Source organism: Homo sapiens, chromosome 13, assembly GCF_000001405.40.
Source record: "Homo sapiens chromosome 13, GRCh38.p14 Primary Assembly".
Taxonomy (NCBI): Eukaryota; Metazoa; Chordata; class Mammalia; order Primates; family Hominidae; genus Homo; species Homo sapiens.
Window position 1 is genome coordinate 16502060 of NC_000013.11, and position 72089 is coordinate 16574148.

The 72089-nt window shown below is 38.9% G+C and overlaps 1 annotated feature.

Annotated features, from left to right (window-relative positions):
• Positions 1-72089: part of a centromere (Linear centromere model derived predominantly from reads generated in PMID: 17803354. This region does not represent an actual centromere sequence, as long-range ordering of repeats and unmapped WGS contigs is not provided by the model. For details of model production, see http://arxiv.org/abs/1307.0035.) that runs on past both edges of the window.

Sequence of the window (72089 nt, forward strand, 5' to 3'; positions counted from 1 at the left end):
TCAACTCATAGAGTTGAACATTCCGTTTCAGAGACCAGCTTTGAGGCACTCTTTTTGTAGTATGTGCAAGTGGATATTTGGAGCGCTCTGAGGCCTACGGTGAAAAAGCAAATATCTTCCCATAACCACTAGACAGAAACATTCTCAGAAACTCCTTTATGACGTATGTACTCAACTAACAGAGAAGAACCTTCCTTTTGACAGAGCAGTTTTGATGCACTCTTTTTGTAGAATCTGCAAGTGGATATTTGGATAGCTGTGAAGATTTCGTTGGAAACGGGAATATCTTCCTATAAAATCTAGAGAGAAGCATTCTCAGAAACTGCTCTGTGATGTCTGCATTACAAGTCACAGAGTTGAACATTGCCTTTCATAGAGCAGGTTTGAAACGCTCTTTTTGTAGTATATGGAAGTAAACGTTTCGGACGGTTTGAGGCCCATGGTGATAAAGGGAATATCTTCCCCTACAAGCTAGAAAGAAGCATTCTGTGAAACTTGTTTGTGATGTGTGTACTCAACTAACAGAGTTGAACCTTTCTTTTTACAGAGCAGTTTTGAAACACTCTTTTTGTAGAATCTGCGAGGGGATATTTGGAGAGATTTCAGGATTTCGTTGGAAACGGGAATATCTTCATATAAAATACTCGACAGAAGCATTCTCAGAAACTTCTTTGTGATATCTGCATTCAAGTCACAGAGTTGAATGTTCCCTTTCACAGAGTAGGTTTGAAACACTCTTTTTGTAGTATCTGGAAGTGGACATTTGGAGCGCCTTGACACCTACGGTGAAAAGGGAAATATCTTCCGATAAAAACTAGACAGAAGCAATCTCAGAATCTTCTTTGGGATATATGCACGCAGCTAACAGAGTTGAACCTTTCTATTGACAGAGCAGTTTTGAAACAGTCTTTCTGTGAAATCTGCAAGTGGATATTTGGATAGCTTGGAGGATTTCGTTGGAAACGGGATTAAGTATAAAAAGTAGACAGCAGCATCCTCAGAATCTTCTTTGTGATGTGTGCATTCAAGTCACAGAGTTGAACATTCCCTTTCGTACAGCAGTTTTGAAACACTCTTTCTGTAGTACCTGGAAGTGAACATTAGGACAGCTTTCAGGTCTATGGTGAGAAAGGAAATATCTTCAAATAAAAACTAGACAGAAGCATTCTCATAAACTTGTTTGTGATGTCTGAACTCAGCTAACAGAGGTGGATCTTTCTTTTGATAGAGCAGTTCTGAAAAACACTTTTTGTTGAATCTGCAAGTGGACATTTGGATAGATTTGAAGATTTCGTTGGAAACGGGAATATCTTCCTATCAAATCTAGACAGAAGCATTCTCAGAAACGTCTTTGTGATGTTTGCATTCAACTCATAGAGTTGAACATTCCCTTTCAGAGAGCAGCTTTGAAGCACTCTTTTTGAAGCATGTGCAAGTGGACATTTGGAGCGCCCTGAGGCCTACGGGGAAAAAGCAAATATCTTCCCATAACCACTAGACAGAAACATTCTCAGAAACTCCTTTATGACGTATGTACTCAACTAACAGAGAAGAACCTTCCTTTTGACAGAGCAGTTTTGATACACTCTTTTTGTAGAATCTGCAAGTGGATATTTGGATAGCTGTGAAGATTTCGTTGGAAACTGGAATATCTTCCTATAAAATCTAGACAGAAGCATTCTCAGAAACTGCTCTGTGATGTCTGCATTCAAGTCACAGAGTTGAACATTGTCTTTCATAGAGCAGATTTGAAGCGCTCTTTTTGTAGTATATGGAAGTGGACGTTTCGGACGGTTTGAGGCCCATGGTGATAAAGGGAATATCTTCCCCTACAAGCTAGAAAGAAGCATTCTGTGAAACTTGTTTGTGATGTGTGTACTCAACTAACGGAGTTGAACCTTTCTTTTTACAGTGCAGTTTTGAAACACTCTTTTTGTAGAATCTGCGAGGGGATATTTGGATAGATTTCAGGATTTCGTTGGAAACGGGAGTATCTTCATATAAAATCTCGACAGAAGCATTCTCAGAAACTTCTTTGTGATATGTGTATTCAAGTCACAGAGTTGAATACTCCCTTTCACAGAGTAGGTTTGAAACACTCTTTTTGTAGTATCTGGATGTGGACATTTGGAGCGCCTTGACGCCTACGGTGAAAAGGGAAATATCTTCCCATAAAAACTAGACAGTAGCAATCTCAGAATCTTCTTTGGGATATATGCACGCAGCTAACAGAGTTGAATCTTTCTATTGACAGAGCAGATTTGAAACAGTCTTTCTGTGGAATCTGCAAGTGGATATTTGGATAGATTGGAGGATTTCGTTGGAAACGGGATTATGTATAAAAAGTAGACAGCAGCATCCTCAGAAACTTCTTTGTGATGTGTGCATTCAAGTCACAGAGTTGAACATTCCCTTTCGTACAGCAGTTTTGAAACACTCTTTCTGTAGTATATGGAAGTGAACATTAGGACAGCTTTCAGGTCTATGGTGAGAAAGGAAATATCTTCAAATAAAAACTAGACAGAAGCATTCTCATAAACTTGTTTGTGATGTGTGAACTCAGCTATCAACGGTGGATCTTTCTTTTGATAGAGCAGTTCTGAAAAACACTTTTTGTTGAATCTGCAAGTGGACATTTGGATAGTTTTGAAGATTTCCTTGGAAACGGGAATATCTTCATATCAAATCTAGACAGAAGCATTCTCGGAAACGTCTTTGTGATGTTTGCATTCAACTCATAAAGTTGAACATTCCGTTTCAGAGAGCAGCTTTGAGGCATTCTTTTTGTAGTATGTGCAAGTGGATATTTGGAGCGCTCTGAGGCCTTCTGTGAAAAAGCAAATATCTTCCCATAACCACTAGACAGAAACATTCTCAGAAACCCCTTTATGACGTATGCACTCACCTAACAGAAAAGAACCTTCCTTTTGACAGAGCAGTTTTGATACACTCTTTTTGTAGAATCTGCAAGTGGATATTTGGATAGCTGTGAAGATTTCGTTGGAAACGGGAATATCTTCCTATAAAATCTAGACAGATGCATTCTCAGAAACAGCTCTGTGATGTCTGCATTCAAGTCACAGAGTTGAACATTGCCTTTCATAGAGCAGGTTTGAAACGCTCTTTTTGTATTATATGGAAGTGGACGTTTCGGACGCTTTGAGACCCATGGTGATAAAGGGAATATATTCCCCTACAAGCTAGAAAGAAGCATTCTGTGAAACTTGTTTGTGATGTGTGTACTCAAGTAACAGAGTTGAACCTTTCTTTTTACAGAGCAGTTTTGAAACACTCTTTCTGTAGAATCTGCGAGGGGATATTTGGATAGACTTCAGGATTTCATTGGAAACGGGAATATCTTCATATAAAATCTCGACAGAAGCATTCTCAGAAACTTCTTTGTGATATGTGCATTCAAGTCACAGAGTTGAATATTCCCTTTCACAGAGTAGGTTTGAAACACTCTTTTTGTTGTATCTGGAAGTGGACATTTGGAGCGCCTTGACGCCTACGGTGAAAAGGGAAATATCTTCCCATAAAAACTAGACAGAAGCAATCTCAGAATCTTGTTTGGGATATATGCACGCAGCTAACACAGTTGAACCTTTCTATTGACAGAGCAGTTTTGAAACATTCTTTCTGTGGAATCTGCAAGTGGATATTTGGATAGCTTGGAGGATTTCGTTGGAAACGGGATTACGTATCAAAAGTAGACAGCGGCATCCTCAGAAACTTCTTTGTGATGTGTGCATTCAAGTCACAGAGTTGAACATTCCCTTTCGTACAGCAGTTTTGAAACACTCTTTCTGTAGTATCTGGAAGTGAACATTAGGACAGCTTTCAGGTCTATGGTGAGAAAGGAAATACCTTCAAATAAAAACTAGACAGAAGCATTCTCATATACTTGTTTGTGATGTGTGAACTCAGCTAACAGAGGTGGATCTTTCTTTTGATAGAGCAGTTCTGAAAAACACTTTTTGTTGAATCTGCAAGTGGACATTTCGATAGATTTGAAGATTTCGTTGGAAACGGGAATATCTTCATATCAAATCTAGACAGAAGCATTCTCAGACACGTCTTTGCGATGTTTGCATTCAACTCATAGAGTTGAACATTCCGTTTCAGAGAGCAGCTTTGAGGCACTCTTTTTGTAGTATGTGCAAGTGGATATTTGGAGCGCTCTGAGGCCTACGGTGAAAAAGCAAATATCTTCCCATAACCACTAGACAGAAACATTCTCAGAAACTCATTTATGACGTATGCACTCACCTAACAGAAAAGAACCTTCCTTTTGACAGAGCAGTTTTGATACACTCTTTTTGTAGAATCTGCAAGTGGATATTTGGATAGCTGTGAAGATTTCGTTGGAAACGGGAATATCTTCCTATAAAATCTAGACAGAAGCATTCTCAGAAACTGCTCTGTGATGTCTGCATTCAAGTCACAGAGTTGAACATTGCCTTTCATAGAGCAGGTTTGAAACGCTCTTTTTGTAGTATATGGAAGTGGATGTTTCGGACGGTTGGAGGCCCAAGGTGATAAAGGGAATATCTTCCCCTACAAGCTAGAAAGAAGCATTCTGTGAAACTTGTTTGTGATGTGTGTACTCAACTAACAGAGTTGAACCTTTCTTTTTACAGAGCAGTTTTGAAACACTCTTTTTGTAGAACCTGCGAGGGGATATTTGGATAGATTTCAGGATTTCGTTGGAAACGGGAATATCTTCATATAAAATCTCGACAGAAGCATTCTCAGAAACTTCTTTGTGATATCTGCATTCAAGTCACAGAGTTGAATATTCCTTTTCACAGAGTAGGATTGAAACACTCTTTTTGTAGTATCAGGAAGTGGACATTTGGAGCGCCTTGACGCCTACGGTGAAAAGGGAAATATCTTCCCATAAAAACTAGACAGAAGCAATCTCAGAATCTTCTTTGGGATATATGCACGCAGCTAACAGAGTTGAACCTTTCTATTGACAGAGCAGTTTTGAAACAGTCTTTCTGTGGAATCTGCAAGTGGATATTTGTATAGCTTGGAGGATTTCGTTGGAAACGGGATTACGTATAAAAAGTAGACAGCAGCATCCTCAGAAAACTTCTTTGTGATGTGTGCATTCAAGTCACAGAGTTGTACATTCCCTTTCGTACAGCAGTTTTGAAACACTCTTTCTGTAGTATCTGGAAGTGAACATTAGGACAGCTTTCAGGTCTATGGTGAGAAAGGAAATATCTTCAAATAAAAACTAGACGGAAGCATTCTCATAAACTTGTTTGTGATGTGTGAACTCAGCTAACAGAGGTGGATCTTTCTTTTGATACAGCAGTTTTGAAAAACACATTTTGTTGAATCTGCAAGTGGACATTTGGATAGATTTGAAGATTTCGTTGGAAACGGGAATATCTTCATATCAAATCTAGACAGAAGAATTCTCAGAAACGTCTTTGTGATGTTTGCATTCAACTCATAGAGTTGAACATTCCCTTTCAGAGAACAGCTTTGAAGCACTCTTTTTGTAGTATGTGCAAGGGGATATTTGGAGCGCTCTGAGGCCTAAGGTGAAAAAGCAAATATCTTCCCATAACCACTAGACAGAAACATTCTCAGAAACTGCTTTATGACGTATGCACTCACCTAACAGAGAAGAACCTTCCTTTTGACAGAGCAGTTTTGATACACTCTTTTTGTAGAATCTGCAAGTGGATATTTGGATAGCTGTGAAGATTTCGTTGGAAACGAGAATATCTTCCTATAAAATCTAGACAGAAGCATTCTCAGAAACTGCTCTGTGATATCTGTATTCAAGTCACAGAGTTGAACATTGCCTTTCATAGAGCAGGTTTGAAACGCTCTTTTTGTAGTATATGTAAGTGGATGTTTCGGACGGTTGGAGGCCCATGGTGATAAAGGGAATATCTTCTCCTACAAGCTAGAAAGAAAGCATTCTGTGAAACTTGTTTGTGATGTGTGTACTCAACTAACAGCAGTTGAACCTTTCTTTTTACAGAGCAGTTTTGAAACACTCTTTTTGTAGAATCTGCGAGGGGATATTTGGATAGATTTCAGGATTTCGTTGGAAAGGGGAATATCTTCATATAAAATCTCGACAGAAGCATTTTCAGAAACTTCTTTGTGATATCTGCATTCAAGTCACAGAGTTCAATATTCCCTTCCACAGAGAAGGTTTGAAACACTCTTTTTGTAGTATCTGGAAGTGGATATTTGGAGCGCCTTGACACCTACGGTGAAAAGGGAAATATCTTCCCATAAAAACTAGACAGAAGCAATCTCAGAATCTTCCTTGGGATATATGCACACAGCTAACTGAGTTGAACTTTTCTATTGACATAGCAGTTTTGAAACAGTCTTTCTGTGGAATCTGCAAGTGGATATTTGGATAGCTTGGAGGATTTCGTTGGAAATGGGATTACGTATAAAAAGTAGACAGCAGCATCCTCAGAAACTTCTTTGTGATGTGTGCATTCAAGTCACAGAGTTGAACATTCCCTTTCGTACAGCAGTTTTGAAACACTCTTTCTGTAGTATCTGGAAGTGAAAATTAGGACAGCTTTCAGGTCTATGGTGAGAAAGGAAATATCTTCAAATAAAAACTAGACAGAAGCATTCTCATAAACTTGATTGTGATGTCTGAACTCAGCTAACAGAGGTGGATCTTTCTTTTGATAGAGCAGTTCTGAAAAACACTTTTTGTTGAATCTGCAAGTGGACATTTGGATAGATTTGAAGATTTCGTTGGAAACGGGAATATCTTCATATCAAATCTAGACAGAAGCATTCTCAGAAACGTCTTTGTGATGTTTGCATTCAACTCATAGAGTTGAACATTCCATTTCAGAGAGCAGCTTTGAAGCACTCTTTTTGTAGTATGTGCAAGTGGATATTTGGAGCGCTCTGAGGCCTACGGTGAAAAAGCAAATATCTTCCCATAACCACTATACAGAAACATTCTCAGAAACTCCTTTATGACGTATGCACTCAACTAACAGAGAAAAACCTTCCTTTTGACAGAGCAGTTTTGATACACTCTTTTTGTAGAATCTGCAAGTGGATATTTGGATAGCTGTGAAGATTTCGTTGGAAACGGGAATATCTTCCTATAAAATCTAGACAGGAGCATTCTCAGAAACTGCTCTGTGATGTCTGCATTCAAGTCACAGAGTTGAACATTGCCTTTCATAGAGCAGGTTTGAAACGCTCTTTTTGTAGTATATGGAACTGGATGTTTCGGACGGTTTGAGGCCCATGGTGATAAAGGGAATATCTTCCCCTACAAGCTAGAAAGAAGCATTCTGTGAAACTTGTTTGTGATGTGTGTACTCAACTAACAGAGTTGAACCTTTCGTTTTACAGAGCAGTTTTGAACCACTCTTTTTGTAGAATCTGCGAGGGGATATTTGGATAGATTTCAGGATTTCGTTGGAAACGGGAATATCTTCATATAAAATCTCGACAGAAGCATTCTCAGTAAACTTCTTTGTGATATGTGCATTCAAGTCACAGAGTTGAATATTCCCTTTCACAGAGTAGGTTTGAAACACTCTTTTTGTAGTATCTGGAAGTGGACATTTGGAGCGCCTTGAGGCCTACGGTGAAAAGGGAAATATCTTCTCATAAAAAGTAGACAGAAGCAATCTCAGAATCTTCTTTGGGATATATGCATGCAGCTAACAGAGTTGAACCTTTCTATTGACAGAGCAGTTTTGAAACAGTCTTTCTCTGGAATCTGCAAGTGGATATTTGGATAGCTTGGAGGATTTCGTTGGAAACGGGATTACGTATAAAAAGTAGACAGCAGCATCCTCAGAAACTTCTTTGTGATGTGTGCATTCAAGTCACAGAGTTGAACATTCCCTTTCGTACAGCAGTTTTGAAACACTCTTTCTGTAGTATCTGGAAGTGAACATTAGGACAGCTTTCAGCTCTATGGAGAGAAAGGAAATATCTTCAAATAAAAACTAGACAGAAGCATCTTATAAACTTGTTTGTGATGTGTGAACTCAGCTAACAGAGGTGGATCTTTCTTTTGATAGAGCAGTTCTGAAAAACACTTTTTGTTGAATCTGCAAGTGGACATTTGGATAGATTTGAAGATTTCGTTGGAAACGGGAATATCTTCATATCAAATCTAGACAGAAGCATTCTCAGAAACGTCTTTGTGATGTTTGCATTCAACTCATAGAGTTGAACATTCCCTTCCAGAGAGTAGCTTTGAAGCACTCTTTTTGTAGCATGTGCAAGTGGACATTTGGAGCGCCCTGAGGCCTACGGGGAAAAGCAAATATCTTCCCATAACCACTAGACAGAAACATTCTCAGAAACTCCTTTATGACAGTATGCACTCACCTAACAGAAAAGAACCTTCCTTTTGACAGAGCAGTTTTGATACACTCTTTTTGTGGAATCTGCAAGTGGATATTTGGATAGCTGTGAAGATTTCGTTGAAAACGGGAATATATTCCTATAAAATCTAGACAGAAGCATTCTCAGAAACTGCTCTGTGGTGTCTGCATTCAAGTCACAGAGTTGAACATTGCCTTTCATAGAGCAGGTTTGAAACACTCTTTTTGTAGTATATGGAAGTGGACGTTTCGGACGGTTTGAGGCCCATGGTGATTTAGGGAATATCTTCCCCTACAAGCTAGAAAGAAGCATTCTGTGAAACTTGTTTGTGATGTGTGTACTCAACTAACAGAGTTGAACGTTTCTTTTTACAGAGCAGTTTTGAAACACTCCTTTTGTAGAATCTGCGAGGGGATATTTGGATAGATTTCAGGATTTCGTTGGAAACGGGAATATCTTCATATAAAATCTCGACAGAAGCATTCTCAGAAACTTCTTTGTGATATCTGCATTCAAGTCACAGAGTTGAATATTCCCTTTCACAGAGTAGGTTTGAAACACTCTTTTTGTAGTATCTGGAAGTGGACATTTTGAGCGCCTTGACACCTACGGTAAAAAGGGAAATATCTTCCCATAAAAACTACACAGAAGGCAATCTCAGAATCTTCTTTGGGATATATGCACGCAGCTAACAGAGTTGAATCTTTCTGTTGACAGAGCAGATTTGAAACAGTCTTTCTGTGGAATCTGCAAGTGGATATTTGGATAGATTGGAGGATTTCGTTGGAAACGGGATTACGTATAAAAAGTAGACAGCAGCATCCTCAGAAACATCCTTGTGATGTGTGCATTCATGTCACAGAGTTGAACATTCCCTTTCGTACAGCAGTTTTGAAACACTCTTTCTGTAGTATCTGTTAGTGAACTTTAGGACAGCTTTCAGGTCTATAGTGAGAAAGGATATATCTTCAAATAAAAACTAGACAGAAGCATTCTCATAAACTTGTTTGTGATGTGTGAACTCAGCTAACAGAGGTGGATCTTTCTTTTGATAGAGAAGTTTTGAAAAACACTTTCTGTTGAATCTGCAAGTGGACATTTGGATAGATATGAAGATTTCGTTGGAAACGGGAATATCTTCATATCAAATCTAGACAGAAGGATTCTCGGAAACGTCTTTGTGATGTTTGCATTCAACTCATAGAGTTGAACATTCCGTTTCAGAGAGCAGCTTTGAAGCACTCTTTTTGTAGTATGTGCAAGTGGATATTTGGAGCGCTCTGAGGCCTACGGTGAAAAAGCAAATATCTTCCCATAACCACTATACAGAAACATTCTCAGAAACTCCTTTATGACGTATGTACTCAACTAACAGAGAAGAACATTCTTTCTTTTGATACAGCAGTTTTGATACACTCTTTTTGTAGAATCTGCAAGTGCATATTTGGATAGCTGTGAAGATTTCGTTGGAAACGGGAATATCTTCCTATAAAATCTAGACAGAAGCATTCTCAGAAACTGCTCTGTGATGTCTGCATTCAAGTCACAGAGTTGAACATTGCCTTTCATAGAGCAGGTTTGAAACGCTCTTTTTGTAGTATAGGGAAGTGGATGTTTCGGACGGTTGGAGGCCCATGGTGATAAAGGGAATATCTTCCCCTACAAGCTATAAAGAAGCATTCTGTGAAACTTGTTTGTGATGTGTGTACTCAACTAACAGAGCCTTTCTTTTTACAGAGCAGTTTTGAAAAACTCTTTTTGTAGAATCTGCGAGGGGATATTTGGATAGATTTCAGGATTTCGTTGGAAACGGGAATATCTTCATATAAAATCTCGACAGAAGCATTCTCAGAAACTTCTTTGTGATATGTGCATTCAAGTCACAGAGTTGAATATTCCCTTTCACAGAGTAGGTTGGAAACACTCTTTTTGTAGTATCTGGAAGTGGACATTTGGAGCGCCTTGACACCTACGGTGAAAAGGGAAATATCTTCCCATTAAAAACTAAACAAAAGCAATCTCAGAATCTTCTTTGGGATATATGCACGCAGCTAACAGAGATGAACCTTTCTATTGACAGAGCAGTTTTGAAACAGTCTTTCTGTGGAATCTGCAAGTGGATATTTGGATAGATTGGAGGATTTCGTTGGAAACGGGATTACGTATAAAAAGTAGACAGCAGCATCCTCAGAAACTTCTTTGTGATGTGTGCATTCAAGTCACAGAGTTGAACATTCCCTTTCGTACAGCAGTTTTGAAACACTCTTTCTGTAGTATCTGGAAGTGAACATTAGGACAGCCTTCAGGTCTATGTTGAGAAAGGAAATATCTTCAAATAAAAACTAGACAGAAGCATTCTCATAAACTTGTTTGTGATGTGTGAACTCAGCTAACACAGGTGGATCTTTCTTTTGATTGAGCAGTTCTGAAAAACACTTTTTGTTGAATCTGCAAGTGGACATTTGGATAGATTTGAAGATTTCGTTGGAAACGGGAATATCTTCATATCAAATCTAGACAGAAGCATTCTCAGAAACGTCTTTGCGATGTTTGCATTCAACTCATAGAGTTGAACATTCCGTTTCAGAGAGCAGCTTTGAGGCACTCTTTTTGTAGTATGTCCAAGTGGATATTTGGAGCGCTCTGAGGCCTACGGTGAAAAAGCAAATATCTTCCCATAACCACTAGACAGAAACATTCTCAGAAACTCCTTTATAACGTATGCACTCACCTAACAGAGAAGAACCTTCCTTTTGACAGAGCAGTTTTGATACACTCTTTTTGTAGAATCTGCAAGTGGATATTTGGATATCTGTGAAGATTTCGTTGGAAACGGGAATATCTTCCTATAAAATCTAGACAGAAGCATTCTCAGAAACTGCTCTGTGATGTCTGCATTCAAGTCACAGAGCTGAACATTGCCTTTCATAGAGCAGGTTTGAAACGCTCTTTTTGTAGTATATGGAAGTGGACGTTTCTGACAGTTTGAGGCCCATGGTGATAAAGGGAATATCTTCCCCTACAAGCTAGAAAGAAGCATTCTGTGAAACTTGGTTGTGATGTGTGTACTCAACTAACAGAGTTGAACCTTTCTTTTTACAGAGCAGTTTTGAAACACTCTTTTTGTAGAATCTGCGAGGGGATATTTGGATAGATTTCAGGATTTCGTTGGAAACGGGAATATCTTCATATAAAATCTCGACAGAAGCATTCTCAGAAACTTCTTTGTGATATCTGCCTTTAAGTCACAGAGTTGAATATTCCCTTTCACAGAGTAGGTTTGAAACACTCTTTTTGTAGTATCTGGAAGTGGACATTTGGAGCGCCTTGACGCCTACAGTGAAAAGGGAAATATCTTCCCATAAAAACTAGACAGAAGCAATCTCAGAATCTTCTTTGGGATATATGTACGCAGCTAATAGAGTTGAACCTTTCTATTGACAGAGCAGTTTTGAAACAGTCTTTCTGTGGAATCTGCAAGTGGATATTTGGATAGCTTGGAGGATTTTGTTGGAAACGGGATTACGTATAAAAAGTAGACAGCAGCATCCTCAGAATCTTCTTTGTGATGTGTGCATTCAAGTCATAGAGTTGAACATTCCCTTTCGTACAGCAGTTTTGAAACACTCTTTCTGTAGTATCTGGGAGTGAACATTAGGACAGCTTTCAGGTCTATGGTGAGAAAGGAAATATCTTCAAATAAAAAGTAGACAGATAAGCATTCTCATAAACTTGTTTGTGATGTGTGAACTCAGCTAACAGAGGTGGATCTTTCTTTTGATAGAGCAGTTCTGAAAAACACTTTTTGTTGAATCTGCAAGTGGACCTTTGGATAGATTTGAAGATTTCGTTGGAAACGGGAATATCTTCATATCAAATCTAGACAGAAGCATTCTCAGAAACGTCTTTGTGATGTTTGCATTCAACTCGTAGAGTTGAACATTCCGTTTCAGAGAGCAGCTTTGAAGCACTCTTTTTGTAGTATGTGCAAGTGGATATTTGGAGCGCTCTGAGGCCTACGGTGAAAAAGCAAATATCTTCCCATAACCACTAGACAGAAACATTCTCAGAAACTCCTTTATGACGTATGCACTCACCTAACAGAGAAGAACCTTCCTTTTGACAGAGCAGTTTTGATACACTCTTTTTGTAGAATCTGCAAGTGGATATTTGGATAGCTGTGAATATTTCGTTGGAAACGGGAATATCTTCCTATAAAATCTAGACAGAAGCATTCTCAGAAACTGCTCTGTGATGTCTGCATTCAAGTCACAGAGTTGAACATTGCCTTTCATAGAGCAGGTTTGAAACGCTCTTTTTGTAGTATATGGAAGAGGACGTTTCGGACGGTTTGAGGCCCATGGTGATAAAGGGAATATCTTCCCCTACAAGCTAGAAAGAAGCATTCTGTGAAACTTGTTTGTGATGTGTGTACTCAACTAACAGAGTTGAACCTTTCTTTTTACAGAGCAGTTTTGAAACACTCTTTTTGTAGAATCTGCGAGGGGATATTTGGATAGATTTCAGGATTTCGTTGGAAACGGGAACATCTTCATAGAAAATCTCGACAGAAGCATTCTCAGAAACTTCTTTGTGATATCTTCCTTCAAGTCACAGAGTTGAATATTCCCTTTCACAGAGTAGGTTTGAAACACTCTTTTTGTAGTATCTGGAAGTGGACATTTGGAGCGCCTTGACGCCTACGGTGAAAAGGGAAATATCTTCCCATAAAAACTAGACAGAAGCAATCTCAGAATCTTCTTTGGGATATATGCACGCAGCTAACAGAGTTGAACCTTTCTATTGACAGAGCAGTTTTGAAACAGTCTTTCTGTGGAATCTGCAAGTGGATATTTGGATAGCTTGGAGGATTTCGTTGGAAACGGGATTACGTATAAAAGGTAGACAGCAGCATCCTCAGAAACTTCTTTGTGATGTGTGCATTCAAGTCACAGAGTTGAACATTCCCTTTCGTACAGCAGTTTTGAAACACTCTTTCTGTAGTATCTGGAAGTGAACATTAGGACCGCTTTCAGGTCTATGGTGAGAAAGGAAATATCTTCAAATAAAAATTAGACAGAAGCATTCTCATAAACCTGTTAGTGATGTGTGAACTCAGCTAACAGAGGTGGATCTTTCTTTTGATAGAGCAGTTCTGAAAAACACTTTTTGTTGAATCTGCAAGTGGACATTTGGATAGATTTGAAGATTTCGTTGGAAACGGGAATATCTTCATATCAAATCTAGACAGAAGCATTCTCAGAAACGTCTTTGTGATGTTCGCATTCAACTCATAGAGTTGAACATTCCCTTTCAGAGAGCAGCTTTGAAGCACTCTTTTTGTAGTATGTGCAAGTGGATATTTGGAGCGCTCTGAGGCCTACGGTGAAAAAGCAAATATCTTCCCATAACCACTAGACAGAAACATTCTCAGAAACTCCTTTATGACGTATGCACTCACCTAACAGAAAAGAACCTTCCTTTTGACAGAGCAGTTTTGATACACTCTTTTTGTAGAATCTGCAAGTGGATATTTGGATAGCTGTGAAGATTTCGTTGGAAACGGGAATAACTTCCTATAAAATCTAGACAGAAGCATTCTCAGAAACTGCTCTGTGATGTCTGCATTCAAGTCACAGAGTTGAACATTGCCTTTCATAGAGCAGGTTTGAAACGCTCTTTTTGTAGTATATGAAAGTGGATGTTTCGGACGGTTGGAGGCCCATGGTGATAAAGGGCATATCTTCCCCTACAAGCTAGAAAGAAGCATTGTGTGAAACTTGTTTGTGATGTGTGTACTCAACTAACAGAGTTGAACCTCTCTTTTTACAGAGCAGTTTTGAAACACTCTTTTTGTAGAATCTGCGAGGGGATATTTGGATACATTTCAGCATTTCGTTGGAAACGGGAATATCTTCATATAAAATCTCGACAGAAGCATTCTCAGAAACTTCTTTGTGATATCTGCACTCAAGTCACAGAGTTGAATATTCCCTTTCACAGAGTAGGTTTGAAACACTCTTTTTGTAGTATCTGGAAGTGGACATTTGGAGCGCCTTGACGCCTACGGTGAAAAGGGAAATATCTTCCCATAAAAACTAGACAGAAGCAATCTCAGAATCTTCTTTGGGATATATGCACGCAGCTAACAGAGTTGAACCTTTCTATTGACAGAGCAGTTTTGAAACAGTCTTTCTGTGGAATCTGCAAGTGGATATTTGGATAGCTTGGAGGATTTCGTTGGAAACGGGATTACGTATAAAAAGTATACAGCAGCATCCTCAGAATCTTCCTTGTGATGTGTGCTTTCAAGTCACAGAGTTGAACATTCCCTTTCGTACAGCAGTTTTGAAAAACTCTTTCTGTAGTATCTGGAAGTGAACTTTAGGAGAGCTTTCACGTCTATAGTGAGAAAGGATATATCTTCAAATAAAAACTAGACAGAAGCATTCTCATAAACTTGTTTGTGATGTGTGAACTCAGCTAACAGAGGTGGATCTTTCTTTTGATAGAGCAGTTCTGAAAAACACTTTTTGTTGAATCTGCAAGTGGACATTTGGATAGATTTGAAGATTTCGTTGGAAACCGGAATATCTTCATGTCAAATCTAGACAGAAGCATTCTCAGAAACGTCGTTGCGATGTTTGCATTCAACTCATAGAGTTGAACATTCCGTTTCAGAGAGCAGCTTTGAGGCACTCTTTTTGTAGTATGTGCAAGTGGATATTTGGAGCGCTCTGAGGCCTTCGGTGAAAAAGCAAATATCTTCCCATAACCACTAGATGGAAACATTCTCAGAAACTCCTTTATGACGTATGCACTCACCTAACAGAGAAGAACCTTCCTTTTGACAGAGCAGTTTTGATACACTCTTTTTGTAGAATCTGCAAGTGGATATTTGGATAGCTGTGAAGATTTCGTCGGAAACGGGAATATCTTCCCATAAAATCTAGAGAGAAGCATTCTCAGAAACTGCTCTGTGATGTCTGCATTCAAGTCACAGAGTTGAACATTCCCTTTCCTAGAGCAGGTTTGAAACGCTCTTTTTGTAGTATATTGAAGTGGACATTTCGGATGGTTTGAGGCCCATGGTGATAAAGGGAATATCTTCCCCTACAAGCTAGAAAGAAGCATTCTGTGAAACTTGTTTGTGATGTGTGTACTCAACTAACAGAGTTGAACCTTTCTTTTTACAGAACAGTGTTGAAACACTCTTTTTGTAGAATCTGCGAGGGGATATTTGGATAGATTTCAGGATTTCGTTGGAAACGGGAATATCTTCATATAAAATCTCGACGGAAGCATTCTCAGAAACTTCTTTGTGATATGTGCATTCAGGTCACAGAGTTGAATATTCCCTTTCACAGAGTAGGTTTGAAACACTCTTTTTGTAGTATCTGGAAGTGGACATTTGGAGCGCCTTGACGCCTACGGTGAAAAGGGAAATATCTTCCCATAAAAACTAGACAGAAGCAATCTCAGAATCTTCTTTGGGATATATGCACGCAGCTCACAGAGTTGAACCTTTCTATTGACAGAGCAGTTTAGAAACAGTCCTTCTGTGGAATCTGCAAGTGGATATTTGGATAGCTTGGAGGATTTCTTTGGAAACGGGATTACGTATAAAAAGTAGACAGCAGCATCCTCAGAAACTTCTTTGTGATGATTGAATTCAAGTCACAGAGTTGAACATTCCCTTTCGTACAGCAGTTTTGAAACACTCTTTCTGTAGTATCTGGAAGTGAACATTAGGACAGCTTTCAGGTCTATGGTGAGAAAGGAAATATCTTCAAATAAAAACTAGACAGAAGCATTCTCATAAACTTGTGTGTGATGTGTGAACTCAGCTAACAGAGGTGGATCTTTCTTTTGATAGAGCAGTTCTGAAAAACACTTTTTGATGAATCTGCAAGTGGACATTTGGATAGATTTGAAGATTTCTTTGGAAACGGGAATATCTTCATATCAAATCTAGACAGAAGCATTCCCAGAAACGTCTTTGTGATGTTTGCATTCAACTCATAGAGTTGAACATTCTCTTTCAGAGAGCAGCTTTGAAGCACTCTTTTTGTAGTATGTGCAAGGGGATATTTGGAGCGCTCTGAGGCCTAAGGTGAAAAAGCAAATATCTTCCCATAACCACTAGACAGAAAACATTCTCAGAAACTCCTTTATGACGTATGCACTCACCTAACAGAAAAGAACCTTCCTTTTGACAGAGCAGTTTTGATACACTCTTTTTGTAGAATCTGCAAGTGGATATTTGGATAGCTGTGAAGATTTCGTTGGAAACGGGAATATCTTCCTATAAAATCTAGACAGAAGCATTCTCAGAAACTGCTCTGTGATGTCTGCATTCAAGTCACAGAGTTGAACATTGCCTTTCCTAGAACAGGTTTGAAACGCTCTTTCTGTAGTATATGGAAGTGGACGTTTCGGACGGTTTGAGGCCCATGGTGATAAAGGGAATATCTTCCCCTACAAGCTAGAAAGAAGCATTCTGTGAAACTTGTTTGTGATGTGTGTACTCAACTAACAGAGTTGCACCTTTCTTTTTACAGAGCAGTTTTGAAACACTCTTTTTGTAGAATCTGCGAGGGGATATTTGGATAGATTTCAGGATTTCGTTGGAAACGGGAATATCTTCATATAAAATCTCAACAGAAGCCTTCTCAGAAACTTCTTTGTGATATCTGCATTGAAGTCACAGAGTTGAATATTCCCTTTCACATAGTAGGTTTGAAACACTCTTTTTGTAGTATCTGGAAGTGGACATTTGGAGCGCCTTCACGCCTACGGTGAAAAGGGAAATATCTTCCCATAAAAACTAGACAGAAGCAATCTCAGAATCTTCTTTGGGATATATGCACGTAGCTAGCAGAGTTGAACCTTTCTATTGACAGAGCAGTTTTGAAACAGTCTTTCTGTGGAATCTGCAAGTGGATATTTGGATAGCTTGGAGGATTTCGTTGGAAACGCGATTACGTATAAAAAGTAGACAGCAGCATCCTCAGAAACTTCTTTGTGATGTGTGCATTCAAGTCACAGAGTTGAACATTCCCTTTCGTACAGCAGTTTTGAAACACTCTTTCTGTAGTATCTGCAAGTGAACATTAGGACAGCTTTCAGGTCTGTGGTGAGAAAGGAAATATCTTCAAATAAAAACTAGACAGAAGCAGTCTGATAAACTTGTTTGTGAAGTGTGAACTCAGCTAACAGAGGTGGATCTTTCTTTTGATACAGCAGTTTTGAAAAACACTTTGTTGAATCTGCAAGTGGACATTTGTATAGATTTGAAAATTTCGTTGGAAACGGGAATATCTTCATATAAAATCTCGACAGAAGCATTCTCAGAAACGTCTTTGTGATGTTTGCATTCAACTCATAGAGTTGAACATTCCGTTTCAGAGAGCAGCTTTGAAGCACTCTTTTTGTAGTATGTGCAAGTGGATATTTGGAGCGCTCTGAGGCCTACGGGGAAAAAGCAAATATCTTCCCATAACCACTAGACTGAAACATTCTCAGAAACTCCTTTATGACGTATGTACTCAACTAACAGAGAAGAACCTTCCTTTTGACAGAGCAGTTTTGATACACTCTTTTTGTAGAATCTGCAAGTGGATATTTGGATAGCTGTGAAGATTTCGTTGGAATCGGGAATATCTTCCTATAAAATCTAGACAGAAGCATTCTCAGAAACTGCTCTGTGATGTCTGCATTCAAGTCACAGAGTTGAACATTGCCGTTCATAGAGCAGGTTTGAAACACTCTTTTTGTACTATATGGAAGTGGACGTTTCGGACGGTTTGAGGCCCATGGTGATAAAGGGAATATCTTCCCCTACAAGCTAGAAAGAAGCATTCTGTGAAACTTGTTTGTGATGTGTGTACTCAACTAACAGGGTTGAACCTTTCTTTTTACAGAGCAGTTTTGCAACACTCTTTTTGTAGAATCTGCGAGGGGATATTTGGATAGATTTCAGGATTTCGTTGGAAACGGGAATATCTTCATATAAAATCTCGACAGAAGCATTCTCAGAAACTTCTTTGTGATATCTGCATTCAAGTCACAGAGTTGAATATTCCCTTTCACAGAGTAGGTTTGAAACACTCTTTTTGTAGTATCTGGAAGTGGACATTTGGAGCGCCTTGACACCTACGGTGAAAAGGTAAATATCTTCCCATAAAAACGAGACAGAAGCAATCTCCGAATCTTCTTTGGGATATATGCACGCAGCTAACAGAGTTGAACCTTTCTATTGACAGAGCAGTTTTGAAACAGTCTTTCTGTGGAATCTGCAAGTGGATATTTGGATAGCTTGGAGGATTTCGTTGGAAAAGGGATTATGTATAAAAATTAGACAGCAGCATCCTCAGAAACTTCTTTGTGATGTGTGCATTCAAGTCACAGAGTTGAACATTCCCTTTCGTACAGCAGTTTTGAAAAACTCTTTCTGTAGTATCTGGAAGTGAACATTAGGACAGCTTTCAGGTCTATGGTGAGAAAGGCAATATCTTCAAATAAAAACTAGACAGAAGCATTCTCATAAACTTGTTTGTGATGTGTGAACTCAGCTAACAGGCGTGGATCTTTCTTTTGATACAGCAGTTTTGAAAAACACTTTTTGTTGAATCTGCAAGTGGACATTTGGATAGATTTGAAGATTTCGTTGGAAACGGGAATATCTTCATATCAAATCTAGACAGAAGCATTCTCAGAAACGTCTTTGTGATGTTTGCATTCAACTCATAGAGTTGAACATTCCGTTTCAGAGAGCAGCTTTGAAGCACTCTTTTTGTAGTATGTGCAAGTGGATATTTGGAGCGATCTGAGGCCTACGGTGAAAAAGCAAATATCTTCCAATAACCACTAGACAGAAACATTCTCAGAAACTCCTTTATGACGTATGCACTCACCTAACAGAAAAGAACCTTCCTTTTGACAGAGCAGTTTTGATACACTCTTTTTGTAGAATCTGCAAGTGGATATTTGGATAGCTGTGAAGATTTCGTTGGAAACGGGAATATACTTCCTATAAAATCTAGACAGAAGCATTCTCAGAAACTGCTCTGTGATGTCTGCATTCAAGTCACAGAGTTGAACATTGCCGTTCATAGAGCAGGTTTGAAACACTCTTTTTGTAGTATATGGAAGTGGACGTTTCGGACGGTTTGAGGCCCATGGTGATAAAGGGAATATCTTCCCCAACAAGCTAGAAAGAAGCATTCTGTGAAACTTCTTTGTGATGTGTGTACTCAACTAACAGAGTTGAACCTTTCTTTTTACAGAGCAGTTTTGAAACACTCTTTTTGTAGAATCTGCGAGGGGACATTTGGATAGATTTCAGGATTTCGTTGGAAACGGGAATATCTTCATATAAAATCTCGACAGAAGCATTCTCAGAAACTTCTTTGTGATATGTGCATTCAAGTCACAGAGTTGAATATTCCCTTTCACAGAGTAGGTTTGAAACACTCTTTTTGTAGTATCTGGAAGTGGACATTTGGAGCGCCTTGACGCCTAAGGTGAAAAGGGAAATATCTTCCCATAAAAACTAGACAGAAGCAATCTCAGAATCTTCTTTGGGATATATGCACGCAGCTAACAGAGTTGAAACTTTCTATTGACAGAGCAGTTTTGAAACAGTCTTTCTGTGGAATCTGCAAATGGATATTTGGATAGCTTGGAGGATTTCGTTGGAAACGGGATTACGTATAAAAAGTAGACAGCAGCATCCTCAGAAACTTCTTTGTGATGTGTGCATTCAAGTCACAGAGTTGAACATTCCCTTTCGTACAGCAGTTTTGAAACACTCTTTCTGTAGTATCTCGAAGTGAACATTAGGACAGCTTTCAGGTCTATGGTGAGAAAGGAAATATCTTCAAATAAAAACTAGACAGAAGCATTCTCATAAACTTGTTTGTGATGTGTGAACTCAGCTAACAGAGGTGGATCTTTCTTTTGATAGAGCAGTTCTGAAAAACACGTTTTGTTGAATCTGCAAGTGGACATTTGGATAGATTTGAAGATTTCGTTGTAAACGGGAATATCGTCATATCAAATCTAGACAGAAGCATTCTCGGAAACGTCTTTGTGATGTTTGCATTCAACCCATAGAGTTGAACATTCCGTTTCAGAGAGCAGCTTTGAAGCACTCTTTTTGTAGTATGTGCAAGGGGATATTTTGAGCGCTCTGAGGCCTAAGGTGAAAAAGCAAATATCTTCCCATAACCACTAGACAGAAACATTCTCAGAAACTCCTTTATGACGTATGCACTCACCTGACAGAAAAGAACCTTCCTTTTGACAGAGCAGTTTTGATACACTCTTTTTGTAGAATCTGCAAGTGGATATTTGGATAGCTGTGAAGATTTCGTTGGAAACGGGAATATCTTCCTATAAAATCTAGACAGAAGCATTCTCAGAAACTGCTGTGTGATGTCTGCATTCAAGTCACAGAGTTGAACATTGCCTTTCACAGAGCAGGTTTGAAATGCTCTTTTTGTAGTATATGGAAGTGGACGTTTCAGACGGTTTGAGGCCCATGGTGATAAAGGGAATATCTTCCCCTACAAGCTAGAAAGAAGCATTCTGTGAAACTTGTTTGTGATGTGTGTACTCAACTAACAGAGATGAACCTTTCTTTTCACAGAGCAGTTTTGAAACACTCTTTTTGTAGAATCTGCGAGGGGATATTTGGATAGATTTCAGCATTTCGTTGGAAACGGGAATATCTTCATATAAAATCTCGGCAGAAGCATTCTCAGAAACTTCTTTGTGATATGTGCATTGAAGTCACAGAGTTGAATATTCCCTTTCACAGAGTAGGTTTGAAACACTCTTTTTGTAGTATCTGGAAGTGGACATTTGGAGCGCCTTGACACCTACGGTGAAAAGGGAAATATCTTCCCCTAAAAACTAGACAGAAGCAATCTCAGAATCTTCTTTGGGATATATGCACGCAGCTAACAGAGTTGAACCTTTCTATTGACAGAGCAGTTTTGAAACAGCCTTTCTGTGGAATCTGCAAGTGGATATTTGGATAGCTTGGAGGACTTCGTTGGAAACGGGATTAAGTATAAAAAGTAGACAGCAGCATCCTCAGAAACTTCTTTGTGATGTGTGCATTCAAGTGACAGAGTTGAACATTCCCTTTCGTACAGCAGTTTTGAAACACTCTTTCTGTAGTATCTGGAAGTGAACATTAGGACAGCTTTCAGCTCTATGGTGAGAAAGGAAATATCTTCAAACAAAAACTAGACAGAAGCATTCTCATAAACTTGTTTGTGATGTGTGAACTCAGCTAACAGAGGTGGATCTTTCTCTTGATAGAGCAGTTCTGAAAAACACTTTTTGTAGAATCTGCAAGTGGACATTTGGATAGATTTGAAGATTTCGTTGGAAACGGGAATATCTTCATATCAAATCTAGACAGAAGCATTCGCGGAAACGTCTTTGTGACGTTTGCATTCAACTCACAGAGTTGAACATTCCGTTTCAGAGAGCAGCTTTGAAGCACTCTTTTTGTCGTATGTGCAAGTGGATATTTGGAGCGCTCTGAGGCCTACGGTGAAAAAGCAAATATCTTCCCATAACCACTAGACAGAAACATTCTCAGAAACTCCTTTATGACGTATGCACTCACCTAACAGAAAAGAACCTTCCTTTTGCCAGAGCAGTTTTGATACACTCTTTTTGTAGAATCTGCAAGTGGATATTTGGATAGCTGTGAAGATTTCGTTGGAAACGGGAATATCTTCCTATAAAATCTAGACAGAAGCCTTCTCAGAAAGTGCTCTGTGATGTCTGCATTCAAGTCACAGAGTTGAACATTGCCTTTCATAGAGCAGGTTTGAAACGCTCTTTTTGTAGTATATGGAAGTGGACGTTTCGGACGGTTTGAGGCCCATGGTGATAAAGGGAATATCTTCCCCTACAAGCTAGAAAGAATCATTCTGTGAAATTTGTTTGTGATGTGTGTACTCAACTAACAGAGTTGAACCTTTCTTTTTACACAGCAGTTTTGAAACACTCTTTTTGTAGAATCTGCGAGGGGATATTTGGATAGATTTCAGGATTTCGTTGGAAACGGGAATATCTTCATATAAAATCTCGACAGAAGCATTCTCAGAAACTTCTTTGTGATATCTGCATTCAAGTCACAGAGTTGAATATTCCCTTTCACAGAGTAGGTTTGAAACACTCTTTTTGTAGTATCTGGAAGTGGACATTTGGAGCGCCTTGACACCTAAAGTGAAAAGGTAAATATCTTCCCATAAAAACTAGACAGAAGCAATCTCAGAATCTCCTTTGGGATATATGCACGCAGCTAACAGAGTTGAACCTTTCTATTGACAGAGCAGTTTTGAAACAGTCTTTCTGTGGAATCTGCAAGTGGATATTTGGATAGCTTGGAGGATTTCGTTGGAAACGGGATTACGTGTAAAAAGTAGACAGCAGCATCCTCAGAAACTTCTTTGTGATGTTTGCATTGAAGTCACAGAGTTGAACATTCCCTTTCGTACAGCAGTTTTGAAACACTCTTTCTGTAGTATCTGGAAGTGAACATTAGGACAGCTTTCAGGTCTACGGTGAGAAAGGAAATATCTTCAAATAAAAACTAGACAGAAAGCATTCTCATAAACTTGTTTGTGATGTGTGAACTCAGCTAACAGAGGTGGATCTTTCTTTTGATAGAGCAGTTCTGAAAAACACTTTTTGTTGAATCTGCAAGTGGACATTTGGATAGATTTGAAGATTTCGTTGGAAACGGGAATATCTTCATATCAAATCTAGACCGAAGCATTCTCAGAAACGTCTTTGTGATGTTTGCATTCAACTCATAGAGTTGAACATTCCGTTTCAGAGAGCAGCTGTGAAGCACTCTTTTTGTAGTATGTGCAAGGGGATATTTGGAGCGCTCTGAGGCCTAAGGTGAAAAAGCAAATATCTTCCCATAACCACTAGACAGAAACATTCTCAGAAACTCCTTTATGACGTATGTACTCACCTAAGAGAGAAGAACCTTCCTTTTGACAGAGCAGTTTTGATACACACATTTTGTAGAATCTGCAAGTGGATATTTGGATAGCTGTGAAGATTTCGTTGGAAACGGGAATATCTTCCTATAAAATCTAGACAGAAGCATTCTCAGAAAGTGCTCTGTGATGTCTGCATTCAAGTCACAGAGTTGAACATTGCCTTTCATAGAGCAGGTTTGAAACACTCTTTTTGTAGTATTTGGAAGTGGACGTTTCGGACGGTTTGAGGCCCATGGTGATAAAGGGAATATCTTCCCCTACAAGCTAGAAAGAAGCATTGTGTGAAACTTGTTTGTGATGTGTGTACTCAACTAACAGAGTTGAACCTTTCTTTTTACAGAGCAGTTTTGAAACACTCTTTTTGTAGAATCTGCGAGGGGATATTTGGATAGATTTCAGCATTTCGTTGGAAACGGGAATATCTTCATATAAAATCTCGACAGAAGCATTCTCAGAAACTTCCCTTGTGATATGTGCATTCAAGTCACAGAGTTGAATATTCCCTTTCACAGAGTAGGTTTGAAACACTCTTTTTGTAGTATCTGGAAGTGGACATTTGGAGCGCCTGGACGCCTACGGTGAAAAGGGAAATATCTTCCCATAAAAACTAGACAGAAGCAATCTCAGAATCTTCTTTGGGATATATGCACGCAGCTAACAGAGTTGAACCTTTCTATTGACAGAGCAGTTTTGAAACAGTCTTTCTGTGGAATCTGGAAGTGGATATTCGGATAGCTTGGAGGATTTCGTTGGAAACGGGATTAAGTATAAAAAGTAGACAGCAGCATCCTCAGAAACTTCTTTGTGATGTGTGCATTCAAGTCACAGAGTTGAACATTCCCTTTTGTACAGCAGTTTTGAAACACTCTTTCTGTAGTATCTGGAAGTGAACTTTAGGAGAGCTTTCAGGTCTATAGTGAGAAAGGTTATATCTTCAAATAAAAACTAGACAGAAGCATTCTCATAAACTTGTTTGTGATGTGTGAACTCAGCTAACAGAGGTGGATCTTTCTTTTGATAGAGCAGTTCTGAAAAACACGTTTTGTTGAATCTGCAAGTGGACATTTGGATAGATTTGAAGATTTCGTTGGAAACGGGAATATCTTCATATCAAATCTAGACAGAGCATTCTCAGAAACGTCTTTGTGATGTTTGCATTCAACTCATAGAGTTGAACATTCCGTTTCAGAGACCAGCTTTGAAGCACTCTTTTTGTAGTATGTGCAAGTGGATATTTGGAGCGCTCTGAGGCCTACGGTGAAAAAGCAAATATCTTCCCATAACCACTAGACAGAAACATTCTCAGAAACTTCTTTATGATGTATGTACACAACTAACAGAGTTGAACCTTCCTTTTGACACAACAGTTTTGATACACTCTTTTTGTAGAATCTGCAATTGGATATTTGGATATCTTTGAAGATTTCATTGGAAATGGGAATATCTTCATATAAAATCTAGACAGAAGCATTCTCAGAAACTGCTCTGTGATGTCTGCATTCAAGTCACAGAGTTGAACATTGCCTTTCATAGAGCAGGTTTGAAACGCTCTTTTTGTAGTGTATGGAAGTGGACGTTTCGGACGGTTTGAGGCCCATGGTGATAAAGGGAATATCTTCCCCTACAAGCTAGAAAGAAGCATTCTGTGAAACTTGTTTGTGCTGTGTGTACTCAACTAACAGAGTTGAACCTTTCTTTTTACAGAGCAGTTTTGAAACACTCTTTTTGTAGAATCTGCGAGGGGATATTTGGATAGATTTCAGGATTTCGTTGGAAACGGGAATATCTTCATATAAAATCTCGACAGAAGACCGAAGCATTCGCAGAAACTTCTTCGTGATATGTGCATTCAAGTCACAGAGTTGAATATTCCCTTTCACAGAGTAGGTTTGAAACACTCTTTTTGTAGTATCTGGAAGTGGACATTTGGAGCGCCTTGACGCCTATGGTGAAAAGGGAAATATCTTCCCATAAAAACTAGACAGAAGCAATCTCAGAATCTTCTTTGGGATATATGTACGCAGCTAACAGAGTTGAACCTTTCTATTGACAGAGCAGTTTTGAAAGAGTCTTTCTGTGGAATCTGCAAGTGGATATTTGGATAGCTTGGAGGATTTCGTTGGAAACGGGATTACGTATAAAAAGTAGACAGCAGCATCCTCCGAAACTTCTTTGTGATGTGTGCATTCAAGTCACAGAGTTGAACATTCCCTTTCATACAGCAGTTTTGAAACACTCTTTCTGTAGTATCTGGAAGTGAACATTAGGACAGCTTTCAGCTCTATGGTGAGAAAGGAAATATCTTCAAATAAAAACTAGACAGAAAGCATTCTCAAAAACTTGTTTGTGATGTGTGAACTCAGCTAACAGAGGTGGATCTTTCTTTTGATAGAGCAGTTCTGAAAAACACTTTTTGTTGAATCTGCAAGTGGACATTTGGATAGATTTGAAGATTTCGTTGGAAACGGGAATACCTTCATATCAAATCTAGACAGAAGCATTCTCAGAAACGTCTTTGCGATGTTTGCATTCAACTCATAGAGTTGAACATTCCTTTTCAGAGAGCAGCTTTGAGGCACTCTTTTTGTAGTATGTGCAAGTGGATATTTGGAGCGCTCTGAGGCCTACGGTGAAAAAGCAAATATCTTCCCATAACCACTAGACAGAAACATTCTCAGAAACTCCTTTATGACGTATGCACTCAACTAACAGGGAAGAACCTTCCTTTTGACAGAGCAGTTTTGATACACTCTTTTTGTAGAATCTGCAAGTGGATATTTGGATAGCTGTGAAGATTTCTTTGGAAACGGGAATATCTTCCTATAAAGTCTGGACAGAAGCATTCTCAGAAACTGCTCTGTGATGTCTGCATTCAAGTCACAGAGTTGAACATTGCCTTTCATAGAGCAGGTTTGAAACGCTCTTTTTGTAGTATATGGAAGTGGACTTATCGGACGTTTTGAGGCCCATGGTGATAAAGGGAATATCTTCCCCTACAAGCTAGAAAGAAGCATTGTGTGAAACCTGTTTGTGATGTGTGTACTCAACTAACAGAGTTGAACCTTTCTTTTTACAGAGCAGTTTTGAAACACTCTTTTTGTAGAATCTGCAAGGGGATATTTGGATAGATTTCAGGATTTCGTTGGAAACGGGAATATCTTCATATAAAATCTCGACAGAAGCATTCTCAGAAACTTCTTTGTGATACGTGCATTCTAGTCACACAGTTGAATATTCCCTTTCACAGAGTAGGTTTGAAACACTCTTTTTGTAGTATCTGGAAGTGGCCATTTGGAGCGCCTTGACACCTACGGTGAAAAGGGAAATATCTTCCCATAAAAACTAGACAGAAGCAATCTCAGAATCTTCTTTGGGATATATGCACGCAGCTAACAGAGTTGAACCTTTCTATTGACAGAGCAGTTTTGAAACAGTCTTTCTGTGGAATCTGCAAGTGGATATTTGGATAGATTGGAGGATTTCGCTGGAAACGGGATTACGTATAAAAAGTAGACAGCAGCATCCTCAGAAACTTCTTTGTGATGTGTGCATTCAAGTCACAGAGTTGAACATTCCCTTTCGTACAGCAGTTTTGAAACACTCTTTCTGTAGTATCTGGAAGTGAACATTAGGACAGCTTTCAGGTCTATGGTGCGAAAGGAAATATCTTCAAATAAAAACTAGACAGAAGCATTCTCATAAACTTGTTTGTGATGTGTGAACTCAGCTAACAGACGTGGATCTTTCTTTTGATACAGAAGTTTTGAAAAACACTTTTTGTTGAATCTGCAAGTGGACATTTGGATAGATATGAAGATTTCGTTGGAAACGGGAATATCTTCATATCAAATCTAGACAGAAGCATTCTCAGAAACGTCTTTGCGATGTTTGCATTCAACTCATAGAGTTGAACATTCCGTTTCAGAGAACAGCTTTGAAGCACTCTTTTTGTAGTATGTGCAAGTGGATATTTGGAGCGCTCTGAGGCCTACGGTGAGAAAGCAAATATCTTCCCATAACCACTAGACGGAAACATTCTCAGAAACTCCTTTATGACGTATGCACTCACCTAACAGAGAAGAACCTTCCTTTTGACAGAGCAGTTTTGATACACTCTTTTTGTAGAATCTGCAAGTGGATATTTGGATACCTGTGAAGATTTCGATTGGAAACGGGAATATCTTCCTATAAAATCTAGACAGAAGCATTCTCAGAAACTGCTCTGTGATGTCTGCATTCAAGTCACAGAGTTGAACATTGCCTTTCCTAGAGCAGGTTTGAAATGCTCTTTTTGTAGTATATGGAAGTAGACGTTTCGGACGGTTTGAGGCCCATGGTGATAAAGGGAATATCTTCCCCTACAAGCTAGAAAGAAGCATTCTGTGAAACTTGTTTGTGATGTGTGTACTCAACTAACAGAGTTGAAACTTTCTTTTTACAGAGCAGTTTTGAAACACTCTTTTTGTAGAATCTACGAGGGGATATTTGGATAGATTTCAGGATTTCATTGGAAACGGGAATATCTTCATATAAAATCTCGACAGAAGCATTCTCAGAAACATCTTTGTGATATCTGCATTCCAGTCACAGAGTTGAATATTCCCTTTCACAGAGTAGGTTTGAAACACTCTTTTTATAGTATCTGGAATTGGACATTTGGAGCGCCTTGACGCCTACGGTGAAAAGGGAAATATCTTCCGATAAAAACTAGACAGAAGCAATCTCAGAATCTTCTTTGGGATATATGCCACGCAGCTAACAGAGTTGAACCTTTCTATTGACAGAGCAGTTTTGAAACAGTCTTTCTGTGGAATCTGCAAGTGGATATTTGGATAGCTTGGAGGATTTCGTTGGAAACGGGATTACGTATAAAAAGTAGACAGCAGCATCCTCAGGAAACTTCTTTGTGATGTGTGCATTCAAGTCACAGAGTTGAACATTCCCTTTCGTACAGCAGTTTTGAAACACTCTTTCTGTAGTATCTGGAAGTGAACATTAGGACAGCTTTCAGGTCTATGGTGAGAAAGGAAATATCTTCAAATAAAAACTAGACGGAAGCATTCTCATAAACTTGTTTGTGATGTGTGAACTCAGCTAACAGAGGTGGATCTTTCTTTTGATAGAGCAGTTCTGAAAAACACTTTTTGTTGAATCTGCTAGTGGACATTTGGATAGATTTGAAGATTTCGTTGGAAACGGGAATATCTTCATATCAAATCTAGACAGAAGCATTCTCAGTAAACGTCTTTGCGATGTTTGCATTCAACTCATAGAGTTGAACATTCCCTTTGAGAGAGCAGCTTTGAAGCACTCTTTTTGTAGCATGTGCAAGTGGACATTTGGAGCGCCCTGAGGCCTACGGGGAAAAAGCAAATATCTTCCCATAACCACTAGACAGAAACATTCTCAGAAACTCCTTTATGACGTATGTACTCACCTAACAGAGAAGAACCTTCCTTTTGACAGAGCAGTTTTGATACACTCTTTTTGTAGAATCTGCAAGTGGATATTTGGATAGCTGTGAAGATTTCCCTGGAAACGGGAATATCTTCCTATAAAATCTAGACAGAAGCATTCTCAGAAACTGCTCTGTGATGTCTGCATTCAAGTCACAGAGTTGAACATTGCCTTTCATAGAGCAGGTTTGAAACGCTCTTTTTGTAGTATATGGAAGTGGATGTTTCCGACGGTTTGAGGCCCATGGTGATAAAGGGAATATCTTCCCCTACAAGCTAGAAAGAAGCATTGTGTGAAACTTGTTTGTGATGTGTGTACTCAACTAACAGAGTTGAACCTTTCTTTTTACAGAGCAGTTTTGAAACACTCTTTTTGTAGAATCTGTGAGGGGATATTTGGATAGATTTCAGGATTTCGTTGGAAACGAGAATATCTTCATATAAAATCTCGACAGAAGCATTCTCAGAAACTTCTTTGTGATATCTGCATTCAAGTCACAGAGTTGAATATTGCCTTTCACAGAGTAGGTTTGAAACACTCTTCTTGTAGTATCTGGAAGTGGACATTTTGAGCGCCTTGACACCTACGGTGAAAAGGGAAATATCTTCCCATAAAAACTAGACAGAAGCAATCTCAGAATCTTCTTTGGGATATATGCACGCAGCTAACAGAGTTGAACCTTTCTATTGACAGAGCAGTTTTGAAACAGTCTTTCTGTGGAATCTGCAAGTGGATATTTGGATAGCTTGGAGGATTTCGTTGGAAACGGGATACGTATAAAAAGTAGACAGCAGCATCCTCAGAAACTTCTTTGTGATGTGTGCATTCAAGTCACAGAGTTGAACATTCCCTTTCGTACAGCAGTTTTGAAACACTCTTTCTGTAGTATCTGGAAGTGAACACTAGGAGAGCTTTCAGGTCTATGGTGAGAAAGGAAATATCTTCAAATAAAAACTAGACAGAAGCATTCTCATAAACTTGTTTGTGATGTGTGAACTCAGCTTACAGAGGTGGATCTTTCTTTTGATAGAGCAGTTCTGAAAAACACATTTTGTTGAATCTGCAAGTGGACATTTGGATAGATTTTAAGATTTCGTTGGAAACGGGAATATCTTCATATCAAATCTAGACAGAAGCATTCTCAGAAACGTCTTTGTGATGTTTGCATTCAACTCATAGAGTTGAACATTCCGTTTCAGAGAGCAGCTTTGAAGCACTCTTTTTGTAGCATGTGCAAGTGGATATTTGGAGCGCTCTGAGGCCTACGGTGAAAAAGCAAATATCTTCCCATAACCACTAGACAGAAACATTCTCAGAAACTCCTTTATGACGTATGCACTCACCTAACAGAGAAGAACCTTCCTTTTGACAGAGCAGTTTTGATACACTCTTTTTGTAGAATCGGCAAGTGGATATTTGGATAGCTGTGAAGATTTCGTTGGAAACGGGAATATCTTCCTATAAAATCTAGACAGAAGCATTCTCAGAAACAGCTCTGTGATGTCTGCATTCAAGTCACAGAGTTGAACATTGCCTTTCATAGAGCAGGTTTGAAACGCTCTTTTTGTAGTATATGGAAGTGGACGTTTCGGACGGTTTGAGACCCATGGTGATAAAGGGAATATATTCCCCTACAAGCTAGAAAGAAGCATTCTGTGAAACCTGTTTGTGATGTGTGTACTCAACTAACAGAGTTGAACCTTTCTTTTTACAGAGCAGTTTTGAAACACTCTTTTTGTAGAATCTGCGAGGGGATATTTGGATAGATTTCAGGATTTCGTTCGAAACGGGAATATCTTCATATAAAATCTCGACAGAAGCATTCTCAGAAACTTCTTTGTGATATGTGCATTCAAGTCACAGAGTTGAATATTCCCTTTCACAGAGTAGGTTAGAAACACTCTTTTTGTAGTATCTGGAAGTGGACATTTGGAGCGCCTTGACACCTACGGTGAAAAGGGAAATATCTTCCCATAAAAAGTAGACAGAAGCAATCTCAGAATCTTCTTTGGGATATATGCACGCAGCTAACAGAGTTGAACCTTTCTATTGACAGAGCAGTTTTGAAACAGTCTTTCTGTGGAATCTGCAAGTGGATATTTGGATAGCTTAGAGGATTTCGTTGGAAACGGGATTACGCATAAAAAGTAGACAGCAGCATCCTCAGAAACTTCTTTGTGATGTGTGCATTCAAGTCACAGAGTTGAACATTCCCTTTCGTACAGCAGTTTTGAAACACTCTTTCTGTAGTATCTGGAAGTGAACACTAGGACAGCTTTCAGGTCTATGGTGAGAAAGGAAGTATCTTCAAATAAAAACTAGACAGAAGCATTCTCATAAACTTGCTTGTGATGTGTGAACTCAGCTAACAGAGGTGAATCTTTCTTTTGATAGAGCAGTTCTGAAAAACACTTTTTGTTGAATCTGCAAGTGGACATTTGGATAGATTTGAAGATTTCGTTGGAAACGGGAATATCTTCATATCAAATCTAGACAGAAGCATTCTCAGAAACGTCTTTGTGATGATTGCATTCAACTCATAGAGTTGAACATTCCCTTTCAGAGAGCAGCTTTGAAGCACTCTTTTTGTAGTATGTGCAAGTGGATATTTGGAGCGCTCTGGGGCCTACGGTGAAAAAGCAAATATCTTCCCATAACCACTAGACAGAAACATTCTCAGAAACTCCTTTATGAAGTATGCACTCACCTAAGAGAGAAGAACCTTCCTTTTGACAGAGCAGTTTTGATACACTCTTTTTGTAGAATCTGCAAGTGGATATTTTGATAGCTGTGAAGATTTCGTTGGAAACGGGAATATCTTCCTATAAAATCTAGACAGAAGCATTCTCAGAAACTGCTGTGTGATGTCTGCATTCAAGACACAGAGTTGAACATTGCCTTTCATAGAGCAGGTTTGAAACGCTCTTTTTGTAGTATATGGAAGTGGACGTTTCGGACGTTTTGAGGCCCATGGTGATACAGCGAATATCTTCCCCTACCAGCTAGAAAGAAGCATTCTGTGAAACTTGTTTGTGATGTGTGTACTCAACTAACAGAGTTGAACCTTTCTTTTTACAGAGCAGTTTTGAAACACTCTTTTTGTAGAATCTGCGAGGGGATATTTGGATAGATTTCAGGATTTCGTTGGAAACAGGAATATCTTCATATAAAATCTCGACAGAAGCATTCTCAGAAGCTTCTTTGTGATATGTGCATTCAAGTCACAGAGTTGAATATTCCCTTTCACAGAGTAGGTTTGAAACACTCTTTTTGTAGTATCTGGAAGTGGACATTTGGAGCGCCTTGACGCCTGCGGTGAAAAGGGAAATATCTTCTCATAAAAAGTAGACAGAAGCAATCTCAGAATCTTCTTTGGGATATATGCACGCAGCTAACAGAGTTGAACCTTTCTATTGACAGAGCAGTTTTGAAACAGTCTTTCTGTGGAATCTGCAAGTGGATATTTGGATAGCTTGGAGGATTTCGTTGGAAACGGGATTACGTATATAAAGTAGACCGCAGCATCCTCAGAAACTTCTTTGTGATGTGTGCATTCAAGTCACAGAGTTGAACATTCCCTTTCGTACAGCAGTTTTGAAACACTCTTTCTGTAGTATCTGGAAGTGAACATTAGGACAGCTTTCAGGTCTATGGTTAGAAAGGAAATATCTTCAAATAAAAACTAGACAGAAGCATTCTCATAAACTTGTTTGTGATGTGTGAACTCAGCTAACAGAGGTGGATCTTTCTTTTGATAGAGCAGTTCTGAAAAACACTTTTTGTTGAATCTGCAAGTGGACATTTGGATAGATTTGAAGATTTCGTTGAAAACGGGAATATCTTCATATCAAATCTAGACAGAAGCATTCTCAGAAACGTCTTTGTGATGTTTGCATTCAACTCATAGAGTTGAACATTCCGTTTCAGAGAGCAGCTTTGAAGCACTCTTCTTGTAGTATGTGCAAGTGGATATTTGGAGCGCTCTGAGGCCTACGGTGAAAAAGCAAATATCTTCCCATAACCACTAGACAGAAACATTCTCAGAAACTCCTTTATGACGTATGCACTCACCTAACAGGGAAGAACCTTCCTTTTGACAGAGCAGTTTTGATACACTCTTTTTGTAGAATCTGCAAGTGGATATTTGGATAGCTGTGAAGATTTCGTTGGAAACGGGAATATCTTCCTATAAAATCTAGACAGAAGCATTCTCAGAAACTGCTCTGTGATGTCTGCATTCAAGTCACAGAGTTGAACATTGCCTTTCATAGAGCAGGTTTGAAAGGCTCTTTTTGTACTATATGGAACAGGACGTTTCGACGGTTTGAGGACCATGGTGATAAAGGGAATATCTTCCCCTACAAGCTAGAAAGAAAGCATTGTGTGAAACTTGTTTGTGATGTGTGTACTCAACTAACAGAGTTGAACCTTTCTTTTTACAGAGCAGTTTTGAAACACTCTTTTTGTAGAATCTGCAAGGGGATATTTGGATAGATTTCAGGATTTCGTTGGAAACGGGAATATCTTCATATAAAATCTCGACAGAAGCATTCTCAGAAACTTCTTTGTGATATCTGCCTTTAAGTCACAGAGTTGAATATTCCCTTTCACAGAGTAGGTTTGAAACACTCTTTTTGTAGTATCTGGAAGTGGACATTTGGAGCGCCTTGAGGCCTACGGTGAAAAGGGAAATATCTTCTCATAAAAACTAGACAGAAGCAATCTCAGAATCTTCTTTGGGATATATGCATGCAGCTAACAGAGTTGAACCTTTCTATTGACAGAGCAGATTTGAAACAGTCTTTCTGTGGAATCTGCAAGTGGATATTTGGATAGCTTGGAGGATTTCGTTGGAAACGGGATTACGTATAAAAAGTAGACAGCAGCATCCTCAGAAACATCCTTGTGATGTGTGCATTCAAGTCACAGAGTTGAACATTCCCTTTCGTACAGCAGTTTTGAAACACACTTTCTGTAGTATCTGGAAGTGAACTTTAGGACAGCTTTCAGGTCTATAGTGAGAAAGGATATATCTTCAAATAAAAACTAGACGGAAGCATTCTGATAAACTTGTTTGTGAAGTTTGATCTCAGCTAACAGAGGTGGATCTTTCTTTTGATAGAGCAGTTCTGAAAAACACTTTGTTGAATCTGCAAGTGGACATTTGGATAGATTTGAAGATTTCGTTGGAAACGGGAATATCTTCATATCAAATCTAGACAGAAGCATTCTCAGAAACGTCTTTGTGATGTTTGCATTCAACTCATAGAGTTGAACATTCCGTTTCAGAGAGCAGCTTTGAAGCACTCTTTTTGTAGTATGTGCAAGTGGATATTTGGAGCGCTCTGAGGCCTACGGTGAAAAAGCAAATATCTTCCCATAACCACTAGACGGAAACATTCTCAGAAACTCCTTTATGACGTATGCACTCACCTAACAGAGAAGAACCTTCCTTTTGACAGAGCACTTTTGATACACTCTTTTTGTAGAATCTGCAAGTGGATATTTAGATAGCTGTGAAGATTTCTTTGGAAACGGGAATATCTTCCTATAAAATCTAGACAGAAGTATACTCAGAAACTGCTCTGTGATGTCTGCATTCAAGTCACAGAGTTGAACATTGCCTTTCATAGAGCAGGTTTGAAACGCTCTTTTTGTAGTATATGGAAGTGGACGTTTCGGACAGTTTGAGGCCCATGGTGATAAAGGAAATATCTTCCCCTACAAGCTAGAAAGAAGCATTCTGTGAAACTTGTTTGTGATGTGTGTACTCAACTAACAGGGTTGAACCTTTCCTTTTACAGAGCAGTTTTGCAACACTCTTTTTGTAGAATCTGCGAGGGGATATTTGGATAGCTGTGAAGATTTCGTTGGAAACGGGAATATCTTCCTATAAAATCTAGACAGAAGCATTCTCAGAAACTTCTTTGTGATATGTGCATCCAAGTCACAGAGTTGAATATTCCCTTTCACAGAGTAGGTTTGAAACACCCTTTTTGTAGTATCTGGAAGTGGACATTTGGAGCGCCTTGACACCTACGGTGAAAAGGGAAATATCTTCCCATAAAAACTAGACAGAAGCAATCTCAGAATCTTCTTTGTGATATATGCACGCAGCTAACAGAGTTGAACCTTTCTATTGACAGAGCAGTTTTGAAACAGTCTTTCTGTGGAATCTGCAAGTGGATATTTGGATAGCTTGGAGGACTTCGTTGGAAACGGGATTACGTATAAAAAGTAGACAGCAGCATTCTCAGAAACTTCTTTGTGATGTGTGCATTCAAGTCAAAGAGTTGAACATTCCCTTTCGTACAGCAGGTTTGAAAAACTCTTTCTCTAGTACCTGGAAGTGAACGTTTCGAGACCTTTCAGGTCTATGGTGAGAAAGGAAATATCTTCAAATAAAAACTAGACAGAAGCATTCTCATAAACCTGTTTGTGATGTGTGAACTCAGCTAACCGAGGTGGATCTTTCTTTTGATAGAGCAGTTCTGAAAAACACTTTTTGTTGAATCTGCAAGGGGACATTTGGATAGATTTGAAGATTTCGTTGGAAACGGGAATATCTTCATATCAAATCTAGACAGAAGCATTCTCAGAAACGTCTTTGTGATGTTTGCATTCAACTCCTAGAGTTGAACATTCCGTTTCAGAGAGCAGCTTTGAGGCACTCTTTTTGTAGTATGTGCAAGTGGATATTTGGAGCGCACTGAGGCCTACGGTGAAAAAGCAAATATCTTCCCATAACCACTAGACAGAAACATTCTCAGAAACTTCTTTATGACGTATGTACTCAACTAGCAGAGAAGAACTTTCCTTTTGACAGAGCATTTCTGATACACTCTTGTTGTACTATCTGCAAGTGGATATTTGGATAGCTGTGAAGATTTCGTTGGAAACGGGAATATCTTCCTATAAAGTCTGGACAGAAGCATTCTCAGAAAGTGCTCTGTGATGTCTGCATTCAAGTCACAGAGTTGAACATTGCCTTTCATAGAGCAGGTTTGAAACGCTCTTTTTGTAGTATATGGAAGTGGACGTTTCGGACGGTTTGAGGCCCATGGTGATAAAGGGAATATCTTCCCCTACAAGCTAGAAAGAAGCATTCTGTGAAACTTGTTTGTGATATGTGTACTCAACTAACAGAGTTGAACCTTTCTTTTTACAGAGCAGTTTTGAAACACTCTTTTTGTAGAATCTGCGAGGGGATATTTGGATACATTTCAGCATTTCGTTGGAAACGGGAATATCTTCATATAAAATCTCGACAGAAGCATTCTCAGAAACTTCTTTGTGGTATGTGCATTCAAGTCACAGAGTTGAATATTCCCTTTCACAGAGTATGTTTGAAACACTCTTTTTGTAGTATCTGGAAGTGTACATTTGGAGCGCCTTGACGCCTACGGTGAAAAGCGAAATATCTTCCCATAAAAACTAGACAGAAGCAATCTCAGAATCTTCTTTGGGATATATGCACGCAGCTAAGAGAGTTGAATCTTTCTATTGACAGAGCAGATTTGAAACAGTCTTTCTGTGGAATCTGCAAGTGGATATTTGGATAGATTGGAGGATTTCGTTGGAAACGGGATTACGTATAAAAAGTAGACAGCAGCATCCTCAGAAACTTCTTTGTGATGTGTGCATTCAAGTCACAGAGTTGAACATTCCCTTTCGTACAGCAGTTTTGAAACCCTCTTTCTGTAGTATCTGGAAGTGAACATTAGGACAGCTTTCAGCTCTATGGTGAGAAAGGAAATATCTTCAAATAAAAACTAGACAGAAGCATTCTCATAAACTTGTTTGTGATGTGTGAACTCAGCTAACAGAGGTGGATCTATCTTTTGATAGAGCAGTTCTGAAAAACACTTTTTGTAGAATCTGCAAGTGGACATTTGGATAGATTTGAAGATGTCGTTGGAAACGGGAATATCTTCATATCAAGTCTAGACAGAAGCATTCTCAGAAACGTCTTTGTGATGTTTGCATTCAACTCATAGAGTTGAACATTCCGTTTCAGAGAGCAGCTTTGAAGCACTCTTTTTGTAGTATGTGCCAGTGGATATTTGGAGCGCTCTGAGGCCTACGGTGAAAAAGCAAATATCTTCCCATAACCACTAGACAGAAACATTCTCAGAAACTCCTTTATGACGTATGCACTCACGTAACAGAGAAGAACCTTCCTTTTGACTGAGCAGTTTTGATACACTCTTTTTGTAGAATCTGCAAGTGGATATTTGGATAGCTGTGAAGATTTCGTTGGAAACGGGAATATCTTCCTATAAAATCTAGACAGAAGCATTCTCAGAAACTGCTCTGTGATGTCTGCATTCAAGTCACAGAGTTGAACATTGCCTTTCATAGAGCAGGTTTGAAACGCTCTTTTTGTACTATATGGAAGAGGACGTTTCGAACGGTTTGAGGCCCATGGTGATAAAGGGTATATCTTCCCCTACAAGCTAGAAAGAAGCATTCTGTGAAACTTGTTTGTGATGTGTGTACTCAAGTAACAGAGTTGAACCTTTCTTTTTACAGAGCAGTTTTGAAACACTCTTTCTGTAGAATCTGCGAGGGGATATTTGGATAGATTTCAGGGTTTCGTTGGAAACGGGAACATCTTCATATAAAATCTCGACAGAAGCATTCTCAGAAACTTCTTTGTGATATCTGCCTTCAAGTCACAGAGTTGAATATTCCCTTTCACAGAGTAGGTTTGAAACACTCTTTTTGTAGTATCTTGAAGTGGACATTTGGAGCGCCTTGACGCCTACGGTGAAAAGGGAAATATCTTCCCATAAAAACTAGACAGAATCAATCTCAGAATCTTCTTTGGGATATATGCACGCAGCTAACAGAGTTGAACCTTTCTATTGACAGAGCAGTTTTGAAACAGTCTTTCTGTGGAATCTGCAAGTGGATATTTGGATAGCTTGGAGGATTTCGTTGGAAACGGGATTACGTATAAAAAGTAGACAGCAGCATCCTCAGAAACTTCTTTGTGATGTGTGCATTCAAGTCACAGAGTTGAACATTCCCTTTCGTACAGCAGTTTTGAAACACTCTTTCTGTAATATCTGGAAGTGAACATTAGGACAGCTTTCAGGTCTATGGTGAGAAAGGAAATATCTTCAAATAAAAACTAGACAGAAGCATTCTCATAAACTTGTTTGTGATGTGTGAACTCAGCTAACAGAGGTGGATCTTTCTTTTGATAGAGCAGTTCTGAAAAACACTTTTTGTTGAATCTGCAAGTGGACATTTGGATAGATTTGAATATTTCGTTGGAAACGGGAATATCGTCATATCAAATCTAGACAGAAGCATTCTCAGAAACGTCTTTGTGATGTTTGCATTCAACTCGTAGAGTTGAACATTCCGTTTCAGAGAGCAGCTTTGAGGCACTCTTTTTGTAGTATGTGCAAGTGGATATTTGGAGCGCTCTGAGGCCTACGGTGAAAAAGCAAATATCTTCCCATAACCACTAGACAGAAACATTCTCAGAAACTGCTTTATGACGTATGCACTCACCTAACAGAGAAGAACCTTCCTTTTGACAGAGCAGTTTTGACACACTCTTTTTGTAGAAACTGCAAGTGGATATTGGGATAGCTGTGAAGATTTCGTTGGAAACGGGAATATCTTCCTATAAAATCTAGACAGAAGCATTCTCAGAAACTGCTCTGTGATGTCTGCATTCAAGTCACAGAGTTGAACATTGCCTTTCATAGAGCAGGTTTGAAAAGCTCTTTTTGTAGTATATGGAAGTGGACGTTTCACACGGTTTGAGGCCGATGGTGATAAAGGGAATATCTTCCCCTACAAGCTAGAAAGAAGCATTCTGTGAAACTTCTTTGTGATGTGTGTACTCAACTAACAGAGTTGAACCTTTCTTTTTACAGAGCAGTTTTGAAACACTCTTTTTGTAGAATCTGCGAGGGGATATTTGGATACATTTCAGGATTTCGTTGGAAACAGGAATATCTTCATATAAAATCTCGACAGAAGCATTCTCAGAAACTTCTTTGTGATATGTGCATTCAAGTCACAGAGTTGAATATTCCCTTTCACAGAGTAGGTTTGCAACACTCTTTTTGTAGTATCTGGAAGTGGACATTTGGAGCGCCTTGACACCTACGGTGAAAAGGGAAATATCTTCCCATAAAAACTAGACAGAAGCAATCTCAGAATCTTCTTTGGGATATATGCACGCAGCTAACAGAGTTGAACCTTTCTATTGACAGAGTAGTTTTGAAACAGTCTTTTTGTGGAATCTCCAAGTGGATATTTGGATAGCTTGGAGGATTTCGTTGGAAACGGGATTACGTATAAAAAGTAGACAGCAGCATCCTCAGAAACCTTCTTTGTGATGTGTGCATTCAAGACACAGAGTTGAACATTCCCTTTCGTACAGCAGTTTTGAAACGCTCTTTCTGTAGTATCTGGAAGTGAACATTAGGACAGCTTTCAGGTCTATCGTGAGTAAGGAAATATCTTCAAATAAAAACTAGACAGAAGCATTCTCATAAACTTGTTTGTGATGTGTGAACTCAGCTAACAGAGGTGGATCTTTCTTTTGATAGAGCAGTTCTGAAAAACACTTTTTGTTGAATCTGCAAGTGGACATTTGGATAGATTTGAAGATTTCATTGGAAACGGGAATATCTTCATATCAAATCTAGACAGAAGCATTCTCAGAAACGTCTTTGTGATGTTAGCATTCAACTCATAGAGTTGAACATTCCCTTTCAGAGAGCAGCTTTGAAGCACTCTTTTTGTAGTATGTGCAAGTGGACATTTGGAGCGCTTTGAGGCCTACGGTGAAAAAGCAAATATCTTCCCATAACCACTAGACAGAAACATTCTCAGAAACTCCTTTATGACGTATGTACTCAACTAACAGAGAAGAACCTTCCTTTTGACAGAGCAGTTTTGATACACTCTTTTTGTAGAATCTGGAAGTGGATATTTGGATAGCTGTGAAGATTTCGTTGGATACGGGAATATCTTCCTATAAAATCTAGACAGAAGCATTCTCAGAAACTGCTCTGTGATGTCTGCATTCAAGTCACAGAGTTGAACATTGCCTTTCATAGAGCAGGTTTGAAACACTCTTTTTTTAGTATATGGAAGTGGACGTTTCGGACGGTTTGAGGCCCATGGTATTAAAGGGAATATCTTCCCCTACAAGCTAGAAAGAAGCATTCTGTGAAACTTGTTTGTGATGTGTGTACTCAATTAACAGAGTTGAACCTTTCTTTTTACAGAGCAGTTTTGAAACACTCTTTTTGTAGAATCTGCGAGGGGATATTTGGATAGATTTCAGGATTTCGTTGGAAACGGGAATATCTTCATATAAAATCTCGACAGAAGCATTCTCAGAAACTTCTTTGTGATATCTGCATTCAAGTCACAGAGTTCAATATTCCCTTTCACAGAGTAGGTTTGAAACACTCTTTTTGTAGTATCTGGAAGTGGACATTTGGAGCGCCTTGACACCTACGGTGAAAAGGGAAATATCTTCCCATAAAAACTAGACAGAAGCAATCTCAGAATCCTCTTTGGGATATATGCACGCAGCTAACAGAGTTGAACCTTTCTATTGACAGAGCAGTTTTGAAACAGTCTTTCTGTGGTATCTGCAAGTGGATATTTGGATAGCTTGGAGGATTTCGTTGGAAACGGGATTACGTATAAAAAGTAGACAGCAGCATCCTCAGAAACTTCCTTGTGATGTGTGCATTCAAGTCACAGAGTTGAACATTCCCTTTCGTACAGCAGTTCTGAAACACTCTTTCTGTAGTATCTGGAAGTAAACAGCACAGCTTTCAGGTCTATGGTGAGAAAGGAAATATCTTCAAATAAAAACTAGACAGAAGCATTCTCATAAACTTGTTTGTGATGTGTGAACTCAGCTAATAGAGGTGGATCTTTCTTTTGATAGAGCAGTTCTGAAAAACACTTTTTGTTGAATCTGCAAGTGGACATTTGGATAGATTTGAAGATTTCGTTGGAAACGGGAATATCTTCATATCAAATCTAGACAGAAGCATTCTCAGAAACGTCTTTGTCATGTTTGCATTCAACTCATAGAGTTGAACATTCCGTTTCAGAGAGCAGCTTTGAAGCACTCTTTTTGTAGTATATGCAAGTGGATATTTGGAGCGCTCTGAGGCCTACGGTGAAAAAGCAAATATCTTCCCATAACCACTAGACAGAAACATTCTCAGAAACTCCTTTATGACGTATGCACTCACCTAACAGAAAAGAACCTTCCTTTTGACAGAGCAGTTTTGATACACTCTTTTTGTAGAATCTGCAAGTGGATATTTGGATAGCTGTGAAGATTTCGTTGGAAACGGGAATATCTTCATATCAAATCTAGACAGAAGCATTCTCAGAAACTGCTCTGTGATGTCTGGATTCAAGTCACAGAGTTGAACATTGCCTTTCATAGAGCAGGTTTGAAACGCTCTTTTTGTAGTATATGGAAGTGGACGTTTCGGACGGTTTGAGGCCCATGGTGATAAAGGGAATATCTTCCCCTACAAGCTAGAAAGAAGCATTCTGTGAAACTTGTTTGTGATGTGTGTACTCAACTAACAGAGTTGAACCTTTCTTTTTACAGAGCAGTTTTGAAACACTCTTTTTGTAGAATCTGCGAGGGAATATTTGGATAGATTTCAGGATTTCGTTGGAAACGGGAATATCTTCATATAAAATCTCGACAGAAGCATTCTCAGAAACTTCATTGTGATATCTGCATTCAAGTCACAGAGTTGAATATTCCCTTTCACAGAGTAGGTTTGAAACACTCTTTTTGTAGTATCTGGAAGTGGACATTTGGAGCGCCTTGACACCTACGGTGAAAAGGGAAATATCTTCCCCTAAAAACTAGACAGAAGCAATCTCAGCAATCTTGTTTGGGATATATGCACGCAGCTAACACAGTTGAACCTTTCTATTGACAGAGCAGTTTTGAAACATTCTTTCTGTGGAATCTGCAAGTGGATATTTGGATAGCTTGGAGGATTTCGTTGGAAACGGGATTACGTATCAAAAGTAGACAGCAGCATCCTCAGAAACTACTTTGTGATGTGTGCATTCAAGTCACAGAGTTGAAAATTCCCTTTCCTACAGCAGTTTTGAAACACTCTTTCTGTAGTATCTGGAAGTGAACATTAGGACAGCTTTCAGGTCTATAGTGAGAAAGGATATATCTTCAAATAAAAACTAGACAGAAGCTTTCTCATAAACTTGTTTGTGATGTGTGAACTCAGCTAACAGAGGTGGATCTTTCTTTTGATACAGCAGTTTTGAAAAACACTTTTTGTTGAATCTGCAAGTGGACATTTGGATAGATATGAAGATTTCGTTGGAAACGGGAATATCTTCATATCAAATCTAGACAGAAGCATTCTCAGAAACGTCTTTGTGATGTCTGCATTCAACTCATAGAGTTGAACATTCCCTTTCAGAGAGCAGCTTTGAAGCACTCTTTTTGTAGCATGTGCAAGTGGACATTTGGAGCGCCCTGAGGCCTACGGGGAAAAAGCAAATATCTTCCCATAACCACTAGAGAGAAACATTCTCAGAAACTCCTTTATGAGGTATGCACTCACCTAACAGAGAAGAACCTTCCTTTTGACAGAGCAGTTTTGATACACTCTTTTTGTAGAATCTGCAAGTGGATATTTGGATACCTGTGAAGATTTCGTTGGAAACGGGAATATCTTCCTATAAAATCTAGACAGAAGCATTCTCAGAAACTGCTCTGTGATGTCTGTATTCAAGTCACAGAGTTGAACATTGCCTTTGATAGAGCAGGTTTGAAACGCTCTTTTTGTAGTATATGGAAGTGGATGTTTCGGACGGTTGGAGGCCCATGGTGATAAAGGGAATATCTTCCCCTACAAGCTAGAAAGAAGCATTCTGTGAAACTTGTTTGTGATGTGTGTACTCAACTAACAGAGTTGAACCTTTCTTTTTACAGAGCAGTTTTGAAACACTCTTTTTGTAGAATCTGCCAGGGGATATTTGGATACATTTCAGGATTTCGTTGGAAACGGGAATATCTTCATATAAAATCTCGACAGAAGCATTCTCAGAAACTTCTTTGTGTTATCTGCATTCAAGTCACAGAGTTGAATATTCCCTTTCACAGAGTAGGTTTGAAACACTCTTTTTGTAGTGTCTGAAAGTGGACATTTGGAGCACATTGACACCTACGGTGAAAAGGGAAATATCTTCCCATAATAACTAGACAGAAGCAATCTCAGAATCTTCTTTGGGATATATCCACGCAGCTAACAGAGTTGAACCTTTCTATTGACAGAGCAGTTTTGAAACAGTCTTTCTGTGGAATCTGCAAGTGGATATTTGGATAGCTTGGAGGATTTCGTTGGAAACGGGATTACGTATAAAAAGTAGACAGCAGCATCCTCAGAAACTTCTTTGTGATGTGTGCATTCAAGTCACAGAGTTGAACATTCCCTTTCGTACAGCAGTTTTGAAACGCTCTTTCTGTAGTATATGGAAGTGAACATTAGGACAGCTTTCAGGTCTATGGTGAGAAAGGAAATATCTTCAAATAAAAACTAGACAGAAGCATTCTGATAAACTTGTTTGTGAAGTGTGAACTCAGCTAACAGAGGTGGATCTTTCTTTCGACACAGCAGTTTTGAAAAACACTTTTTGTTGAATCTGCAAGTAGACATTTGGATAGATTTGAAGATTTCGTTGAAAACGAGAATATGTTCATTTCAAATCTAGACAGAAGCATTCTCAGAAACGTCTTTGTGATGTTTGCATTCAACTCATAGTGTTGAACATTCCCTTTCAGAGAGCAGCTTTGAAGCACTGTTTTTGTAGTATGTGCAAGTGGACATTTGGAGCGCTTTGAGCCCTACGGGGAAAAAGCAAATATCTTCCCGTAACCACTAGACAGAAACATTCTCAGAAACCCCTTTATGACGTATGCACTCACCTAACAGGAGAAGAACCTTCCTTTTGACTGAGCAGTTTTGATACACTCTTTTTGTAGAATCTGCAAGTGGATATTTGGATAGCTGTGAAGATTTCGTTGGAAACGGGAATATCTTCCTATAAAATCTAGACAGAAGCATTCTCAGAAACTGGTCTGTGATGTCTGCATTCAAGTCACAGAGTTGAACATTGCCTTTCCTAGAGCAGGTTTGAAATGCTCTTTTTGTAGTATATGGAAGTGGACGTTTCGGACGGTTTGAGGCCCATGGTGATAAAGGGAATATCTTCCCCTACAAGCTAGAAAGAAGCATTTTGTGAAACTTGTTTGTGATGTGTGTACTCAACTAACAGAGTTGAACCTTTCTTTTTACAGAGCAGTTTTGAAACACTCTTTTTGTAGAATCTGCGAGGGGATATTTGGATAGATTTCAGGATTTCGTTGGAAACGGGAATATCTTCATATAAAATCTCGACAGAAGCATTCTCAGAAGCTTCTTTGTGATATGTGCATTCAAGTCACAGAGTTGAATATTCCCTTTCACAGAGTAGGTTTGAAACACTCTTTTTGTAGTATCTGGAAGTGGACATTTGGAGCGCCTTGACGCCTACGGTGAAAAGGGAAATATCTTCTCATAAAAACTAGACAGAAGCAATCTCAGAATCTTCTTTGGGATATATGCACGCAGCTAGCAGAGTTGAACCTTTCTATTGACAGAGCAGTTTTGAAACAGTCTTTCTGTGGAATCTGCAAGTGGATATTTGGATAGCTTGGAGGATTTCGTTGGAAACGGGATTACGTATAATAAGTAGACAGCAGCATCCTCAGAAACTTCTTTGTGATGTGTGCATTCAAGTCACAGTGTTGAACATTCCCTTTCGTACAGCAGTTTTGAAACACTCTTTCTGTAGTATCTGGAAGTGAACATTAGGACTGCTTTCAGGTCTATGGTGAGAAAGGAAATATCTTCAAATAAAAACTAGACAGAAGCATTCTCATAAACTTGTTTGTGATGTGTGAACTCAGCTAACAGACGTGGATCTTTCTTTTGATACAGCAGTTTTGAAAAACACTTTTTGTAGAATCTGCAAGTGGACATTTGGATAGATTTGAAGATTTCGTTGGAAACGGGAATATCTTCATATCAAATCTAGACAAAAGCATTCTCAGAAACGTCTTTGTGATGTTTGCATTCAACTCATAGAGTTGAACATTCCGTTTCAGAGACCAGCTTTGAAGCACTCTTTTTGTAGTATGCGCAAGTGGATATTTGGAGCGCTCTGAGGCCTACGGTGAAAAAGCAAATATCTTCCCATAACCACTAGACAGAAACATTCTCAGAAACTCCTTTATGACGTATGCACTCACCTAACAGAGAAGAACCTTACTTTTGACAGAGCAGTTTTGATACACTCTTTTTGTAGAATCTGCAAGTGGATATTTGGATAGCTGTGAAGATTTCGTTGGAAACGGGAATATCTTCCTATAAAATCTAGACAGAAGCATTCTCAGAAACTGCTCTGTGATGTCTGCATTCAAGTCACAGAGTTGAACATTGCCTTTCTTAGAACAGGTTTCAAACGCTCTTTTTGTAGTATATGGAAGTGGACGTTTCAGACGGTTTGAGGCCCATGGTGATAAAGGGAATATCTTCCCCTACAAGCTAGAAAGAAGCATTCTGTGAAACTTGTTTGTGAGGTGTGTACTCAACTAACAGAGTTGAACCTTTCTTTTCACAGAGCAGTTTTGAAACACTCTTTTTGCAGAATCTGCGAGGGGATATTTGGATAGATTTCAGGATTTCGTTGGAAACGGGAATATCTTCATATAAAATCTCGACAGAAGCATTCTCAGAAACTTCTTTGTGATATGTGCATTCAAGTCACAGAGTTGAATATTCCCTTTCACCAAGTAGGTTTGAAACACTCTTTTTGTAGTATCTGGAAGTGGACATTTGGAGCGCCTTGACGCCTACGGTGAAAAGGGAAATATCTTCCCATAAAAACTAGACAGAAGCAATCTCAGAATCTTCTTTGGGATATATGCACGCAGCTAACAGAGTTGAACCTTTCTATTGACAGAGCAGTTTTGAAACAGTCTTTCTGTGGAATCTGCAAGTGGATGTTTGGATAGCTTGGAGGATTTCGTTGGAAACGGGATTACGTATAAAAAGTAGACAGCGGCATCCTCAGAAACTTCTTTGTGATGTGTGCATTCAAGTCAGAGAGTTGAACATTCCCTTTCGTACAGCAGTTTTGAAACACTCTTTCTGTAGTATCTGGAAGTGAACATTAGGACAGCTTTCAGGTCTATGGTGAGAAAGGAAATACCTTCAAATAAAAACTAGACAGAAGCATTCTCATAAACTTGTTTGTGATGTGTGAACTCAGCTAACAGAGGTGGATCTTTCTTTTGATAGAGCAGTTCTGAAAAACACTTTTTGTTGAATCTGCAAGTGGACATTCGGATAGATTTCAAGATTTCGTTGGAAACGGGAATATCTTCATATCAAATCTAGACAGAAGCATTCTCAGAAACGTCTTTGTGATGTTGGCATTCAACTCATAGAGTTGAACATTCCGTTTCAGAGAGCAGCTTTGAGGCACTCTTTTTGTAGTATGTGCAAGTGGATATTTGGAGCGCTCTGAGGCCTACGGTGAAAAAGCAAATATCTTCCCATAAACACTAGACAGAAACATTCTCAGAAACTCCTTTATGACGTAATGCACTCACCTAACAGAGAAGAACCTTCCTTTTGACAGAGCAGTTTTGATACACTCTTTTTGTAGAGTCTGCAAGTGGATATTTGGATAGCTGTGAAGATTTCGTTGGAAACGGGAATATCTTCCTATAAAATCTAGACAGATAAGCATTCTCAGAAACTGCTCTGTGATGTCTGCATTCAAGTCACAGAGTTGAACATTGCCTTTCATAGAGCAGGTTTGAAACGCTCTTTTTGTAGTATATGGAAGTGGACGTTTCGGACGGTTTGAGGCCCATGGTGATAAAGGGAATATCTTCCCCTACAAGCTAGAAAGAAGCATTCTGTGAAACTTGTTTGTGATGTGTGTACTCAACTAACAGAGTTGAACCTTTCTTTTCACAGAGCAGTTTTGAAACACTCTTTTTGTAGAATCTGCGAGGGGATATTTGGATAGATTTCAGCATTTCGTTGGAAACGGGAATATCTTCAAATAAAATCTCGACAGAAGCATTCTCAGAAACGTCTTTGTGATATCTGCATTCAAGTCACAGAGTTGAATATTCCCTTTCACAGAGTAGGTTTGAAACACTCTTTTTGTAGTATCTGGAAGTGGACATTTGGAGCGCCTTGACGCCTACGATGAAAAGGGAAATATCTTCCCATAAAAACTAGACAGACAAGCAATCTCCGAATCTTCTTTGGGATATATGCACGCAGCTAACAGAGTTGAACCTTTCTATTGACAGAGCAGTTTTGAAACAGTCTTTCTGTGGAATCTGCAAGTGGATATTTGGATAGCTTGGAGGATTTCGTTGGAAAAGGGATTATGTATAAAAAGTAGACAGCAGCATCCTCAGAAACTTCCTTGTGATGTGTGCATTCAAGACACACAGTTGAACATTCCCTTTCGTACAGCAGTTTTGAAACACTCTTTCTGTAGTATCTGGAAGTGAACATTAGGAGAGCTTTGAGGTCTATAGTGAGAAAAGGTATATCTTCAAATAAAAACTAGACAGAAGCATTCTCATAAACTTGTTTGTGATGTGTGAACTCAGCTAACAGAGTTGGATCTTTCTTTTGATAGAGCAGTTCTGAAAAACACTTTTTGTTGAATCTGCAAGTGGACATTTGTATAGATTTGAAGATTTCGTTGGAAACGGGAATATCTTCATATCAAATCTAGACAGAAGCATTCTCAGAAACGTCTTTGTGATGTTTGCATTCAACTCATAGAGTTGAACATTCCCTTTCAGAGAGCAGCTTTGAAGCACTCTTTTTGTAGTATGTGCAAGTGGATACTTGGAGCGCTCTGAGGCCTACGGTGAAAAAGCAAATATCTTCCCATAACCACTAGACAGAAACATTCTCAGAAACTCCTTTATGACGTATGTACTCAACTAACAGAGAAGAACCTTCCTTTTGACAGAGCAGTTTTGATACACTCTTTTTGTAGAATCTACAAGTGGATATTTGGATAGCTGTGAAGATTTCGTTGGAAACGGGAATATCTTCCTATAAAATCTAGACAGAAGCATTCTCAGAAACTGCTCTGTGATGTCTGCATTCAAGTCACAGAGTTGAACATTGCCTTTCCTAGAGCAGGTTTGAAACGCTCTTTTTGTAGTATATAGAAGTGGACGTTTCGGACGGTTTGAGGCCCATGGTGATAAAGGGAATATCTTCCCCTACAAGCTAGAAAGAAGCATTCTGTGAAACTTGTTTGTGATGTGTGTACTCAACTAACAGAGTTGAACCTTTCTTTTTACAGAGCAGTTTTGAAACACTCTTTTTGTAGAATCTGCGAGGGGATATTTGGATAGATTTCAGGATTTTGTTGGAAACCGGAATATCTTTATATAAAATCTCGACAGAAGCATTCTCAGAAGCTTCTTTGTGATATGTGCATTCAAGTCACAGAGTTGAATATTCCCTTTCACAGAGTAGGTTTGAAACACTCTTTTTCTAGTATCTGGAAGTGGACATTTGGAGCGCCTTGACACCTACGGTGAAAAGGGAAATATCTTCTCATAAAAAGTAGACAGAAGCAATCTGAGAATCTTCTTTGGGATATATGCACGCAGCTAACAGAGTTGAACCTTTCTATTGACAGAGCAGTTTTGAAACAGTCTTTCTGTGGAATCTGCAAGTGGATATTTGGATAGCTTGGAGGATTTCGTTGGAAACGGGATTACCTATACAAAGTAGCCAGCAGCATCCTCAGAAACTTCTTTGTGATGTGTGCATTCAAGTCACAGAGTTGAACATTCCCTTTCGTACAGCAGTTTTGAAACACTCTTTCTGTAGTATCTGGAAGTGAATATTAGGACAGCTTTCAGGTCTATGGTGATAAAGGAAATATCTTCAAATAAAAACTAGACAGAAGCATTCTCATAAACTTGTTTGTGATGTGTGAACTCAGCTAACAGACGTGGATCTTTCTTTTGATACAGCAGTTTTGAAAAACACTTTTTGTTGAATCTGCAAGTGGACATTGGATAGATATGAAGATTTCATTGGAAACGGGAATATCTTCATATCAAATCTATACAGAAGCATTCTCAGAAACGTCTTTGCGATGTTTGCATTCAACTCATAGAGTTGAACATTCCGTTTCAGAGAGCAGCTTTCAGGCACTCTTTTTGTAGTATGTGCAAGTGGATATTTGGAGCGCTCTGAGGCCTACGGTGAAAAAGCAAATATCTTCCCATAACCACTAGACAGAAACATTCTCAGAAACTTCTTTCTGACGTATGTACTCAACTAACAGAGAAGAACCTACCTTTTGACAGAGCATTTTTGATACACTCTTTTTGTAGAATCTGCAAGTGGATATTTGGATAGCTCTGAAGATTTCTTTGGAAACGGGAATATCTTCATATCAAATCTAGACAGAAGCATTCTCAGAAACTGCTCTGTGATGTCTGCATTCAAGTCACAGAGTTGAAGATTGCCTTTCATAGAGCAGGTTTGAAATGCTCTTTTTGTAGTATATGGAAGTGGACGTTTCAGACGGTTTGAGGCCCATGGTGATAAAGGGAATATCTTCCCCTACAAGCTAGAAAGAAGCATTCTGTGAAACTTGTTTTTGATGTGTGTACTCAACTAACAGAGTTGAACCTTTCTTTTTACAGAGCAGTTTTGAAACACTCTTTTTGTAGAATCTGCGAGGGGATATTTGGATAGATTTCAGGATTTCGTTGGAAACGGGAATATCTTAATATAAAATCTCGACAGAAGCATTCTCAGAAACTTCTTTGTGATATGTGCATTCAAGTCACAGAGTTGAATATTCCCTTTCACAGAGTAGGTTTGAAACACTCTCTTTGTAGTATCTGGAAGTGGACATTTGGAGCGCCTTGACACCTACGGTGAAAAGGGAAATATCTTCCCATAAAAACTAGACAGAAGCAATCTCAGAATCTTCTTTGGGATATATGCACGCAGCTAACAGAGTTCAACCTTCCTATTGACAGAGCAGTTTTGAAACAGTCTTTCTGTGGAATCTGCAAGTGGATATTTGGATGGATTGGAGGATTTCGTTGGAAACGGGATTACGTATAAAAAGTAGACAGCAGCATCCTCAGAAACTTCTTTGTGATGTCTGCATTCAAGTCACAGAGTTGAACATTCCCTTTCGTACAGCAGTTTTGAAACACTCTTTCTGTAGTATCTGGAAGTGAACATTAGGACAGCTTTCAGGTCTATGGTGAGAAAGGAAATATCTTCAAATAAAAACTAGACAGAAGCATTCTCATAAACTTGTTCGTGATGTGTGAACTCAGCTAACACACGGTGGATCTTTCTTTTGATAGAGCAGTTCTGAAAAACACTTTTTGTTGAATCTGCAAGAGGACAGTTGGATAGATTTGAAGGTTTCGTTGGAAACGGGAATATCTTCATATCAAATCTAGACAGAAGCATTCTCAGAAACGTCTTTGTGATGTTTGCATTCAACTCATAGAGTTGAACATTCCCTTCCAGAGAGCAGCTTTGAAGCACTCTTTTTGTAGCATGTGCAAGTGGACATTTGGAGCGCCCTGAGGCCTACGGGGAAAAAGCAAATATCTTCCCATAACCACTAGACAGAAACATTCTCAGAAACTCCTTTATGACGTATGCACTCACCTAACAGAGAAGAACCTTCCTTTTGACAGAGCAGTTTTGATACACTCTTTTTGTAGAATCTGCAAGTGGATATTTGGATAGCTGTGAAGATTTCGTTGGAAACGGGAATAGCTTCCTATAAAATCTAGACAGAAGCATTCTCAGAAACTGCTCTGTGATGTCTGCATTCAAGTCACAGAGTTGAACATTGCCTTTCATAGAGCAGTTTTGAAACGCTCTTTTTGTAGTATATGGAAGTGGACGTTTCGGACGGTTTGAGGCCCATGGTGATAAAGGGAATATCTTCCCCTACAAGCTAGAAAGAAGCATTCTGTGAAACTTGTTTGTGATGTGTGTACTCAACTAACAGAGTTGAACCTTTCTTTTTACAGAGCAGTTTTGAAACATTCTTTTTGTAGAATCTGCGAGGGTATATTTGGATTGATTTCAGGATTTCGTTGGAAACGGGAATATCTTCATATAAAATCTCGACAGAAGCATTCTCAGAAACTTCTTTGTGATATGTGCATTCAAGTCACAGGGTTGAATATTCCCTTTCACAGAGTAGGTTTGAAACACTCTTTTTGTAGTATCTGGAAGTGGACATTTGGAGCGCCTTGACACCTATGGTGAAAAGGGAAATATCTTCCCATAAAAACTAGACAGAAGCAATCTCAGAATCTTCTTTGGGATATATGCACGCAGCTAACAGAGTTGAACCTATCTATTGACAGAGCAGTTTTGAAACAGTCTTTCTGTGGAATCTGCAAGTGGATATTTGGATAGCTTGGAGGATTTCGTTGGAAACGGGATTAAGTATAAAAAGTAGACAGCAGCATCCTCAGAAACTTCTTTGTGATGTGTGCATTCAAGTCACAGAGTTGAACATTCCCTTTCGTACAGCAGTTTTGAAACACTCTTTCTGTAGTAACTGGAAATGAACATTAGGACAGCTTTCAGGTCTATGGTGAGAAAGGAAATATCTTCAAATAAAAACTAGACAGAAGCATTCTCATAAACTTGTTTGTGATGTGTGAACTCAGCTTACAGAGGTGGATCTTTCTTTTGATAGAGCAGTTCTGAAAAACACTTTTTGTTGAATCTGCAAGTGGACATTTGGATAGATTTGAAGATTTCGTTGGAAACGGGAATATCTTCATATTAAATCTAGACAGAAGCATTCTCAGAAACGTCTTTGTGATGTTTGCATTCAACTCATAGAGTTGAACATTCCCTTTCAGAGAGCAGATTTGAAGCACTCTTTTTGTAGCATGTGCAAGTGGACATTTGGAGCGCCCTGAGGCCTACGGGGAAAAAGCAAATATCTTCCCATAACCACTAGACAGAAACATTCTCAGAAACTCCTTTATGACGTATGCACTCACCTAACAGAGAAGAACCTTCCTTTTGACAGAGCAGTTTTGATACACTCCTTTTGTAGAATCTGCAAGTGGATATTTTGATAGCTGTGAAGATTTCGTTGGAAACGGGAATATCTTCCTATAAAACCTAGACAGAAGCATTCTCAGCAAACTGCTCTGTGATGTCTGCATTCAAGTCACAGAGTTGAACATTGCCTTTCATAGAGCAGGTTTGAAACGCTCTTTTTGTACTATATGGAAGAGGACGTTTCGGACGGTTTGAGGCCCATGGTGATAAAGGGAATATCTTCCCCTACAAGCTAGAAAGAAGCATTGTGTGAAACTTGTTTGTGATGTTTGTACTCAACTAACAGAGTTGAACCTTTCTTTTTACAGAGCAGTTTTGAAACACTCTTTTTGTAGAATCTGCGAGGGGATATTTGGATACATTTCAGGATTTCGTTGGAAACGGGAATATCTTCATATAAAATCTCGACAGAAGCATTCTCAGAAACTTCTTTGTGATATCTGCCTTTAAGTCACAGAGTTGAATATTCCCTTTCACAGAGTAGGTTTGAAACACTCTTTTTGTAGTATCTGGAAGTGGGCATTTGGAGCGCCTTGACACCTACGGTGAAAAGGGAAATATCTTCCCATAAAAACTAGACAGAAGCAATCTCAGAATCTTCTTTGGGATATATGCAGGCAGCTAACAGAGTTGAACCTTTCTATTGACAGAGCAGTTTTGAAACAGTCTTTCTGTGGAATCTGCAAGTGGATATTTGGATAGCTTGGAGGATTTCGTTGGAAACGGGATTACGTATAAAAAGTAGACACCAGCATCCTCAGTAAACTTCTTTGTGATGTGTGCATTCAAGTCACAGAGTTGAACATTCCCTTTCGTACAGCAGTTTTGAAACACTCTTTCTATAGTATCTGGAAGTGAACATTAGGACAGCTTTCAGCTCTATGGTGAGAAAGGAAATATCTTCAAATAAAAACTAGACAGAAGCATTCTCATAAACTTGTTTGTGATGTGTGAACTCAGCTAACAGACGTGGATCTTTCTTTTGATAGAGCAGTTCTGAAAAACACGTTTTGTTGAATCTGCAAGTGGACATTTGGATAGATTTGAAGATTTCGTTGGAAACGGGAATATCGTCATATCAAATCTAGACAGAAGCATTCTCAGAAACGTCTTTGTGATGTTTGCATTCAACTCATAGAGTTGAACATTCCGTTTCAGAGAGCAGCTTTGAAGCACTCTTTTTGTAGTATGTGCAAGGGGATATTTGGAGCGCTCTGAGGCCTACGGTGAAAAAGCAAATATCTTCCCATAACCACTAGACAGAAACATTCTCAGAAACTCCTTTATGACGTATGCACTCACCTAACAGAGAAGAACCTTCCTTTTGACAGAGCACTTTTGATACACTCTTTTTGTAGAATCTGAAAGTGGATATTTGGATAGCTGTGAAGATTTCTTTGGAAACGGGAATATCTTCCTATAAAATCTAGACAGAAGCATTCTCAGAAACTGCTCTGTGATGTCTGCATTCAAGTCACAGAGTTGAACATTGCCGTTCATAGAGCAGGTTTGAAACACTCTTTTTGTAGTATATGGAAGTGGACGTTTCGGACGGTTTGAGGCCCATGGTCATAAAGGGAATATCTTCCCCTACAAGCTAGAAAGAAGCATTCTCTGAAACTTGTTTGTGATGTGTGTACTCAAGTAACAGAGTTGAACCTTTCTTTTTACAGAGCAGTTTTGAAACACTCTTTTTGTAGAATCTGCGAGGGGATATTTGGATAGATTTCAGCATTTCGTTGGAAACGGGAATATCTTCATATAAAATCTCGACAGAAGCATTCTCAGAAACTTCTTTGTGATATCTGCCTTCAAGTCACAGAGTTGAATATTCCCTTTCACAGAGTAGGTTTGAAACACTCTTTTTGTAGTATCTGGAAGTGGACATTTGGAGCGCCTTTACGCCTACGGTGAAAAGGGAAATATCTTCCCATAAAAACTAGACAAAAGCAATCTCAGAATCTTCTTTGGGATATATGCACGCAGCTAACAGAGTTGAACCTTTCTATTGACAGAGCAGTTTTGAAACAGTCTTTCTGTGGAATCTGCAAGTGGATATTTGGATAGATTGGAGGATTTCGTTGGAAACGGGATTACCGTATAAAAAGTAGACAGCAGCATCCTCAGAAAACTTCTTTGTGATGTGTGCATTCAAGTCACAGAGTTGAACATTCCCTTTCGTACAGCAGTTTTGAAACACTCTTTCTGTAGTATCTGGAAGTGAACATTAGGACAGCTTTCAGGTCTATGGTGAGAAAGGAAACATCTTCAAATAAAAACTAGACAGAAGCATTCTCATAAACTTGTTTGTGATGTGTGAACTCAGCTAACAGAGGTGGATCTTTCTTTTGATAGAGCAGTTCTGAAAAACAATTTTTGTTGAATCTGCAAGTGGACATTTGGATAGATTTGAAGATTTCGTTGGAAACGGGAATATCTTCATATCAAATCTAGACAGAAGCATTCTCATAAACGTCTTTGTGATGTTTGCATTCAACTCCTAGAGTTGAACATTCCGTTTCAGAGAGCAGCTTTGAAGCACTCTTTTTGTAGTATGTGCAAGTGGATATTTGGAGCGCTCTGAGGCCTACGGTGAAAAAGCAAATATCTTCCCATAACCACTAGACAGAAACATTCTCAGAAACTCCTTTATGACGTATGCATTCACCTAACAGAGAAGAACCTTCCTTTTGACTGAGCACTTTTGATACACTCTTTTTGCAGAATCTGCAAGTGGATATTTGGATAGCTGTGAAGATTTCGTTGGAAACGGGAATATCTTCCTATAAAATCTAGACAGAAGCATTCTCAGAAACTGCTCTGTGATGTCTGCATTCAAGTCACAGAGTTGAACATTGCCTTTCATAGAGCAGGTTTGAAACGCTCTTTTTGTAGTATATGGAAATAGACGTTTCGGACGGTTTGAGGCCCATGGTGATAAAGGGAATATCTTCCCCTACAAGCTAGAAAGAAGCATTCTGTGAAACTTGTTTGTGATGTGTGTACTCAACTAAGAGAGTTGAACCTTTCTTTTTACAGAGCAGTTTTGAAACACTCTTTTTGTAGAATCTGCGAGGGGATATTTGGATAGATTTCAGGATTTCGTTGGAAACGGGAATATCTTCATATAAAATCTCGACAGAAGCATTCTCAGAAACTTCTTTGTGATATCTGCATTCAAGTCACAGAGTTGAATATTCCCTTTCACAGAGTAGGTTTGAAACACTCTTTTTGTAGTATCTGTAAGTGGACATTTGGAGCGCCTTGACGCCTATGGTGAAAAGGGAAATATCTTCTCATAAAAAGTAGACACAAGCAATCTCAGAATCTTCTTTGGGATATATGCAGGCAGCTAACAGAGTTGAACCTTTCTATTGACAGAGCAGTTTTGAAACAGTCTTTCTGTGGAATCTGCAAGTGGATATTTGGATAGCTTGGAGGATTTCGTTGGAAACGGGATTACGTATAAAAAGTAGACAGCAGCATCCTCAGAAACTTCTTTGTGATGTGTCCATTCAAGTCACAGAGTTGAACATTCCCTTTCGTACAGCAGTTTTGAAACACTCTTTCTGTAGTATCTGGAAGTGAACATTAGGACAGCTTTCAGCTCTATGGTGAGAAAGGAAATATCTTCAAATAAAAACTAGACAGAAAGCATTCTCATAAACTTGTTTGTGATGTGTGAACTCCGCTAACATAGGTGGATCTTTCTTTTGATAGAGCAGTTCTGAAAAACACTTTTTGTTGAATCTGCAAGTGGACATTTGGATAGATTTGAAGATTTCGTTGGAAACGGGAATATCTTCATATCAAATCTAGACAGAAGCATTCTCAGAAACGTCTTTGTGATGTTTGCATTCAACTCATAGAGTTGAACATACCCTTTCAGAGAGCAGCTTTGAAGCACTCTTTTTGTAGTATGTGCAAGTGGATATTTGGAGCGCTCTGAGGCCTACGGTGAAAAAGCAAATATCTTCCCATAACCACTAGACAGAAACATTCTCAGAAACTCCTTTATGACGTATGCACTCACCTAACAGAGAAGAACCTTCCTTTTGACAGAGCAGTTTTGATACACTCTTTTTGTAGAATCTGCAAGTGGATATTTGAATAGCTGTGAAGATTTCGTTGGAAACGGGAATATCTTCCTATAAAATCTAGACAGAAGCATTCTCAGAAACTGCTCTGTGATGTCTGCATTCAAGGTCACAGAGTTGAACATTGCCGTTCATAGAGCAGGTTTGAAACACTCTTTTTGTAGTATATGGAAGTGGACGTTTCGGACGGTTTGAGGCCCATGGTGATAAAGGGAATATCTTCCCCTACAAGCTAGAAAGAAGCATTCTGTGAAACTTGTTTGTGATGTGTGTACTCAACTAACAGAGTTGAACCTTTCTTTTTACAGAGCAGTTTTGAAACACTCTTTTTGTAGAATCTACGAGGGGATATTTGGATAGATTTCAGGATTTCGTTGGAAACGGGAATATCTTCATATAAAATCTCGACAGAAGCATTCTCAGAAACTTCCTTGTGATATGTGCATTCAAGTCACAGCGTTGAATATTCCCTTTCACAGAGTAGGTTTGAAACACTCTTTTTGTAGTATCTGGAAGTGGACATTTGGAGCGCCTTGACGCCCACGGTGAAAAGGGAAATATCTTCCCATAAAAACTAGACAGAAGGAATCTCAGAATCTTCTTTGGGATATATGCACGCAGCTAACAGATTTGAACCTTTCTATTGACAGAGCAGTTTTGAAACAGTCTTTCTGTGGAATCTGCAAGTGGATATTTGGATAGCTTGGAGGATTTCGTTGGAAACGGGATTACGTATAAAAAGTAGACAGCAGCATCCTCAGAAACTTCTTTGTGATGTGTGCATTCAAGTCACAGAGTTGAACATTCCCTTTCGTACAGCAGTTTTGAAACACTCTTTCTGTAGTATCTGGAAGTGAACATTAGGACAGCTTTCAGCTCTATGGTGAGAAAGGAAATATCTTCAAATGAAAACTAGACAGAAGAATTCTCATAAACTTGTTTGTGATGTGTGAACTCAGCTAAGAGAGGTGGATCTTTCTTTTGATAGAGCAGTTCTGAAAAACACTTTTTGTTGAATCTGCAAGTGGACATTTGGATAGATTTGAAGATTTCGTTGGAAACGGGAATATCTTCATATCAAATCTAGACAGAAGCATTCTCAGAAACGTCTTTGTGATGTTTGCATTCAACTCATAGAGTTGAACATTCCCTTTCAGAGAGCAGCTTTGAAGCACTCTTTTTGTAGTATGTGCAAGGGGGTATTTGGAGAGCTCTGAGGCCTAAGGTGAAAAAGCAAATATCTTCCCATAACCACTAGACAGAAACATTCTCAGAAACTCCTTTATGACGTATGCACTCACCTAACAGAGAAGAACCTTCCTTTTGACAGAGCAGTTTTGATACACTCTTTTTGTAGAATCTGAAAGTGGATATTTGGATAGCTGTGAAGATTTCGTTGGAAACGGGAATATCCTCCTATAAAATCTAGACAGAAGCATTCTCAGAAACTGCTCTGTGATGTCTGCATTCAAGTCACAGAGTTGAACATTGCTTTTCGTAGAGCAGGTTTGAAACGCTCTTTTTGTAGTATATGGAAGTAGACGTTTCGGACGGTTTGAGGCCCATGGTGATAAAGGGAATATCTTCCCCTACAAGCTAGAAAGAAGCATTCTGTGAAACTTGTTTGTGATGTGTGTACTCAACTAACAGTGTTGAACCTTTCTTTATACAGAGCAGTTTTGAAACACTCTTTTTGTAGAATCTGCGAGGGGATATTTGGATAGATTTCAGGATTTCGTTGGAAACTGGAATATCTTCATATAAAATCTCGACAGAAGCATTTTCAGAAACTTCTTTGTGATATGTGCATTCAAGTCACAGAGTTGAATATTCCCTTTCACAGAGTAGGTTTGAAACACTCTTTTTGTAGTATCTGGAAGTGGACATTTGGAGCGCCTTGACGCCTATGGTGAAAAGGGAAATATCTTCCCATAAAAACTAGACAGAAGCAATCTCAGAATCTTCTTTGGGATATATGTACGCAGCTAATAGAGTTGAACCTTTCTATTGACAGAGCAGTTTTGAAACAGTCTTTCTGTGGAATCTGCTAGTGGATATTTGGATAGCTTGGAGGATTTCGTTGGAAACGGGATTACGTATAAAAAGTAGACAGCAGCATCCTCAGAAACTTCTTTGTGATGTGTGCATTCAAGTCACAGAGTTGAACATTCCCTTTCCTACAGCAGTTTTGAAACACTCTTTCTGTAGTATCTGGAAGTGAACATTAGGACAGCTTTCAGGTCTATGGTGAGAAAGGAAATATCTTCAAATAAAAACTAGACAGAAGCATTCTCATAAACTTCTTTGTGATGTGTGAACTCAGCTAACAGACGTGGATCTTTCTTTTGATACAGCAGTTTTGAAAAACACTTTTTGTTGAATCTGCAAGTGGACATTTGGATAGATTTGAAGATTTCGTTGGAAACGGGAATATCTTCATATCAAATCTAGACAGAAGCATTCTCAGAAACGTCTTTGTGATGTTTGCATTCAACTCATAGAGTTGAACATTCCCTTCCAGAGAGTAGCTTTGAAGCACTCTTTTTGTAGCATGTGCAAGTGGACATTTGGAGCGCCCTGAGGCCTACGGGGAAAAAGCAAATATCTTCCCATAACCACTTGACAGAAACATTCTCAGAAACTCCTTTATGACGTATGTGCTCAACTAACAGAGAAGAACCTTCCTTTTGACAGAGCAGTTTTGATACACTCTTTTTGTAGAATCTGCAAGTGGATATTTGGATAGCTGTGAAGATTTCGTTGGAAACGGGAATATCTTCCTATAAAATCTAGACAGAAGCATTCTCAGAAACTGCTCTGTGATGTCTGCATTCAAGTCACAGAGTTGAACATTGCCTTTCCTAGAACAGGTTTGAAAAGCTCTTTTTGTAGTACATGGAAGTGGACGTTTCGGACGGTTTGAGGCCCATGGTGATAAAGGGAATATCTTCCCCTACAAGCTAGAAAGAAGCATTCTGTGAAACTTGTTTGTGATGTGTGTACTCAACTAACAGAGTTGAACCTTTCTTTTTACAGAGCAGTTTTGAAACACTCTTTTTGTAGAATCTGCGAGGGGATATTTGGATAGATTTCAGGATTTCGTTGGAAACGGGAATATCTTCATATAAAATCTCGACAGCAGCATTCTCAGAAACTTCTTTGTGATATGTGCATTCAAGTTACAGAGTTGAATATTCCCTTTCACAGAGTAAGTTTGAAACCCTCTTTTAGTAGTATCTGGAAGTGGACATTTGGAGCGCCTTGACGCCTACGGTGAAAAGGGAAATATCTTCCCATAAAAACTAGACAGAAGCAATCTCAGAATCTTCTTTGGGATATATGCACGCAGCTAACAGAGTTGAACCTTTCTATTGACAGAGCAGTTTTGAAACAGTCTTTCTGTGGAATCTGCAAGTGGATATTTGATTAGCTTGGAGGATTTCGTTGGAAACGGGATTAAGTATAAAAAGTAGACAGCAGCATCCTCAGAAACTTCTTTGTGATGTGTGCATTCAAGTCACAGAGTTGAATATTCCCTTTCGTACAGCAGTTTTGAAACACTCTTTCTGTAGTATCTGGAAGTGAAAACTAGGACAGCTTTCAGGTCTATGGTGAGAAAGGAAATATCTTCAAATAAAAACTAGACAGAAAGCATTCTCATAAACTTGTTTCTGATGTGTGAACTCAGCTAACAGACGTGGATCTTTCTTTTGATACAGCAGTTTTGAAAAACACTTTTTGTTGAATCTGCAAGTGGACATTTGGATAGATTTGAAGATTTCGTTGGAAACGGGAATATCTTCATATCAAATCTAGACAGAAGCATTCTCAGAAACGTCTTTGTGATGTTTGCATTCAACCCATAGAGTTGAACATTCCGTTTCAGAGAGCAGCTTTGAGGCACTCTTTTTGTAGTATGTGCAAGTGGATATTTGGTGCGCTGTGAGGCCTACGGTGAAAAAGAAAATATCTTCCCAAAACCACTAGACAAAAACATTCTCAGAAACTCCTTTATGACGTATGCACTCACCTAACAGAGAAGAACCTTCCTTTTGACAGAGCAGTTTTGATACACTCTTTTTGTAGAATCTGCAAGTGGATATTTGGATAGCTGTGAAGATTTCGTTGGAAACGGGAATATCTTCCTATAAAATCTAGACGGAAGCATTCTCAGAAACTGCTCTGTGATGTCTGCATTCAAGTCACAGAGTTGAACATTGCCTTTCATAGAGCAGGTTTGAAACGCTCTTTTTGTAGTATATGGAAGTGGACGTTTCGGACGGTTGGAGGCCCACGGTGATAAAGGGAATATCTTCCCCTACAAGCTAGAAAGAAGCATTGTGTGAAACTTGTTTGTGATGTGTGTTCTCAACTAACAGAGTTGAACCTTTCTTTTTACAGAGCAGTTTTGAAACACTCTTTTTGTAGAATCTGCGAGGGGATATTTGGATACATTTCAGGATTTCGTTGGAAACGGGAATATCTTCATATAAAATCTCGACAGAAGCATTCTCAGAAACTTCCCTTGTGATATGTGCATTCAAGTCACAGAGTTGAATATTCCCTTTCACAGAGTAGGTTTGAAACACTCTTTTTGTAGTATCTGGAAGTGGACATTTGGAGCGCCTTGACACCTACGGTGAAAAGGGAAAAATCTTCCCATAAAAACTAGACAGAAGCAATCTCACAATCTTCTTTGGGATATATGCACGCAGCTAACAGAGTTGAACCTTTCTATTGACAGAGCAGTTTTGAAACAGTCTTTCTGTGGAATCTGCAAGTGGATATTTGGATAGCTTGGAGGATTTCGTTGGAAACGGGATTACGTATAAAAATTAGACAGCAGCATCCTCAGAAACTTCTTTGAGATGTGTGCATTCAAGTCACAGAGTTGAACATTCCCTTTCGTACAGCAGTTTTAAAACACTCTTTCTGTAGTAACTGGAAGTGAACATTAGGACAGCTTTCAGGTCTATGGTGAGAAAGGAAATATCTTCAAATAAAAACTAGACAGAAGCATTCTCATAAACTTGTTTGTGATGTGTGAACTCAGCTAACAGAGGTGGATCTTTCTTTTGATAGAGCACTTCTGAAAAACACTTTTTGTTGAATCTGCAAGTGGACATTTGGATAGATTTGAAGATTTCGTTGGAAACGGGAATATCTTCATATCAAGTCTAGACAGAAGCATTCTCAGAAACGTCTTTGTGATGTTTGCATTCAACTCATAGAGTTGAACATTCCCTTCCAGAGAGCAGCTTTGAAGCACTCTTTTTGTAGCATGTGCAAGTGGACATTTGGAGTGCCCTGAGGCCTACGGGGAAAAAGCAAATATCTTCCCGTAACCACTAGACAGAAACATTCTCAGAAACTCCTTTATGACGTATGCACTCACCTAACAGAAAAGAACCTTCCTTTTGACAGAGCAGTTTTGATACACTCTTTTTGTAGAATCTGCAAGTGGATATTTGGATAGCTGTGAAGATTTCGTTGGAAACGGGAATATCTTCCTATAAAGTCTAGACAGAAGCATTCTCAGAAACTGCTCTGTGATGTCTGCATTCAAGTCACAGAGTTGAACATTGCCTTTCATAGAGCAGGTTTGAAACGCTCTTTTTGTAGTATATGGAAGTGGACGTTTCGGACGGTTTGAGGACCATGGTGATAAAGGGAATATCTTCCCCTACAAGCTAGAAAGAAGCATTCTGTGAAACTTGTTTGTGATGTGTGTGCTCAACTAACAGAGTTGAACCTTTCTTTTTACAGAGCAGTTTTGAAACACTCTTTCTGTAGAATCTGCGAGGGGATATTTGGATAGATTTCAGGATTTCGTTGGAAACGGGAATATCTTCATATAAAATCTCGACAGAAGCATTCTAAGAAGCTTCTTTGTGATATGTGCATTCAAGTCACAGAGTTGAATATTCCCTTTCACAGAGTAGGTTTGAAACACTCTTTTTGTAGTATCTGGAAGTGGACATTTGGAGCGCCTTGACGCCTACGGTGAAAAGGGAAATATCTTCTCATAAAAAGTAGACAGAAGCAATCTCAGAATCTTCTTTGGGATATATGCACGCAGCTAACAGAGTTGAACCTTTCTATTGACAGAGCAGTTTTGAAACAGTCTTTCTGTGGAATCTGCAAGTGGATATTTGGATAGCTTGGAGCATTTCATTGGAAACGGGATTACGTATAAAAAGTAGACAGCAGCATCCTCAGAAACTTCTTTGTGATGTGTGCATTCAAGTCACAGAGTTGAACACTCCCTTTCGTACAGCAGTTTTGAAACACTCTTTCTGTAGTATCTGGAAGTGAACATTAGGACAGCTTTCAGCTCTATGGTGAGAAAGGAAATATCTTCAAATAAAAACTAGACAGAAGCATTCTCATAAACTTGTTTGTGATGTGTGAACTCAGCTAACAGAGGTGGATCTTTCTTTTGATAGAGCAGTTCTGAAAAACACGTTTTGTTAAATCTGCAAGTGGACATTTGGATAGATTTGAAGATGTCGTTGGAAACGGGAATATCTTCATATCAAATCTAGACAGAAGCATTCTCAGAAACACCTTCGTGATGTTTGCAATCAAGTCACAGAGTTGAACCTTCCGTTTCATAGAGCAGGTTGGAAACACTCTTATTGTAGCATGTGCAAGTGGACATTTGGAGCGCCCTGAGGCCTACGGGGAAAAAGCAAATATCTTCCCATAACCACTAGACAGAAACATTCTCAGAAACTCCTTTATGACGTATGTACTCAACTAACAGAGAAGAACCTTCCTTTTGACAGAGCAGTTTTGATACACACTTTTTGTAGAATCTGCAAGTGCATATTTGGATAGCTGTGAAGATTTCGTTGGAAACGGGAATATCTTCCTATAAAATCTAGACAGAAGCATTCTCAGAAACTGCTCTGTGATGTCTGCATTCAAGTCACAGAGTTGAACATTGCCTTTCATAGAGCAGGTTTGAAATGATCTTTTTCTAGTATATGGAAGTGGACGTTTCAGACGGTTTGAGGCCCATGGTGATAAAGGGAATATCTTCCCCTACAAGCTAGAAAGAAGCATTCTGTGAAACTTGTTTGTGATGTGTGTACTCAACTGACAGAGTTGAACCTTTCTTTTTACAGAGCAGTTTTGAAACACTCTTTTTGTAGAATCTGCGAGGGGATATTTGGATAGATTTCAGGATTTCGTTGGAAACGGGAATATCTTCATATAAAATCTCGACAGAAGCATTCTCAGAAACTTCTTTGTGATATGTGCATTCAAGTCAAAGAGTTGAATATTCCCTTTCACAGAGTAGGTTTGAAACACTCTTTTTGTAGTATCTGGAAGTGGACATTTGGAGCGCCTTGACGCCTACGGTGAAAAGGGAAATATCTTCCCATAAAAACTAGACAGAAGCAATCTCAGAATTTTCTTTGGGATATATGCACATAGCTAATAGAGTTGAACCTTTCTATTGACAGAGCAGTTTTGAAACAGTCTTTCTGTGGAATCTGCAAGTGGATATTTGGATAGCTTGGAGGATTTCGTTGGAAACGGGATTACGTATAAAAAGTAGACAGCAGCATCCTCAGAAACATCCTTGTGATGTGTGCATTCAAGTCACAGTAGTTGAACATTCCCTTTCGTACAGCAGTTTTGAAACACTCTTTCTGTAGTATCTGGAAGTGAACTTTAGGACAGCTTTCAGGTCTATAGTGAGAAAGGATATATCTTCAAATAAAAACTAGACAGAAGCATCCTCAGAAACTTCTTTGTGATGTGTGCATTCAAGTCACAGTAGTTGAACATTCCCTTTCGTACAGCAGTTTTGAAACACTCTTTCTGTAGTATCTGGAAGTGAACATTAGGACAGCTTTCAGGTCTATGGTGAGAAAGGAAATATCTTCAAATAAAAACTACACAGAAGCATTCTCAGAAACGTCTTTGTGATGTTTGCATTCAACTCATAGAGTTGAACATTCCCTTTCAGAGAGCAGCTTTGAAGCACTCTTTTTGTAGCATGTGCAAGTGGACATTTGGAGCGCCCTGAGGCCTACGGGGAAAAAGCAAATATCTTCCCATAACCACAAGACAGAAACATTCTCAGAAACTCCTTTATGACGTATGCACTCACCTAACAGAGAAGAAACTTCCTTTTGACAGAGCAGTTTTGATACACTCTTTTTGTAGAATCTGCAAGTGGATATTTGGATAGCTGTGAAGATTTCGCTGGAAACGGGAATATCTTCCTATAAAATCTAGACAGAAGCATTCTGTGAAACTTGTTTGTGATGTGTGTACTCAACTAACAGAGTTGAACCTTTGTTTTTACAGAGCAGTTTTGAAACACTCTTTTTGTAGAATCTGCGAGGGGATATTTGGATAGATTTCAGGATTTCGTTGGAAACGGGAATATCTTCATATAAAATCTCGACAGAAGCATTCTCAGAAACTTCTTTGTGATATGTGCATTCAAGTCACAGAGTTGAATATTCCCTTTCACAGAGTAGGTTTGAAACACTCTTTTTGTAGAATCTGCGAGGGGATATTTGGATAGATTTCAGGATTTCGTTGGAAACGGGAATATCTTCATATAAAATCTCGACGGAAGCATTCTCTGAAACTTCTTTGTGATATGTGCATTCAAGTCACAGAGTTGAATATTCCCTTTCACAGAGTAGGTTTGAAACACTCTTTTTGTAGTATCTGGAAGTGGACATTTGGAGCGCCTTGACGCCTACGGTGAAAAGGGAAATATCTTCCCATAAAAACTAGACAGAAGCAAACTCAGAATCTTCTTTGTGATATATGCACGCAGCTAACAGAGTTGAACCTTTCTATTGACTGAGCAGATTTGAAACAGTCTTTCTGTGGAATCTGCAAGTGGATATTTGGATAGATTGGAGGATTTCGTTGGAAACGGGATTACGTATAAAAAGTACACAGCCGCATCCTCAGAAACATCTTTGTGATGTGTGCATTCAAGTCACAGAGTTGAACATTCCCTTTCGTACAGCAGTTTTGAAACACTCTTTCTGTAGTATCTGGAAGTGAACATTAGGACAGCTTTCAGGTCTATGGTGAGAAAGGAAATATCTTCAAATAAAAACTAGACAGAAGCATTCTCAAAAACTTGTTTGTGATGTGTGAACTCAGCTAACAGAGGTGGATCTTTCTTTTGATAGAGCAGTTCTGAAAAACACTTTTTGTTGAATCTGCAAGTGGACATTTGGATAGATTTGAAGATTTCGTTGGAAACGGGAATATCTTCATATCAAATCTAGACAGAAGCATTCCCAGAAACGTCTTTGTGATGTTTGCATTCAACTCATAGGGTTGAACATTCCCTTTCAGAGAGCAGCTTTGAAGCACTCTTTTTGTAGTATGTGCAAGTGGATATTTGGAGCGCTCTGAGGCCTACGGTGAAAAAGCAAATATCTTCCCATAACCACTAGACAGAAACATTCTCAGAAACTCCTTTATGACGTATGCACTCACCTAACAGAGAAGAACCTTCCTTTTGACAGAGCAGTTTTGATACACTCTTTTTGTAGAATCTGCAAGTGGATATTTGGATAGCTGTGAAGGTTTCGTTGGAAACGGAAATATCTTCCTATAAAATCTAGACAGAAGCATTCTCAGAAACTGCTCTGTGATGTCTGCTTTCAAGTCACAGAGTTGAACATTGCCTTTCATAGAGCAGGTTTGAAACGCTCTTTTTGTAGTATATGGAAGTGGATGTTTCGGACGGTTGGAGGCCCATGGTGATAAAGGGAATATCTTCCCCTACGAGCTAGAAAGAAGCATTGTGTGAAACTTGTTTGTGATGTGTGTACTCAACTAACAGAGTTGAACCTTTCTTTTTACAGAGCAGTTTTGAAACACTCTTTTTGTAGAATCTGCGAGGGGATATTTGGATACATTTCGGGATTTCGTTGGAAACGGGAATATCTTCATATAAAATCTCGACAGAAGCATTCTCAGAAACTTTCCTTGTGATATGTGCATTCAAGTCACAGAGTTGAATATTCCCTTTCACAGAGTAGGTTTGAAACACTCTTTTTGTAGTATCTGGAAGTGGACATTTGGAGCGCCTTGACGCCTACGGTGAAAAGGGAAATATCTTCCCATCAAAACTAGACAGAAGCAATCTCAGAATCTTCTTTGGGATATATGCACGCAGCTAACAGAGTTGAACCTTTCTATTGACAGAGCAGTTTTGAAACAGTCTTTCTGTGGAATCTGCAAGTGGATATTTGGATAGCTTGGAGGATTTCGTTGGAAACGGGATTACGTATCAAATGTAGACAGCAGCATCCTCAGTAAACATCCTTGTGATGTGTGCATTCAAGTCACAGAGTTGAACATTCCCTTTCGTACAGCAGTTTTGAAACACTCTTTCTGTAGTATCTGGAAGTGAACTTTAGGACAGCTTTCAGGTCTATAGTGAGAAAGGATATATCTTCAAATAAAAACTAGACAGAAGCATTCTCATAAACTTGTTTGTGATGTGTGAACTCAGCTAGGAGACGTGGATCTTTCTTTTGATAGAGCAGTTCTGAAAAACACGTTTTGTTGAATCTGCAAGTGGACATTTGGATAGATTTGAAGATTTCGTTGGAAACGGGAATATCTTCATATCAAATCTAGACAGAAGCATTCTCAGAAACGTCTTTGTGATGTTTGCATTCAACTCATAGAGTTGAACATTCCGTTTCAGAGAGCAGGTTTGAAGCACTCTTTTTGTAGTATGTGCAAGTGGATATTTGGAGCGCTCTGAGGCCTACGGTGAAAAAGCAAATATCTTCCCATAATCACTAGACAGAAACATTCTCAGAAACTCCTTTATGACGTATGCACTCACCTAACAGAGAAGAACCTTCCTTTTGACAGAGCAGTTTTGATACACTCTTTTTGTAGAATCTGCAAGTGGATATTTGGGATAGCTGTGAAGATTTCGTTGGAAACGGGCATATCTTCCTATAAAATCTAGACAGAAGCATTCTCAGAAACTGCTCTGTGATGTCTGCATTCAAGTAACAGAGTTGAACATTGCCTTTCATAGAGCAGGTTTGAAACGCTCTTTTTGTAGTATATGGAAGTGGACTTTTCGGACGGTTTGAGGCCCATGGTGATAAAGGGAATATCTTCCCCTACAAGCTAGAAAGAAGCATTGTGTGAAACTTGTTTGTGATGTGTGTACTCAACTGACAGATTTGAACCTTTCTTTTTACAGAGCAGTTTTGAAACACTCTTTTTGTAGAATCTGCGAGGGGATATTTGGATAGATTTCAGGATTTCGTTGGAAACGGGAATATCTTCATATAAAATCTCGACAGATGCATTCTCAGAAACTTCTTTGTGATATGTGCATTCTAGTCACAGAGTTGAATATTCCCTTTCACAGAGTAGGTTTGAAACACTCTTTTTGTAGTATCTGGAAGTGGACATTTGGAGCGCCTTGACGCCTACGGTGAAAAGGGAAATATCTTCCCATGAAAACTAGACAGAAGCAATCTCAGAATCTTCTTTGGGATATATGCACGCAGCTAACAGAGTTGAACCTTTCTATTGACAGAGCAGTTTTGAAACAGTCTTTCTGTGGAATCTGCAAGTGGATATTTGGATAGCTTGGAGGATTTCGTTGGAAACGGGATTACGTATAAAAATTAGACAGCAGCATCCTCAGAAACTTCCTTGTAATGTGTGCATTCAAGTCACAGAGTTGAACATTCCCTTTCCTACAGCAGTTTTGAAACACTCTTTCTGAAGTATCTGGAAGTGAACTTTAGGAGAGCTTTCATGTCTATAGTGAGAAAGGCTATATCTTCAAATAAAAAATAGACAGAAGCATTTTTAAAAACTTGTTTGTGATGTGTGAACTCAACTAACAGAGGTGGATCTTTCTTTCGATACAGCAGTTTTGAAAAACACTTTTTGTTGAATCTGCAAGTGGACATTTGGATAGATTGGAAGATTTCTTTGGAAACGGGAATATCTTCATATCAAATCTAGACAGAAGCATTCTCAGCAAACGTCTTTGTGATGTTTGCATTCAACCCATAGAGTTGAACATTCCCTTTCAGAGAGCAGCTTTGAAGCACTCTTTTTGTAGTATGTGCAAGGGGATATTTGGAGCGCTCTGAGGCCTAAGGTGAAAAAGCAAATATCTTCCCATAACCACTAGACAGAAACATTCTCAGAAACTCCTTTATGACGTATGCACTCACCTAACAGAGAAGAACCTTCCTTTTGACAGAGCAGTTTTGATACACTCTTTTTGTAGAATCTGCAAGTGGATATTTGGATAGCTGTGAAGATTTCGTTGGAAACGGGAATAACTTCCTATAAAATGTAGACAGAAGCATTCTCAGAAACTGCTCTGTGATGTCTGCATTCAAGTCACAGAGTTGAACATTGCCTTTCATAGAGCAGGTTTGAAACGCTCTTTTTGTAGTATATGGAAGTGGACGTTTCGGACGGTTTGAGGCCCATGGTGATAAAGGGAATATCTTCCCCTACAAGCTAGAAGGAAGCATTCTGTGAAACTTGTTTGTGATGTGTGTACTCAGCTAATAGAGTTGAACCTTTCTTTATACAGAGCAGTTTTGAAACACTCTTTTTGTAGAATCTGCGAGGGGATATTTGGATAGATTTCAGGATTTCGTTGGAAACGGGAATATCTTCATATAAAATCTCGACAGAAGCATTCTCAGAAACTTCTTTGTGATATCTGCATTCAAGTCACAGAGTTGAATATTCCCTTTCACAGAGTAGGTTTGAAACACTCTTTTTGTAGTATTTGGATGTGGACATTTTGAGCGCCTTGACGCCTACGGTGAAAAAGGAAATATCTTCCCATAAAAACTAGACAGAAGCAATCTCCGAATCTTCTTTGGGATGTATGCACGCAGCTAACAGAGTTGAACCTTTCTATTGACAGAGCAGTTTTGAAACAGTCTTTCTGTGGAATCTGCAAGTGGATATTTGGATAGCTTGGAGGATTTCGTTGGAAACGGGATTACGTATAAAAAGTAGACAGCAGCATTCTCAGAAACATCTTTGTGATGTGTGCATTCAAGTCAAAGTGTTGAACATTCCCTTTCGTACAGCAGGTTTGAAACACTCTTTCTGTAGTATCTGGAAGTGAACGGGACGAGAGCTTTCAGGCCTATAGTGAGAAAGGAGATATCTTCAAATAAAAACTAGACAGAAGCATTCTCATAAACTTGTTTGTGATGTGTGAACTCAGCTAACAGAGGTGGATCTTTCTTTTGATAGAGCAGTTCTGAAAAACACTTTTTGTTGAATCTGCAAGTGGACATTTTGATAGATATGAAGATTTCGTTGGAAACGGGAATATCTTCATATCAAATCTAGACAGAAGCATTCTCAGAAACGTCTTTGTGATGTTTGCATTGAACTCATAGAGTTGAACATTCCGTTTCAGAGACCAGCTTTGAAGCACTCTTTTTGTAGTATGTGCAAGTGGATATTTGGAGCGCTCTGAGGCCTACGGTGAAAAAGCAAATATCTTCCCATAACCACTAGACAGAAACATTCTCAGAAACTCCTTTATGACGTATGTACTCAACTAACAGAGAAGAACCTTCCTTTTGACAGAGCAGTTTTGATAAACTCATTTTGTAGAATCTGCAAGTGGATATTTGGATAGCTGTGAAGATTTCGCTGGAAACGGGAGTATCTTCCTATAAAATCTAGACAGAAGCATTCTCAGAAACTGCTCTGTGATGTCTGCATTCAAGTCACAGAGTTGAACATTGCCTTTCATAGAGCAGGTTTGAAATGCTCTTTTTGTAGTATATGGAAGTTGACGTTTCGGACGGTTTGAGGCCCATGGTGATAAAGGGAATATCTTCCCCTACAAGCTAGAAAGAAGCATTCTGTGAAACTTGTTTGTGATGTGTGTACTCAACTAACAGAGTTGAACCTTTCTTTTCACAGAGCAGTTTTGAAACACTCTTTTTGTAGAATCTGCGAGGGGATATTTGGATAGATTTCAGGATTTCGTTGGGAACGGGAATATCTTCATATAAAATCTCGACAGAAGCATTCTCAGAAACTTCCTTGTGATATGTGCATTCAAGTCACAGTGTTGAATATTCCCTTTCACAGAGTAGGTTTGAAACACTCTTTTTGTAGTATCTGGAAGTGGACATTTGGAGCGCCTTGACGCCTACGGTGAAAAGGGAAATATCTTCCCATAAAAACTAGACAGAAGCAATCTCAGAATCTTCTTTGGGATATATGTACGCAGCTAATAGAGTTGAACCTTTCTATTGACAGAGCAGTTTTGAAACAGTCTTTCTGTGGAATCTGCAAGTGGATATTTGGATACCTTGGAGGATTTCGTTGGAAACGGGATTACGTATAAAAAGTAGACAGCAGCATCCTCAGAAACTTCTTTGTGATGTGTGCATTCAAGTCACAGAGTTGAACATTCCCTTTCGTACAGCAGTTTTGAAACACTCTTTCTGTAGTATCTGGAAGTGAACATTAGGACAACTTTCAGCTCTATGGTGAGAAAGGAAATATCTTCAAATAAAAACTAGACAGAAGCATTCTCATAAACTTGTTTGTGATGTGTGAACTCAGCTAACGGAGGTGGATCTTTCTTTTGATAGAGCAGTTCTGAAAAACACTTTTTGTTGAATCTGCAAGTGGACATTTGGATAGATTTGAAGATTTCGTTGGAAACGGGAATATCTTCATATCAAATCTAGACAGAAGCTTCTCAGAAACGTCTTTGTGATGTTTGCATTCAACTCATAGAGTTGAACATTCCCTTTCAGAGAGCAGCTTTGAAGCACTGTTTTTGTAGTATGTGCAAGTGGATATTTGGAGCGCTCTGAGGCCTAAGGTGAAAAAGCAAATATCTTCCCATAACCACTAGACAGAAACATTCTCAGAAACTCCTTTATGACGTATGCACTCACCTAACAGAGAAGAACCTTCCTTTAGACAGAGCAGTTTTGATACACTCTTTTTGTAGAATCTGCAAGTGGATATTTGGATAGCTGTGAAGATTTCGTTGGAAACGGGAATATCTTCCTATAAAATCTAGACAGAAGCATTCTCAGAAACTGCTCTGTGATGTCTGCATTCAAGTTACAGAGTTGAACATTGCCTTTCATAGAGCAGGTTTGAAACGCTCTTTTTGTAGTATATGGAAGTGGACGTTTCGGACGGTTTGAGGCCCATGGTGATAAAGGGAATATCTTCCCCTACAAGCTAGAAAGAAGCATTCTGTGAAACTTGTTTGTGATGTGTGTACTCAACTAACAGAGTTGAACCTTTCTTTTTACAGAGCAGTTTTGAAACACTCTTTTTGTAGAATCTGCGAGGGGATATTTGGATAGATTTCAGGATTTCGTTGGAAACGGGAATATCTTCATATAAAATCTCGACAGAAGCATTCTCAGAAACTACTTTGTGATATCTGCATTCAAGTCACAGAGTTGAATATTCCCTTTCACAGAGTAGGTTTGAAACACTCTTTTTGTAGTATCTGGAAGTGGACATTTGGAGCGCCTTGACACCTACGGTGAAAAAGGGAAATATCTTCCCATAAAAACTAGACAGAAGGAATCTCAGAATCTTCTTTGGGATATATGCACGCAGCTAACAGAGTTGAACCTTTCTATTGATAGAGCAGTTTAGAAACAGTCTTTCTGTGGAATCTGCAAGTGGATATTTGGATAGCTTGGAGGATTTCGTTGGAAACGGGATTACGTATAAAAAGTAGACAGCAGCATCCTCAGAAACTTCTTTGTGATGTGTGCATTCAAGTCACAGAGTTGAACATTCCCTTTCGTACAGCAGTTTTGAAACACTCTTTCTGTAGTATCCGGAAGTGAACATTAGGACAGCTTTCAGCTCTATGGTGA